The following is a 72,089-nucleotide window of genomic DNA, read 5'->3' on the forward strand; positions in this document are numbered from 1 at the left end:
TATCATTAAAGCCAATAGGACGGTAGCTGTATGATACTACTGGTTCTGTATCTTTAAAGCCAATAGGACTTGAGCAGTGTTATACTACTGGTTCTTTATCTTTAAAGCCAATATGATGGGAGCTGTGTGATGCTACAGATTCTGTATCATTAAAGCCAATAGGACGGGAGCTATGTGACACTACTGGTTCTGTATCTTAAAAGCCAATAGCCATGGCGCAGTCTGATATTATTGGTTCTGTGCCTTGAAAGCCAATAGGACTAGAGCAGTCTGATACTACTGGTTCTGTATCTTTAAAGCCAATAGGACGGGAGCAGTCTGATACTACTGGTTCTGGATATTTAAAGCCAATAGGACTGGAGCAGTCTGAAGCTACTAGTTCTGTTCCTTTAAAGGCAATAGGACAGGAGGAGTCTGAAGCTACTGGTTCTGTACCTTTAAAGCCAATAGGACTGGAGCAGTCTGAAGTTACTGGTTCTGTACCATTAAAGCCAATAGGACTGGAGCAGTCTGAAGCTACTGGTTCATTAACTTTAAAGCCAATAGGACTGGAGCAGTCTGAAGTTACTGCTTCTGTACCTTTAAAGCCATTAGGATTGGAGCAGTCTGATGCTACAGTCTGTATCTTTAAAGCCAAAAGGACTGGACCAGTCTGAAGCTATTGGTTCTGTATCTTTAAAGCCAAAAGGACTGGAGCAGTTTGAAGCTACTGGTTGTGTAACTTTAAAGCCAAAAGGCATGTAGTAGTCTGATACTACTGGTTCTGTATCTTTAAAGCCAATAGGACTGGAGCAGTCTGAAGCTACTGGTTCTGTATCTTTAAAGCCAATAGGACTGGAGCAGACTGATACTACTGGTTCTGTATCTTTAAAGCCAATAGGACTGGAGCAGTCTGAAGCTACTGATTCTGTTCCTTTAAAGCCAATAGGACTGGAGCAGTCTGAAGCTACTGGTTCTGTACCATTAAACCCAATAGGACTGGAGTAGTCTGATACTACTGGTTCTGGATATTTAAAGCCAATAGGACTGGAGCAGTCTGAAGCTACTGGTTCTGTTCCTTTAAAGCCAATAGGACTGGAGGAGTCTGAAGGTACTGATTCTGTACCTTTAAAGCCAATAGGACTGGAGTAGTCTGAAGTTACTGGTTCTGTATATTTAAAGCCAATAGGACAGGAGCAGTATGATACTACTGGTTCGATACCTTTAAATCCAATAGGACTGGACCAGTCTGATACTACATGTTCTGTGCCTTTAAAGCCAATAGGACTGGAGCAGTCTGAAACTACAGGTTCTGTATCTTGAAAGCCAATAGGACTTGAGCTGTCTGATACTACTGGTCTGTATCTTTAAAGCCAATAGGACGGGACAAGTGTTATAGTACGGGTTCTGTATCTTAAAAGCCATTAGGATTGGAGCAGTCTGATGCTACTGGTCTGTATCTTTAAAGCCAAAAGGAATGCACCAGTCTGAAGCTACTGGTTCTGTATCTTTAAAGCCAATAGGACTGGAGCAGTTTGAAGCTACTGGTTCTGTACCTTTAAAGCCAATAGGACTGGAGCAGTTTGATGTTACTGGTTCTATACCTTTAAAGCCAATAGGACTGGAGCAGTCTGATATTACTGGTTCTGTACCTTTAAAGCCAATAGGACTGGACCAGTCTGATACTACATGTTCTGTACCTTTAAAGCCAATAGGACTTGAGTGGTCTGAAACTACAGGTTCTGTATCTTGAAAGCAATTAGGACTAGAGCTGTCTGATACTACTGGTTCTGTATCTTAAAAGCCAATAGGACTGGAGCAGTCTGATACTACTGGTTCTGTATCTTTAAAGCCAATAGGACGGGAGCAGTCTGATTCTATTGGTTCTGTATCTTTAAAGCCAATAGGACTGGAGCAGTCTGAAGCGACTGGTTCTGTTCCTTTAAAGCCAATAGGACTGGAGGAGCCTGAAGCTACTGGTTCTGTACCTTTAAAGCCAATAGGAGTGGAGCAGTCTGATACTACTGGTTCTGTACCTTTAAAGCCAATAGGACTGGACCAGTCTGATACTACATGTTCTGTACTTTTAAAGCCAATAGGACTGGAGCAGTCTGAAACTACAGGTTCTGTATCTTGAAAGCCAATAGGACTAGAGCTGTCTGATACTACTGGTTCTGTACCTTTAAAGCCATTAGGATTGGAGTAGTCTGATACTACTGGTTCTGGATATTTAAAGCCAATAGGACTGGAGCAGTCTTATACTATTGGTTCTGTATCTTTAAAGCCAATAGGACTGGAGGAGTCTGATGCTACTGGTTCTGTACCTTTAAAGCCAATAGGACTGGAGCAGTTTGATGTTACTGGTTCTATACCTTTAAAGCCAATAGGACTGGAGCAGTCTGATATTACTGGTTCTGTACCTTTAAAGCCAATAGGACTGGACCAGTCTGATACTACATGTTCTGTACCTTTAAAGCCAATAGGACTGGAGTGGTCTGAAACTACAGGTTCTGTACCTTGAAAGCAAATAGGACTAGAGCTGTCTGATACTACTGGTTCTGTATCTTAAAAGCCAATAGGACTGGAGCAGTCTGATACTACTGGTTCTGTATCTTAAAAGCCATTAGGATTGGAGCAGTCTGATGCGACTGGTCTGTTTCTTTAAAGCCAATGGGACTGGACAGGTCTGAAGCGACTGGTTCTGTTACTTTAAAGCCAATAGGCCTGGAGGAGCCTGAAGCTACTGGTTCTGTACCTTTAAAGCCAATAGGACTGGAGCAGTCTGATACTACTGGTTCTGTACCTTTAAAGCCAATAGGACTGGAGCAGTCTGATACTACATGTTCTGTACTTTTAAAGCCAATAGGACTGGAGCTGTGTGATACTACAGGTTCTGTATCTTCAAAACCAATAGGTTTGGACCAGTCTGATGCTACTGGTTCTGTATCTTTAAAGGCAATAGGACGGGAGCAGTGTGATACTACAGGTTCTGTATCTTCAAAACCAATAGGTTTGGACCAGTGTGATGCTACTGGTTCTGTATCTTTAAAGGCAATAGGACGGGAGCAGTGTGATACTACAGGTTCTGTATCTTCAAAACCAATAGGTTTGGACCAGTCTGATGCTACTGGTTCTGTATCTTTAAAGGCAAAGGGACGGGAGCAGTGTGATACTACAGGTTCTGTATCTTTAAAGCCAATAATACTGGACAACTCTGATGCTACTGGTACTGTATCTTTAAAGCCAATAGGACGGGAGCTGTGTGATACTACTTGTTCTGTATCTTTAAAGCCAATAGGACTGGAGCAGTCTGATTCTACTGGTTCTGTATCATTAAAGCCAATAGGATGGGAGATGGGTGATACTACTGGTTCTAAATCATTAAAGCCAATAGGACGGGAGCTGTGTGATACTACTGGTTCCGTATCTTCAAAACCAATAGGACTGGACCAGTCTAATGCTACTGGTACTGTATCTTTAAAGCCAATAGGACTGGAGCAGTGTGATACTACAGGTTCTGTATCATTAAAGCCAATAGGACGGGAGTTGTGTGATACAACAGGTTCTGTATCATTAAAGCCAATAGGACGGGAGTTGTGTGATACTACTGGTTCTGTATCTTCAAAGCCAATAGGACTGGAGCAGTGTGATATTATTGGTTCTTTATCTTCAAAGCCAATAGGACGGGAGCTGTGTGATACTACAGGTTCTATATCATGAAGGCCAATAGGATGGGAGCTGTGAGATACTACTGGTTCTGTATCTTTCAAGGCAATAGTCATGGCGCAGCCTGATATTATTGGTTCTGTGCCTTGAAAGCCAATAGGACTAGAGCAGTCTGATACTACTGCTTCTGTATGTTTAAAGCCAATAAAACAGGAGCAGTGTGATACTGCTGGTTCTGTATCTTTAAAGCCAATATTACGGGAGCAGTCTGATACTACTGGTACTGGATATTTAAAGCCAATAGGACTGGAACTGTCTGAAGCTACTTGTTCTGTTCCTTTAAAGGCAATAGGACAGGAGGAGTCTGAAGCTACTGTTTCTGTATCATTAAAGCCAATAGGACGGGAGCAGTTTCATACTACTGGTTCTGTAAATTTAAAACCAATAGGACTGGACCAGTCTGAAGCTACTGGTTCTCTACCTTTAAAGCCAACAGGAATGGAGCAGTCTGATACTACTGGTTCTGTATCTTTAAAGCCAATGGAACAGGAGCAGTGTGATGCTACTGGTTCTGTATCTTTAAAGCCAATAGGACTGGACCAATCTGATGCTACTGGTTCTGTACATTTAAAGCCAAATGGACTGGAGCAGTGTGATACTACTGGTTCTGAGACTTTAAAGCCAATAGGACTGGACCTGGCTGATGCTACTGGTACTGTATCTTTAAAGCCAATGGGACGGGAGCTGTGTGATACTACTGGTTCTGTATCATTAAAGCCAATATGACGGGAGCTGTGTGATACTACTGGTTCTGTGTGTTTAAAGCCAATAGGACGGTAGCAGTCTGATACTATTGGATCTGGATATTTAAAGCCAATAGGACTGGAGCAGTCTGAAGCTACTGGTTCTGTTCCTATAAAGCCAATAGGACTGATGGAGTCTGAAGCTACTGGTTCTGTACCTTTAAAGCCAATAGGACTGGAGCAGTTTGTAGTTACTGGTTCTATACCTTTAAAGCCAATAGGACTGGAGCAGTCTGATATTACTGGTTCTGTACCTTAAAAGCCAATAGGACTGGACCAGTCTGATACTACTGGTTCTGTACCTTTAAAGCCAATAGGACTGGACCAGTCAGATACTACATGTTCTGTACCTTTAAAGCCAATAGGACTGGACCAGTCTGATGCCACTGGTTCTGTACCTTTAAAGCCAAGAGGACTGGAGCAGTCTGATACTACTGGTTCCGTATCTTTAAAGACAATACGACGGGAGAAGTGTGTTACTACTGGTTCTGTATCTTTAAACCAATAGGACTGGAGCAGTGTGATACTGCTGGTTCTGTATCATTAAAGCCAATAGGACGGGAGCTGTGTGATACAACTAGTTCTGTATCTTCAATGCCAATTGGAGTGGACCAGTCTGATGCTACAGGTTCTGTATCTTTAAAGCCATTAGGACTGGAGCAGTGTGAAGCTACTGTTTCTGTATCTTTAAAGCCAATAGGACTGGAGCAGTCTGAAGCAACTGGTTCTATAACTTTAAAGCCAATAGTACTGGAGCAAACTGATACTACTGGTTCTATATCTTTAAAGCCAATAGGACTGGAGCAGTGTGATACTGCTGGTTCTGTATTATTAAAGCCAATAGGATGGGAGCTGTGTGATACTACAGGTTCTGTATCTTCAAAACCAATAGGTTTGGACCAGTCTGATGCTACTGGTTCTGTATCTTTAAAGGCAATAGGACGGGAACAGTGTGATACTACAGGTTCTGTATCTTTAAAGCCAATAGGACTGGACAACTCTGATGCTACTGGTACTGTATCTTTAAAGCCAATAGGACGGGAGCTGTGTGATACGACTTGTTCTGTATCTTTAAAGCCAATAGGACTGGAGCAGTCTGATTCTACTGGTTCTGTATCATTAAAGCCAATAGGATGGGAGATGGGTGATACTACTGGTTCTGTATCATTAAAGCCAATAGGACGGGAGATGTGTGATACTACTGGTTCCGTATCTTCAAAACCAATAGGACTGGATCAGTCTAATGCTACTGGTACTGTATCTTTAAAGCCAATAGGACTGGAGCAGTGTGATACTACAGGTTCTGTATCATTAAAGCCAATAGGACGGGAGTTGTGTGATACAACAGGTTCTGTATCATTAAAGCCAATAGGACGGGAGTTGTGTGATACTACTGGTTCTGTATCTTCAAAGCCAATAGGACTGGAGCAGTGTGATACTATTGGTTCTTTATCTTCAAAGCCAATAGGACGGGAGCTGTGTGATACTACAGGTTCTATATCATGAAGGCCAATAGGATGGGAGCTGTGAGATACTACTGGTTCTGTATCATTAAAGCCAATAGGACGGGAGCTGTGTGATACTACTGGTTCTGTACCTTTCAAGGCAATAGTCATGGCGCAGCCTGATATTATTGGTTCTGTGCCTTGAAAGCCAATAGGAGTAGAGCAGTCTGATACTACTGCTTCTGTATGTTTCAAGCCAATAAAACAGGAGCAGTGTGATACTACTGGTTCTGTATCTTTAAAGCCAATATTACGGGAGCAGTCTGATACTACTGGTACTGGAAATTTAAAGCCAATAGGACTGGAACTGTCTAAAGCTAATTGTTCTGTTCCTTTAAAGGCAATAGGACAGGAGGAGTCTGAAGCTACTGGTTCTGTATCATTAAAGCCAATAAGACGGGAGCTGTGTGATACTACAGGTTCTGTATCTTTAAAGCCAATAGGACTGGAGCAGTCTGAAGCTACTGGTTCTGTATCTTTAAAGCCAATAGGACTGGAGCAGTATGATATTACTGGTTCTGTACCTTTAAAGACAATAGGAATGGAGTAGTCTGATACTACTGATTCTGTATCTTAAAAGCCAATGGGACTGGAGCAGTCTGATATTACTGGTTCTGTATCTTTAAAGCCAATAGGACGGGAGCAGTTTCATACTACTGGTTCTGTAAATTTAAAACCAATAGGACTGGACCAGTCTGAAGCTACTGGTTCTCTACCTTTAAAGCCAACAGGAATGGAGCAGTCTGATACTACTGGTTCTGTATCTTTAAAGCCAATGGAACAGGAGCAGTGTGATGCTACTGGTTCTGTATCTTTAAAGCCAATAGGACTGGACCAATCTGATGCTACTGGTTCTGTACATTTAAAGCCAAATGGACTGGAGCAGTGTGATACTACTGGTTCTGAGACTTTAAAGCCAATAGGACTGGACCTGGCTGATGCTACTGGTACTGTATCTTTAAAGCCAATGGGACGGGAGCTGTGTGATACTAATGGTTCTGTATCATTAAAGCCAATATGACGGAAGCTGTGTGATACTACTGGTTCTGTGTCTTTAAAGCCAATAGGACGGTAGCAGTCTGAGACTATTGGTTCTGGATATTTAAAGCCAATAGGACTGGAGCAGTCTGAAGCTACTGGTTCTGTTCCTATAAAGCCAATAGGACTGATGGAGTCTGAAGCTACTGGTTCTATACCTTTAAAGCCAATAGGACTGGAGCAGTCTGATATTACTGGTTCTGTACCTTAAAAGCCAATAGGACTGGACCAGTCTGATACTACTGGTTCTGTACCTTTAAAGCCAATAGGACTGGACCAGTCTGATACTACATGTTCTGTACCTTTAAAGCCAATAGGACTGGACCAGTCTGATGCTACTGGTTCTGTACCTTTAAAGCCAAGAGGACTGGAGCAGTCTGATACTACTGGTTCCGTATCTTTAAAGACAATAGGACGGGAGAAGTGTGTTACTACTGGTTCTGTATCTTAAAACCAATAGGACTGGAGCAGTGTGATACTGCTGGTTCTGTATCATTAAAGCCAATAGGACGGGAGCTGTGTGATACTACTAGTTCTGTATCTTCAATGCCAATAGGAGTGGACCAGTCTGATGCTACAGGTTCTGTATCTTTAAAGCCATTAGGACTGGAGCAGTGTGAAGCTACTGGTTCTGTATCTTTAAAGCCAATAGGACTGGAGCAGTCTGATACTACATGTTCAGTACCTTTAAAGCCAATAGGAATGGAGGAATCTGATACTACTGGTTCTGTATCTTAAAAGCCAATAGGACTGGACCAGTCTGATCCTACTGGTTCTGTATCTTTAAAGCCAATAGGACTGTAGCAGTCTGATACTTCTGGTTCTGTATCTTTCAAGCCATTAGGACTGGAGCAGTTTGATACTACTGGTTCTGTAAATTTAAAACCAATAGGACTGGACCAGTCTGAAGCTACTGGTTCTCTATCATTAAAGGCAATATTACGGGAGCTGTGTGATACTACTGGTTCTGTGTCTTTAAAGCCAATAGGACGGGAGCAGTCTGATACTACTGGTTCTGTATCTTTAAAACCAATAGGACTGGAGCAGTCTGAAGCAACTGGTTCTATAACTTTAAAGCCAATAGTACTGGAGCAGACTGATACTACTGGTTCTATATCTTTAAAGCCAATAGGACTGGAGCAGTGTGATACTGCTGGTTCTGTATCATTAAAGCCAATAGGACGGGAGTTGTGTGATACTACTGGTTCTGTATCTTCAAAGCCAATAGGACTGGAGCAGTGTGATATTATTGGTTCTTTATCTTCAAAGCCAATAGGACGGGAGCTGTGTGATACTACAGGTTCTATATCATGAAGGCCAATAGGATGGGAGCTGTGAGATACTACTGGTTCTGTATCATTAAAGCCAATAGGACGGGAGCTGTGTGATACTACTGGTTCTGTACCTTTCAAGGCAATAGTCATGGCGCAGCCTGATATTATTGGTTCTGTGCCTTGAAAGCCAATAGGAGTAGAGCAGTCTGATACTATTGCTTCTGTATGTTTAAAGCCAATAAAACAGGAGCAGTGTGATACTACTGGTTCTGTATCTTTAAAGCCAATATTACGGGAGCAGTCTGATACTACTGGTACTGGATATTTAAAGTTAATAGGACTGGAACTGTCTGAAGCTACTTGTTCTGTTCCTTTAAAGGCAATAGGACAGGAGGAGTCTGAAGCTACTGGTTCTGTATCATTAAAGCCAATAGGACGGGAGCTGTGTGATACTACAGGTTCTGTATCTTTAAAGCCAATAGGACTGGAGCAGTCTGAAGCTACTGGTTCTGTATCTTTAAAGCCAACAGGAATGGAGCAGTCTGATACTACTGGTTCTGTATCTTTAAAGCCAATGGAACAGGAGCAGTGTGATGCTACTGGTTCTGTATCTTTAAAGCCAATAGGACTGGACCAATCTGATGCTACTGGTTCTGTACATTTAAAGCCAAATGGACTGGAGCAGTGTGATACTACTGGTTCTGAGACTTTAAAGCCAATAGGACTGGACCTGGCTGATGCTACTGGTACTGTATCTTTAAAGCCAATGGGACGGGAGCTGTGTGATACTACTGGTTCTGTATCATTAAAGCCAATATGACGGGAGCTGTGTGATACTACTGGTTCTGTGTCTTTAAAGCCAATAGGACGGTAGCAGTCTGATACTATTGGTTCTGGATGTTTAAAGCCAATAGGACTGGAGCAGTCTGAAGCTACTGGTTCTGTTCCTATAAAGCCAATAGGACTGATGGAGTCTGAAGCTACTGGTTCTATACCTTTAAAGCCAATAGGACTGGAGCAGTCTGAAACTACAGGTTCTGTATCTTGAAAGCCAATAGGACTTGAGCTGTCTGATACTACTGGTCTGTATCTTTAAAGCCAATAGGACGGGACAAGTGTTATAGTACTGGTTCTTTATCTTAAAAGCCAATAGGACTGGACCAGTCTGAAGCTACTGGTTCTGTATCATTAAAGCCAATATGACTGGAGCAGTTTGAAGCTACTGATTCTGTTCCTTTAAAGCCAATAGGTCTGGAGCAGTCTGAAGCTACTGGTTCTGTACCATTAAAGCCAATAGGACTGGAGTAGTCTGATACTACTGGTTCTGTTCCTTTAAAGCCAATAGGACTGGAGGAGTATGAAGCTACTGGTTCTGTACCTTTAAAGCCAATAGGACTGGAGCAGTCTGAAGTTACTGGTTCTGTACCTTTAAAGCCAATAGGACTGGAGCAGTCTGAAACTACAGGTTCTGTATCTTGAAAGCCAATAGGACTTGAGCTGTCTGATACTACTGGTCTGTATCTTTAAAGCCAATAGGACGGGACAAGTGTTATAGTACGGGTTCTTTATCTTAAAAGCCAATAGGACTGGAGCAGTCTGATACTACTGGTTCTGTACCTTTAAAGCCAGTAGCTTTAGACCAGTCTGTTAGTACTTGTTCTGTAACTTTAAAGCCATTAGGATTGGAGCAGTCTGATGCTACTGGTATGTATCTTTAAAGCCAATAGGAATGCACCAGACTGAAGCTACTGGTTCTGTACCTTTAAAGCCAATAGGACTGGAGCAGTCTGAAGCTACTGGTTCTGTATCTTTAAAGCCAATAAGACTGGAGCAGACTGATACTACTGGTTCTGTATCTTTAAAGCCAATAGGACTTGAGCAGTCTGATAATACTGGTTCTGTACCTTTAAAGCCAATAGGACTGGACCAGTCTGATACTACATGTTCTGTACCTTTAAAGCCAATAGGACTGGAGCAGTCAGATACTACCGGTTCTGTACCTTTAAAGCCAATAGCTTTAGAGCAGTCTGATACTACTTGTTCTGTAACTTTAAAGCCATTATGATTGGAGCAGTCTGATTCTACTGGTCTGTATCTTTAAAGCTAATAGCACTGGAGCAGACTGATACAACTGGTATGTATCATTAAAGCAAATATGACTGGAGCAGTCTGATACTACTGGTTCTGTATCTTTAAAGCCAATAGGAAAGGAGAAATGTGATACTACTGCTTCTGTATCTTTAAAGCCAATAGGACTGGACCAGGCTGATGCTACTGGTACTGTATCTTTAAAGCGAATAGGACGGGAGGTGTGTAATACTACTGGTTCTGTATCATTAAAGGCAATATGACGGGAGCTGTGTGATTCTATTGATTCTGTATCATTAAAGCCAATAGAATGGGAGCTGTGTGATACTACTGGTTCTGTATCTTTAAAGTCAATAGTACAGGAGCATTCTGAAGCTACTGGTTCTGTATCTTTAAAGCCAATAGGACTGGAGCAGTCTGATACTACTGGTTCGGTACCTTTAAATCCAATAGGACTGGAGCAGTCTGATATTACATGTTCTGTACCTTTAAAGCCAATAGGACTGGAGCAGTCTGAAACTACAGGTTCGGTATCTTTAAAGCCAATAGGACAGGACAAGTGTTATAGTACGGGTTCTGTATCTTTAAAGCCAATAGGACAGGAGCAGTCTGATACTACTGGTTCTGTAACTTTAAAGCTATTAGGATTGGAGCATTCTGATGCTACTGGTCTGTATCTTTAAAGCCAATAGGGCTGGACCAGTCTGAAGCTACTGGTTCTGTATCATTAAAGCCAATATGACTGGAGCAGTTTGAAGCTACTGATTCTGTTCCTTTAAAGCCAATAGGTCTGGAGCAGTCTGAAGCTACTGGTTCTGTTCCTTTAAAGCCAATAGGTCTGGAGCAGTCTGAAGCTACTGGTTCTGTACCATTAAAGCCAATAGGACTGGAGTAGTCTGATACTACTGGTTCTGTATCTTTAAAGCCAACAGGACTGGAGCATTCTGAAGCTAATGGTTCTGTATCTTTAAAGTATATAGGAATGGAGCAGTCTGAAGCTACTGGTTCTGTCTCTTTAAAGCCAATAGGACTGTAGAAGTCTGATACTACTGTTTCTGTATCTTAAAAGCAATAGTATGGGTGCAGTGTGATACTACTTGTTCTGTATCTTTAAAACCAATAGGACTGGAGCAGTCTGATACTACTGATTCTGTATCATTAAAGCCAATAGGACGGTAGCTGTATGATACTACTGGTTCTGTATCTTTAAAGCCAATAGGACTTGAGCAGTGTGATACTACTGGTTCTTTATCTTTAAAGCCAATATGATGGGAGCTGTGTGATGCTACAGATTCTGTATCATTAAAGCCAATAGGACGGGAGCTATGTGACACTACTGGTTCTGTATCTTAAAAGCCAATAGCCATGGCGCAGTCTGATATTATTGGTTCTGTGCCTTGAAAGCCAATAGGACTAGAGCAGTCTGATACTACTGGTTCTGTATCTTTAAAGCCAATAGGACGGGAGCAGTCTGATACTACTGGTTCTGGATATTTAAAGCCAATAGGACTGGAGCAGTCTGAAGCTACTAGTTCTGTTCCTTTAAAGGCAATAGGACAGGAGGAGTCTGAAGCTACTGGTTCTGTACCTTTAAAGCCAATAGGACTGGAGCAGTCTGAAGTTACTGGTTCTGTACCATTAAAGCCAATAGGACTGGAGCAGTCTGAAGCTACTGGTTCATTAACTTTAAAGCCAATAGGACTGGAGCAGTCTGAAGTTACTGCTTCTGTACCTTTAAAGCCATTAGGATTGGAGCAGTCTGATGCTACAGTCTGTATCTTTAAAGCCAAAAGGACTGGACCAGTCTGAAGCTATTGGTTCTGTATCTTTAAAGCCAAAAGGACTGGAGCAGTTTGAAGCTACTGGTTCTGTAACTTTAAAGCCAAAAGGCATGTAGTAGTCTGATACTACTTGTTCTGTATCTTTAAAGCCAATAGGACTGGAGCAGTCTGAAGCTACTGGTTCTGTATCTTTAAAGCCAATAGGACTGGAGCAGACTGATACTACTGGTTCTGTATCTTTAAAGCCAATAGGACTGGAGCAGTCTGAAGCTACTGATTCTGTTCCTTTAAAGCCAATAGGACTGGAGCAGTCTGAAGCTACTGGTTCTGTACCATTAAACCCAATAGGACTGGAGTAGTCTGATACTACTGGTTCTGGATATTTAAAGCCAATAGGACTGGAGCAGTCTGAAGCTACTGGTTCTGTTCCTTTAAAGCCAATAGGACTGGAGGAGTCTGAAGGTACTGATTCTGTACCTGTAAAGCCAATAGGACTGGAGTAGTCTGAAGTTACTGGTTCTGTATATTTAAAGCCAATAGGACTTGAGCAGTGTGATACTACTGGTTCTTTATCTTTAAAGCCAATATGATGGGAGCTGTGTGATGCTACAGATTCTGTATCATTAAAGCCAATAGGACGGGAGCTATGTGACACTACTGGTTCTGTATCTTAAAAGCCAATAGCCATGGCGCAGTCTGATATTATTGGTTCTGTGCCTTGAAAGCCAATAGGACTAGAGCAGTCTGATACTACTGGTTCTGTATCTTTAAAGCCAATAGGACGGGAGCAGTCTGATACTACTGGTTCTGGATATTTAAAGCCAATAGGACTGGAGCAGTCTGAAGCTACTAGTTCTGTTCCTTTAAAGGCAATAGGACAGGAGGAGTCTGAAGCTACTGGTTCTGTACCTTTAAAGCCAATAGGACTGGAGCAGTCTGAAGTTACTGGTTCTGTACCATTAAAGCCAATAGGACTGGAGCAGTCTGAAGCTTCTGGTTCATTAACTTTAAAGCCAATAGGACTGGAGCAGTCTGAAGTTACTGCTTCTGTACCTTTAAAGCCATTAGGATTGGAGCAGTCTGATGCTACAGTCTGTATCTTTAAAGCCAAAAGGACTGGACCAGTCTGAAGCTATTGGTTCTGTATCTTTAAAGCCAAAAGGACTGGAGCAGTTTGAAGCTACTGGTTCTGTAACTTTAAAGCCAAAAGGCATGTAGTAGTCTGATACTACTTGTTCTGTATCTTTAAAGCCAATAGGACTGGAGCAGTCTGAAGCTTCTGGTTCTGTATCTTTAAAGCCAATAGGACTGGAGCAGACTGATACTACTGGTTCTGTATCTTTAAAGCCAATAGGACTGGAGCAGTCTGAAGCTACTGATTCTGTTCCTTTAAAGCCAATAGGACTGGAGCAGTCTGAAGCTACTGGTTCTGTACCATTAAACCCAATAGGACTGGAGTAGTCTGATACTACTGGTTCTGGATATTTAAAGCCAATAGGACTGGAGCAGTCTGAAGCTACTGGTTCTGTTCCTTTAAAGCCAATAGGACTGGAGGAGTCTGAAGGTACTGATTCTGTACCTGTAAAGCCAATAGGACTGGAGTAGTCTGAAGTTACTGGTTCTGTATATTTAAAGCCAATAGGACAGGAGCAGTATGATACTACTGGTTCGATACCTTTAAATCCAATAGGACTGGACCAGTCTGATACTACATGTTCTGTGCCTTTAAAGCCAATAGGACTGGAGCAGTCTGAAACTACAGGTTCTGTATCTTGAAAGCCAATAGGACTTGAGCTGTCTGATACTACTGGTCTGTATCTTTAAAGCCAATAGGACGGGACAAGTGTTATAGTACGGGTTCTGTATCTTAAAAGCCATTAGGATTGGAGCAGTCTGATGCTACTGGTCTGTATCTTTAAAGCCAAAAGGAATGCACCAGTCTGAAGCTACTGGTTCTGTATCTTTAAAGCCAATAGGACTGGAGCAGTTTGAAGCTACTGGTTCTGTACCTTTAAAGCCAATAGGACTGGAGCAGTCTGAAGCTACTGGTTCTGTATCTTTAAAGCCAATAGGACTGGAGCAGACTGATACGACTGGTTCTGTATCTTTAAAGCCAATAGGAATTGAGCAGTCTGATACTACTGGTTCTGTACCTTTAAAGCCAATAGGACTGGACCAGTCTGATACTACATGTTCTGTACCTTTAAAGCGAATAGGACTGGAGCAGTCAGATACTACTCTTTCTGTACCTTTAAAGCCAAGCTTTAGAGCAGTCTGATACTACTTGTTCTGTAACTTTAAAGCCATTAGGATTGGAGCGGTCTGATGCTATTGGTCTGTATCTTTAAAGCTAATAGCACTGGAGCAGACTGATACAACAGGTCTGTATCACTAAAGCAAATAGGACTGGAGCAGTCTGATACTACTGGTTCTGTATCTTTAAAGCCAATAGACCGGGACAGTGTGATACTACAAGTTCTGTATCTTTAAAGCCAATAGGACTGGACAAGGCTGATGCAACTGGTACTGTATCTTTAAAGCCAATAGGACTGGAGCTGTGTGAAGCTACTGGTTCTTTTCTTTTAAAGTCAATAGTACAGGAGCATTCTGAAGCTACTGGTTTTGTATCTTTACAGCCAATAGGACTGGAGCAGTCTGATACTACTGGTTCGGTATCTTTAAACCCAATAGGACTGGAGCAGTCTGATAGTACATGTTCTGTACCTTTAAAGCCAATAGGACTGGAGCAGTCTGAAACTACAGGTTCTGTATCTTTAAAGCCAATAGGATGGGACAATTGTTATAGTACGGGTTCTGTATCTTAAAAGCCAATAGGACAGGAGCAGTCTGATACTACTGGTTCTGTACCTTTAAAGCCTATAGCTTTAGACCATCTGATAGTACTTGTTCTGTAACTTTAAAGCCATTAGGATTGGAGCAGTCTGATGCTACTGGTCTGTATCTTTAAAGCCAATAGGACTGGAGTAGTCTGATACTACTGGTTCTGTATCTTTAAAGCCAACAGGACTGGAGCATTCTGAAGCTAATGGTTCTGTATCTTTAAAGCATATAGGAATGGAGCAGTCTGAAGCTACTGGTTCTGTCTCTTTAAAGCCAATAGGACTGTAGAAGTCTGATACTACTGTTTCTGTATCTTAAAAGCAATAGTATGGGTGCAGTGTGATACTACTTGTTCTGTATCTTTAAAACCAATAGGACTGGACCAGTCTGATACTACATGTTCTGTGCCTTTAAAGCCAATAGGACTGGAGCAGTCTGAAACTACAGGTTCTGTATCTTGAAAGCCAATAGGACTTGAGCTGTCTGATACTACTGGTCTGTATCTTTAAAGCCAATAGGACGGGACAATTGTTATAGTACGGGTTCTGTATCTTAAAAGCCAATAGGATTGGAGCAGTCTGATGCTACTGGTCTGTATCTTTAAAGCCAAAAGGAATGCACCAGTCTGAAGCTACTGGTTCTGTATCTTTAAAGCCAATAGGACTGGAGCAGTTTGAAGCTACTGGTTCTGTACCTTTAAAGCCAATAGGACTGGAGCAGTCTGAAGCTACTGGTTCTGTATCTTTAAAGCCAATAGGACTGGAGCAGACTGATACGACTGGTTCTGTATCTTTAAAGCCAATAGGAATTGAGCAGTCTGATACTACTGGTTCTGTACCTTTAAAGCCAATAGGACTGGACCAGTCTGATACTACATGTTCTGTACCTTTAAAGCCAATAGGACTGGAGCAGTCAGATACTACTGTTTCTGTACCTTTAAAGCCAAGCTTTAGAGCAGTCTGATACTACTTGTTCTGTAACTTTAAAGCCATTAGGATTGGAGCGGTCTGATGCTACTGGTCTGTATCTTTAAAGCTAATAGCACTGGAGCAGACTGATACAACAGGTCTGTATCATTAAAGCAAATAGGACTGGAGCAGTCTGATACTACTGGTTCTGTATCTTTAAAGCCAATAGACCGGGACAGTGTGATACTACAGGTTCTGTATCTTTAAAGCCAATAGGACTGGACAAGGCTGATGCAACTGGTACTGTATCTTTAAAGCCAATAGGACTGGAGCTGTGTGATACTACTGGTTCTGTATCATTAAATCCAATATGACGGGGGCTGTGTGATACTACTGGTTCTGTATCATTAAAGCCAATAGGAAGCGAGCTGTGCGATACTACTGGTTCTGTATCATTAATGCCAATAGGACGGGAGATATGTGATACTACTGGTTCGGTATCTTCAGAGCAAATAGGACTGGTCAAGGCTGATGCTACTGGTACTGTATCTTTAAAGCGAATAGGACGGGAGCTGTGTCATACTACTGGTTCTGTATCATTAAAGCCAATATGACGGGAGCTGTGTGATTCTAATGGTTCTGTATCATTAAAGCCAATAGAATGGGAGCTGTGTGATACTACTGGTTCTGTATCATTAAACCCAATATGACGGGAGCTGTGTGATTCTACTGCTTCTGTATCTTTAAAGCCAATAAAACAGGAGCAGTGTGATACTACTGGTTCTGTGTCTTTAAAGCCAACAGGACGAGAGCAGTCTGATGCTACTGGTTCTGTATCTTTAAAGCCAATAGGATGGGAGCAGTCCGATACTACTGGTTCTGGATATTTATAGCCAATAGGACTGGAGCAGTCTGAAGCTACTGGTTCTTTTCTTTTAAAGTCAATAGTACAGGAGCATTCTGAAGCTACTGGTTTTGTATCTTTACAGCCAATAGGACTGGAGCAGTCTGATACTACTGGTTCGGTATCTTTAAATCCAATAGGACTGGAGCAGTCTGATACTACATGTTCTGTACCTTTAAAGCCAATAGGACTGGAGCAGACTGAAACTACAGGTTCTGTATCTTTAAAGCCAATAGGACGGGACAATTGTTATAGTACGGGTTCTGTATCTTAAAAGCCAATAGGACAGGAGCAGTCTGATACTACTGGTTCTGTACCTTTAAAGCCTATAGCTTTAGACCATCTGATAGTACTTGTTCTGTAAATTTAAAGCCATTAGGATTGGAGCAGTCTGATGCTACTGGTCTGTATCTTTAAAGCCAATAGGACTGGACCAGTCTGAAGCTACTGGTTCTGTATAATTAAAGCCAATATGACTGGAGCAGTTTGAAGCTACTGATTCTGTACCTTTAAAGCCAATAGGACTGGAGCAGTCTGAAGCTACTGGTTCTGTATCTTTAAAGCCAATAGGACTGGAGCATTCTGAAGCTCATGGTTCTGTATATTTAAAGCCTATAGCAATGGAGCAGTCTGAAGCTACTGTTGTGTCTCTTTAAAGCCAATAGGACTGGAGAAGTCTGATACTACTGTTTCTGTATCTTATAAGCAATAGTACGGGAGGAGTGTGATACTACTTGTTCAGTATGTTTAAAACCAATAGGACTGGAGCAGTCTGATACTACAGGTTCTGTATCTTTAAAGCCAATAGGACTGGACAAAGCTGATGCTACTGGTACTGTATCTTTAAAGCCAATAGGACGGGAGCTGTGTGATACTACTGGTTCTGTATAATTAAAGCCAATAGGATGGGAGCTGTGTGATACTACTGGTTCTGTATCATTAAAGCCAATAGGACGGGTGCTGTGTGATACTACTGGTTCTGGATATTTAAAGCCAATAGGACTGGAGCAGTCTGAAGCTACTAGTTCTGTTCCTTTAAAGGCAATAGGACAGGAGGAGTCTGAAGCTACTGGTTCTGTACCTTTAAAGCCAATAGGACTGGAGCAGTCTGAAGTTACTGGTTCTGTACCATTAAAGCCAATAGGACTGGAGCAGTCTGAAGCTACTGGTTCATTAACTTTAAAGCCAATAGGACTGGAGCAGTCTGAAGTTACTGCTTCTGTACCTTTAAAGCCATTAGGATTGGAGCAGTCTGATGCTACAGTCTGTATCTTTAAAGCCAAAAGGACTGGACCAGTCTGAAGCTATTGGTTCTGTATCTTTAAAGCCAAAAGGACTGGAGCAGTTTGAAGCTACTGGTTCTGTAACTTTAAAGCCAAAAGGCATGTAGTAGTCTGATACTACTTGTTCTGTATCTTTAAAGCCAATAGGACTGGAGCAGTCTGAAGCTACTGGTTCTGTATCTTTAAAGCCAATAGGACTGGAGCAGACTGATACTACTGGTTCTGTATCTTTAAAGCCAATAGGACTGGAGCAGTCTGAAGCTACTGATTCTGTTCCTTTAAAGCCAATAGGACTGGAGCAGTCTGAAGCTACTGGTTCTGTACCATTAAACCCAATAGGACTGGAGTAGTCTGATACTACTGGTTCTGGATATTTAAAGCCAATAGGACTGGAGCAGTCTGAAGCTACTGGTTCTGTTCCTTTAAAGCCAATAGGACTGGAGGAGTCTGAAGGTACTGATTCTGTACCTGTAAAGCCAATAGGACTGGAGTAGTCTGAAGTTACTGGTTCTGTATATTTAAAGCCAATAGGACTTGAGCAGTGTGATACTACTGGTTCTTTATCTTTAAAGCCAATATGATGGGAGCTGTGTGATGCTACAGATTCTGTATCATTAAAGCCAATAGGACGGGAGCTATGTGACACTACTGGTTCTGTATCTTAAAAGCCAATAGCCATGGCGCAGTCTGATATTATTGGTTCTGTGCCTTGAAAGCCAATAGGACTAGAGCAGTCTGATACTACTGGTTCTGTATCTTTAAAGCCAATAGGACGGGAGCAGTCTGATACTACTGGTTCTGGATATTTAAAGCCAATAGGACTGGAGCAGTCTGAAGCTACTAGTTCTGTTCCTTTAAAGGCAATAGGACAGGAGGAGTCTGAAGCTACTGGTTCTGTACCTTTAAAGCCAATAGGACTGGAGCAGTCTGAAGTTACTGGTTCTGTACCATTAAAGCCAATAGGACTGGAGCAGTCTGAAGCTACTGGTTCATTAACTTTAAAGCCAATAGGACTGGAGCAGTCTGAAGTTACTGCTTCTGTACCTTTAAAGCCATTAGGATTGGAGCAGTCTGATGCTACAGTCTGTATCTTTAAAGCCAAAAGGACTGGACCAGTCTGAAGCTATTGGTTCTGTATCTTTAAAGCCAAAAGGACTGGAGCAGTTTGAAGCTACTGGTTCTGTAACTTTAAAGCCAAAAGGCATGTAGTAGTCTGATACTACTTGTTCTGTATCTTTAAAGCCAATAGGACTGGAGCAGTCTGAAGCTACTGGTTCTGTATCTTTAAAGCCAATAGGACTGGAGCAGACTGATACTACTGGTTCTGTATCTTTAAAGCCAATAGGACTGGAGCAGTCTGAAGCTACTGATTCTGTTCCTTTAAAGCCAATAGGACTGGAGCAGTCTGAAGCTACTGGTTCTGTACCATTAAACCCAATAGGACTGGAGTAGTCTGATACTACTGGTTCTGGATATTTAAAGCCAATAGGACTGGAGCAGTCTGAAGCTACTGGTTCTGTTCCTTTAAAGCCAATAGGACTGGAGGAGTCTGAAGGTACTGATTCTGTACCTGTAAAGCCAATAGGACTGGAGTAGTCTGAAGTTACTGGTTCTGTATATTTAAAGCCAATAGGACAGGAGCAGTATGATACTACTGGTTCGATACCTTTAAATCCAATAGGACTGGACCAGTCTGATACTACATGTTCTGTGCCTTTAAAGCCAATAGGACTGGAGCAGTCTGAAACTACAGGTTCTGTATCTTGAAAGCCAATAGGACTTGAGCTGTCTGATACTACTGGTCTGTATCTTTAAAGCCAATAGGACGGGACAAGTGTTATAGTACGGGTTCTGTATCTTAAAAGCCATTAGGATTGGAGCAGTCTGATGCTACTGGTCTGTATCTTTAAAGCCAAAAGGAATGCACCAGTCTGAAGCTACTGGTTCTGTATCTTTAAAGCCAATAGGACTGGAGCAGTTTGAAGCTACTGGTTCTGTACCTTTAAAGCCAATAGGACTGGAGCAGTCTGAAGCTACTGGTTCTGTATCTTTAAAGCCAATAGGACTGGAGCAGACTGATACGACTGGTTCTGTATCTTTAAAGCCAATAGGAATTGAGCAGTCTGATACTACTGGTTCTGTACCTTTAAAGCCAATAGGACTGGACCAGTCTGATACTACATGTTCTGTACCTTTAAAGCGAATAGGACTGGAGCAGTCAGATACTACTCTTTCTGTACCTTTAAAGCCAAGCTTTAGAGCAGTCTGATACTACTTGTTCTGTAACTTTAAAGCCATTAGGATTGGAGCGGTCTGATGCTATTGGTCTGTATCTTTAAAGCTAATAGCACTGGAGCAGACTGATACAACAGGTCTGTATCACTAAAGCAAATAGGACTGGAGCAGTCTGATACTACTGGTTCTGTATCTTTAAAGCCAATAGACCGGGACAGTGTGATACTACAAGTTCTGTATCTTTAAAGCCAATAGGACTGGACAAGGCTGATGCAACTGGTACTGTATCTTTAAAGCCAATAGGACTGGAGCTGTGTGAAGCTACTGGTTCTTTTCTTTTAAAGTCAATAGTACAGGAGCATTCTGAAGCTACTGGTTTTGTATCTTTACAGCCAATAGGACTGGAGCAGTCTGATACTACTGGTTCGGTATCTTTAAACCCAATAGGACTGGAGCAGTCTGATAGTACATGTTCTGTACCTTTAAAGCCAATAGGACTGGAGCAGTCTGAAACTACAGGTTCTGTATCTTTAAAGCCAATAGGACGGGACAATTGTTATAGTACGGGTTCTGTATCTTAAAAGCCAATAGGACAGGAGCAGTCTGATACTACTGGTTCTGTACCTTTAAAGCCTATAGCTTTAGACCATCTGATAGTACTTGTTCTGTAACTTTAAAGCCATTAGGATTGGAGCAGTCTGATGCTACTGGTCTGTATCTTTAAAGCCAATAGGACTGGAGTAGTCTGATACTACTGGTTCTGTATCTTTAAAGCCAACTGGACTGGAGCATTCTGAAGCTAATGGTTCTGTATCTTTAAAGCATATAGGAATGGAGCAGTCTGAAGCTACTGGTTCTGTCTCTTTAAATCCAATAGGACTGTAGAAGTCTGATACTACTGTTTCTGTATCTTAAAAGCAATAGTATGGGTGCAGTGTGATACTACTTGTTCTGTATCTTTAAAACCAATAGGACTGGACCAGTCTGATACTACATGTTCTGTGCCTTTAAAGCCAATAGGACTGGAGCAGTCTGAAACTACAGGTTCTGTATCTTGAAAGCCAATAGGACTTGAGCTGTCTGATACTACTGGTCTGTATCTTTAAAGCCAATAGGACGGGACAATTGTTATAGTACGGGTTCTGTATCTTAAAAGCCATTAGGATTGGAGCAGTCTGATGCTACTGGTCTGTATCTTTAAAGCCAAAAGGAATGCACCAGTCTGAAGCTACTGGTTCTGTATCTTTAAAGCCAATAGGACTGGAGCAGTTTGAAGCTACTGGTTCTGTACCTTTAAAGCCAATAGGACTGGAGCAGTCTGAAGCTACTGGTTCTGTATCTTTAAAGCCAATAGGACTGGAGCAGACTGATACGACTGGTTCTGTATCTTTAAAGCCAATAGGAATTGAGCAGTCTGATACTACTGGTTCTGTACCTTTAAAGCCAATAGGACTGGACCAGTCTGATACTACATGTTCTGTACCTTTAAAGCCAATAGGACTGGAGCAGTCAGATACTACTGTTTCTGTACCTTTAAAGCCAAGCTTTAGAGCAGTCTGATACTACTTGTTCTGTAACTTTAAAGCCATTAGGATTGGAGCGGTCTGATGCTACTGGTCTGTATCTTTAAAGCTAATAGCACTGGAGCAGACTGATACAACAGGTCTGTATCATTAAAGCAAATAGGACTGGAGCAGTCTGATACTACTGGTTCTGTATCTTTAAAGCCAATAGACCGGGACAGTGTGATACTACAGGTTCTGTATCTTTAAAGCCAATAGGACTGGACAAGGCTGATGCAACTGGTACTGTATCTTTAAAGCCAATAGGACTGGAGCTGTGTGATACTACTGGTTCTGTATCATTAAATCCAATATGACGGGGGCTGTGTGATACTACTGGTTCTGTATCATTAAAGCCAATAGGAAGCGAGCTGTGCGATACTACTGGTTCTTTATCATTAATGCCAATAGGACGGGAGATATGTGATACTACTGGTTCGGTATCTTCAGAGCAAATAGGACTGGTCAAGGCTGATGCTACTGGTACTGTATCTTTAAAGCGAATAGGACGGGAGCTGTGTCATACTACTGGTTCTGTATCATTAAAGCCAATATGACGGGAGCTGTGTGATTCTAATGGTTCTGTATCATTAAAGCCAATAGAATGGGAGCTGTGTGATACTACTGGTTCTGTATCATTAAACCCAATATGACGGGAGCTGTGTGATTCTACTGCTTCTGTATCTTTAAAGCCAATAAAACAGGAGCAGTGTGATACTACTGGTTCTGTGTCTTTAAAGCCAACAGGACGAGAGCAGTCTGATGCTACTGGTTCTGTATCTTTAAAGCCAATAGGATGGGAGCAGTCCGATACTACTGGTTCTGGATATTTATAGCCAATAGGACTGGAGCAGTCTGAAGCTACTGGTTCTTTTCTTTTAAAGTCAATAGTACAGGAGCATTCTGAAGCTACTGGTTTTGTATCTTTACAGCCAATAGGACTGGAGCAGTCTGATACTACTGGTTCGGTATCTTTAAATCCAATAGGACTGGAGCAGTCTGATACTACATGTTCTGTACCTTTAAAGCCAATAGGACTGGAGCAGACTGAAACTACAGGTTCTGTATCTTTAAAGCCAATAGGACGGGACAATTGTTATAGTACGGGTTCTGTATCTTAAAAGCCAATAGGACAGGAGCAGTCTGATACTACTGGTTCTGTACCTTTAAAGCCTATAGCTTTAGACCATCTGATAGTACTTGTTCTGTAAATTTAAAGCCATTAGGATTGGAGCAGTCTGATGCTACTGGTCTGTATCTTTAAAGCCAATAGGACTGGACCAGTCTGAAGCTACTGGTTCTGTATAATTAAAGCCAATATGACTGGAGCAGTTTGAAGCTACTGATTCTGTACCTTTAAAGCCAATAGGACTGGAGCAGTCTGAAGCTACTGGTTCTGTATCTTTAAAGCCAATAGGACTGGAGCATTCTGAAGCTCATGGTTCTGTATATTTAAAGCCTATAGCAATGGAGCAGTCTGAAGCTACTGTTGTGTCTCTTTAAAGCCAATAGGACTGGAGAAGTCTGATACTACTGTTTCTGTATCTTATAAGCAATAGTACGGGAGGAGTGTGATACTACTTGTTCAGTATGTTTAAAACCAATAGGACTGGAGCAGTCTGATACTACAGGTTCTGTATCTTTAAAGCCAATAGGACTGGACAAAGCTGATGCTACTGGTACTGTATCTTTAAAGCCAATAGGACGGGAGCTGTGTGATACTACTGGTTCTGTATAATTAAAGCCAATAGGATGGGAGCTGTGTGATACTACTGGTTCTGTATCATTAAAGCCAATAGGACGGGTGCTGTGTGATACTACTGGTTCTGGATATTTAAAGCCAATAGGACTGGAGCAGTCTGAAGCTACTAGCTCTGTTCCTTTAAAGGCAATAGGACAGGAGGAGTCTGAAGCTACTGGTTCTGTACCTTTAAAGCCAATAGGACTGGAGCAGTCTGAAGTTACTGGTTCTGTACCATTAAAGCCAATAGGACTGGAGCAGTCTGAAGCTACTGGTTCATTAACTTTAAAGCCAATAGGACTGGAGCAGTCTGAAGTTACTGCTTCTGTACCTTTAAAGCCATTAGGATTGGAGCAGTCTGATGCTACAGTCTGTATCTTTAAAGCCAAAAGGACTGGACCAGTCTGAAGCTATTGGTTCTGTATCTTTAAAGCCAAAAGGACTGGAGCAGTTTGAAGCTACTGGTTCTGTAACTTTAAAGCCAAAAGGCATGTAGTAGTCTGATACTACTTGTTCTGTATCTTTAAAGCCAATAGGACTGGACCAGTCTGAAGCTACTGGTTCTGTATCTTTAAAGCCAATAGGACTGGAGCAGTTTGAAGCTACTGGTTCTGTACCTTTAAAGCCAATAGGCATGTAGTAGTCTGATACTACTGGTTCTAATCTTTAAAGCCAATAGGACTGGAGCAGACTGAAGCTACTGGTTCTGTATCTTTAAAGCCAATAGGACTGGAGCAGTCTGAAGCTACTGGTTCTAATCTTTAAAGCCAATAGGACTGGAGCAGACTGATGCTACTGGTTCTGTATCTTTAAAGCCAATAGGACTGGAGCAGTCTGAAGTTACTGATTCTGTTCCTTTAAAGCCAATAGGACTGGAGCAGTCTGAAGCTACTGGTTCTGTACCATTAAACCCAATAGGACTGGAGTAGTCTGATACTACTGGTTCTGGATATTTAAAGCCAATAGGACTGGAGCAGTCTGAAGCTACTGGTTCTGTTCCTTTAAAGCCAATAGGACTGGAGGAGTCTGAAGGTACTGATTCTGTACCTGTAAAGCCAATAGGACTGGAGTAGTCTGAAGTTACTGGTTCTGTATATTTAAAGCCAATAGGACTTGAGCAGTGTGATACTACTGGTTCTTTATCTTTAAAGCCAATATGATGGGAGCTGTGTGATGCTACAGATTCTGTATCATTAAAGCCAATAGGACGGGAGCTATGTGACACTACTGGTTCTGTATCTTAAAAGCCAATAGCCATGGCGCAGTCTGATATTATTGGTTCTGTGCCTTGAAAGCCAATAGGACTAGAGCAGTCTGATACTACTGGTTCTGTATCTTTAAAGCCAATAGGACGGGAGCAGTCTGATACTACTGGTTCTGGATATTTAAAGCCAATAGGACTGGAGCAGTCTGAAGCTACTAGTTCTGTTCCTTTAAAGGCAATAGGACAGGAGGAGTCTGAAGCTACTGGTTCTGTACCTTTAAAGCCAATAGGACTGGAGCAGTCTGAAGTTACTGGTTCTGTACCATTAAAGCCAATAGGACTGGAGCAGTCTGAAGCTTCTGGTTCATTAACTTTAAAGCCAATAGGACTGGAGCAGTCTGAAGTTACTGCTTCTGTACCTTTAAAGCCATTAGGATTGGAGCAGTCTGATGCTACAGTCTGTATCTTTAAAGCCAAAAGGACTGGACCAGTCTGAAGCTATTGGTTCTGTATCTTTAAAGCCAAAAGGACTGGAGCAGTTTGAAGCTACTGGTTCTGTAACTTTAAAGCCAAAAGGCATGTAGTAGTCTGATACTACTTGTTCTGTATCTTTAAAGCCAATAGGACTGGAGCAGTCTGAAGCTTCTGGTTCTGTATCTTTAAAGCCAATAGGACTGGAGCAGACTGATACTACTGGTTCTGTATCTTTAAAGCCAATAGGACTGGAGCAGTCTGAAGCTACTGATTCTGTTCCTTTAAAGCCAATAGGACTGGAGCAGTCTGAAGCTACTGGTTCTGTACCATTAAACCCAATAGGACTGGAGTAGTCTGATACTACTGGTTCTGGATATTTAAAGCCAATAGGACTGGAGCAGTCTGAAGCTACTGGTTCTGTTCCTTTAAAGCCAATAGGACTGGAGGAGTCTGAAGGTACTGATTCTGTACCTGTAAAGCCAATAGGACTGGAGTAGTCTGAAGTTACTGGTTCTGTATATTTAAAGCCAATAGGACAGGAGCAGTATGATACTACTGGTTCGATACCTTTAAATCCAATAGGACTGGACCAGTCTGATACTACATGTTCTGTGCCTTTAAAGCCAATAGGACTGGAGCAGTCTGAAACTACAGGTTCTGTATCTTGAAAGCCAATAGGACTTGAGCTGTCTGATACTACTGGTCTGTATCTTTAAAGCCAATAGGACGGGACAAGTGTTATAGTACGGGTTCTGTATCTTAAAAGCCATTAGGATTGGAGCAGTCTGATGCTACTGGTCTGTATCTTTAAAGCCAAAAGGAATGCACCAGTCTGAAGCTACTGGTTCTGTATCTTTAAAGCCAATAGGACTGGAGCAGTTTGAAGCTACTGGTTCTGTACCTTTAAAGCCAATAGGACTGGAGCAGTCTGAAGCTACTGGTTCTGTATCTTTAAAGCCAATAGGACTGGAGCAGACTGATACGACTGGTTCTGTATCTTTAAAGCCAATAGGAATTGAGCAGTCTGATACTACTGGTTCTGTACCTTTAAAGCCAATAGGACTGGACCAGTCTGATACTACATGTTCTGTACCTTTAAAGCGAATAGGACTGGAGCAGTCAGATACTACTCTTTCTGTACCTTTAAAGCCAAGCTTTAGAGCAGTCTGATACTACTTGTTCTGTAACTTTAAAGCCATTAGGATTGGAGCGGTCTGATGCTATTGGTCTGTATCTTTAAAGCTAATAGCACTGGAGCAGACTGATACAACAGGTCTGTATCACTAAAGCAAATAGGACTGGAGCAGTCTGATACTACTGGTTCTGTATCTTTAAAGCCAATAGACCGGGACAGTGTGATACTACAAGTTCTGTATCTTTAAAGCCAATAGGACTGGACAAGGCTGATGCAACTGGTACTGTATCTTTAAAGCCAATAGGACTGGAGCTGTGTGAAGCTACTGGTTCTTTTCTTTTAAAGTCAATAGTACAGGAGCATTCTGAAGCTACTGGTTTTGTATCTTTACAGCCAATAGGACTGGAGCAGTCTGATACTACTGGTTCGGTATCTTTAAACCCAATAGGACTGGAGCAGTCTGATAGTACATGTTCTGTACCTTTAAAGCCAATAGGACTGGAGCAGTCTGAAACTACAGGTTCTGTATCTTTAAAGCCAATAGGATGGGACAATTGTTATAGTACGGGTTCTGTATCTTAAAAGCCAATAGGACAGGAGCAGTCTGATACTACTGGTTCTGTACCTTTAAAGCCTATAGCTTTAGACCATCTGATAGTACTTGTTCTGTAACTTTAAAGCCATTAGGATTGGAGCAGTCTGATGCTACTGGTCTGTATCTTTAAAGCCAATAGGACTGGAGTAGTCTGATACTACTGGTTCTGTATCTTTAAAGCCAACAGGACTGGAGCATTCTGAAGCTAATGGTTCTGTATCTTTAAAGCATATAGGAATGGAGCAGTCTGAAGCTACTGGTTCTGTCTCTTTAAAGCCAATAGGACTGTAGAAGTCTGATACTACTGTTTCTGTATCTTAAAAGCAATAGTATGGGTGCAGTGTGATACTACTTGTTCTGTATCTTTAAAACCAATAGGACTGGACCAGTCTGATACTACATGTTCTGTGCCTTTAAAGCCAATAGGACTGGAGCAGTCTGAAACTACAGGTTCTGTATCTTGAAAGCCAATAGGACTTGAGCTGTCTGATACTACTGGTCTGTATCTTTAAAGCCAATAGGACGGGACAATTGTTATAGTACGGGTTCTGTATCTTAAAAGCCAATAGGATTGGAGCAGTCTGATGCTACTGGTCTGTATCTTTAAAGCCAAAAGGAATGCACCAGTCTGAAGCTACTGGTTCTGTATCTTTAAAGCCAATAGGACTGGAGCAGTTTGAAGCTACTGGTTCTGTACCTTTAAAGCCAATAGGACTGGAGCAGTCTGAAGCTACTGGTTCTGTATCTTTAAAGCCAATAGGACTGGAGCAGACTGATACGACTGGTTCTGTATCTTTAAAGCCAATAGGAATTGAGCAGTCTGATACTACTGGTTCTGTACCTTTAAAGCCAATAGGACTGGACCAGTCTGATACTACATGTTCTGTACCTTTAAAGCCAATAGGACTGGAGCAGTCAGATACTACTGTTTCTGTACCTTTAAAGCCAAGCTTTAGAGCAGTCTGATACTACTTGTTCTGTAACTTTAAAGCCATTAGGATTGGAGCGGTCTGATGCTACTGGTCTGTATCTTTAAAGCTAATAGCACTGGAGCAGACTGATACAACAGGTCTGTATCATTAAAGCAAATAGGACTGGAGCAGTCTGATACTACTGGTTCTGTATCTTTAAAGCCAATAGACCGGGACAGTGTGATACTACAGGTTCTGTATCTTTAAAGCCAATAGGACTGGACAAGGCTGATGCAACTGGTACTGTATCTTTAAAGCCAATAGGACTGGAGCTGTGTGATACTACTGGTTCTGTATCATTAAATCCAATATGACGGGGGCTGTGTGATACTACTGGTTCTGTATCATTAAAGCCAATAGGAAGCGAGCTGTGCGATACTACTGGTTCTGTATCATTAATGCCAATAGGACGGGAGATATGTGATACTACTGGTTCGGTATCTTCAGAGCAAATAGGACTGGTCAAGGCTGATGCTACTGGTACTGTATCTTTAAAGCGAATAGGACGGGAGCTGTGTCATACTACTGGTTCTGTATCATTAAAGCCAATATGACGGGAGCTGTGTGATTCTAATGGTTCTGTATCATTAAAGCCAATAGAATGGGAGCTGTGTGATACTACTGGTTCTGTATCATTAAACCCAATATGACGGGAGCTGTGTGATTCTACTGCTTCTGTATCTTTAAAGCCAATAAAACAGGAGCAGTGTGATACTACTGGTTCTGTGTCTTTAAAGCCAACAGGACGAGAGCAGTCTGATGCTACTGGTTCTGTATCTTTAAAGCCAATAGGATGGGAGCAGTCCGATACTACTGGTTCTGGATATTTATAGCCAATAGGACTGGAGCAGTCTGAAGCTACTGGTTCTTTTCTTTTAAAGTCAATAGTACAGGAGCATTCTGAAGCTACTGGTTTTGTATCTTTACAGCCAATAGGACTGGAGCAGTCTGATACTACTGGTTCGGTATCTTTAAATCCAATAGGACTGGAGCAGTCTGATACTACATGTTCTGTACCTTTAAAGCCAATAGGACTGGAGCAGACTGAAACTACAGGTTCTGTATCTTTAAAGCCAATAGGACGGGACAATTGTTATAGTACGGGTTCTGTATCTTAAAAGCCAATAGGACAGGAGCAGTCTGATACTACTGGTTCTGTACCTTTAAAGCCTATAGCTTTAGACCATCTGATAGTACTTGTTCTGTAAATTTAAAGCCATTAGGATTGGAGCAGTCTGATGCTACTGGTCTGTATCTTTAAAGCCAATAGGACTGGACCAGTCTGAAGCTACTGGTTCTGTATAATTAAAGCCAATATGACTGGAGCAGTTTGAAGCTACTGATTCTGTACCTTTAAAGCCAATAGGACTGGAGCAGTCTGAAGCTACTGGTTCTGTATCTTTAAAGCCAATAGGACTGGAGCATTCTGAAGCTCATGGTTCTGTATATTTAAAGCCTATAGCAATGGAGCAGTCTGAAGCTACTGTTGTGTCTCTTTAAAGCCAATAGGACTGGAGAAGTCTGATACTACTGTTTCTGTATCTTATAAGCAATAGTACGGGAGGAGTGTGATACTACTTGTTCAGTATGTTTAAAACCAATAGGACTGGAGCAGTCTGATACTACAGGTTCTGTATCTTTAAAGCCAATAGGACTGGACAAAGCTGATGCTACTGGTACTGTATCTTTAAAGCCAATAGGACGGGAGCTGTGTGATACTACTGGTTCTGTATAATTAAAGCCAATAGGATGGGAGCTGTGTGATACTACTGGTTCTGTATCATTAAAGCCAATAGGACGGGTGCTGTGTGATACTACTGGTTCTGGATATTTAAAGCCAATAGGACTGGAGCAGTCTGAAGCTACTAGTTCTGTTCCTTTAAAGGCAATAGGACAGGAGGAGTCTGAAGCTACTGGTTCTGTACCTTTAAAGCCAATAGGACTGGAGCAGTCTGAAGTTACTGGTTCTGTACCATTAAAGCCAATAGGACTGGAGCAGTCTGAAGCTACTGGTTCATTAACTTTAAAGCCAATAGGACTGGAGCAGTCTGAAGTTACTGCTTCTGTACCTTTAAAGCCATTAGGATTGGAGCAGTCTGATGCTACAGTCTGTATCTTTAAAGCCAAAAGGACTGGACCAGTCTGAAGCTATTGGTTCTGTATCTTTAAAGCCAAAAGGACTGGAGCAGTTTGAAGCTACTGGTTCTGTAACTTTAAAGCCAAAAGGCATGTAGTAGTCTGATACTACTTGTTCTGTATCTTTAAAGCCAATAGGACTGGAGCAGTCTGAAGCTACTGGTTCTGTATCTTTAAAGCCAATAGGACTGGAGCAGACTGATACTACTGGTTCTGTATCTTTAAAGCCAATAGGACTGGAGCAGTCTGAAGCTACTGATTCTGTTCCTTTAAAGCCAATAGGACTGGAGCAGTCTGAAGCTACTGGTTCTGTACCATTAAACCCAATAGGACTGGAGTAGTCTGATACTACTGGTTCTGGATATTTAAAGCCAATAGGACTGGAGCAGTCTGAAGCTACTGGTTCTGTTCCTTTAAAGCCAATAGGACTGGAGGAGTCTGAAGGTACTGATTCTGTACCTGTAAAGCCAATAGGACTGGAGTAGTCTGAAGTTACTGGTTCTGTATATTTAAAGCCAATAGGACTTGAGCAGTGTGATACTACTGGTTCTTTATCTTTAAAGCCAATATGATGGGAGCTGTGTGATGCTACAGATTCTGTATCATTAAAGCCAATAGGACGGGAGCTATGTGACACTACTGGTTCTGTATCTTAAAAGCCAATAGCCATGGCGCAGTCTGATATTATTGGTTCTGTGCCTTGAAAGCCAATAGGACTAGAGCAGTCTGATACTACTGGTTCTGTATCTTTAAAGCCAATAGGACGGGAGCAGTCTGATACTACTGGTTCTGGATATTTAAAGCCAATAGGACTGGAGCAGTCTGAAGCTACTAGTTCTGTTCCTTTAAAGGCAATAGGACAGGAGGAGTCTGAAGCTACTGGTTCTGTACCTTTAAAGCCAATAGGACTGGAGCAGTCTGAAGTTACTGGTTCTGTACCATTAAAGCCAATAGGACTGGAGCAGTCTGAAGCTACTGGTTCATTAACTTTAAAGCCAATAGGACTGGAGCAGTCTGAAGTTACTGCTTCTGTACCTTTAAAGCCATTAGGATTGGAGCAGTCTGATGCTACAGTCTGTATCTTTAAAGCCAAAAGGACTGGACCAGTCTGAAGCTATTGGTTCTGTATCTTTAAAGCCAAAAGGACTGGAGCAGTTTGAAGCTACTGGTTCTGTAACTTTAAAGCCAAAAGGCATGTAGTAGTCTGATACTACTTGTTCTGTATCTTTAAAGCCAATAGGACTGGAGCAGTCTGAAGCTACTGGTTCTGTATCTTTAAAGCCAATAGGACTGGAGCAGACTGATACTACTGGTTCTGTATCTTTAAAGCCAATAGGACTGGAGCAGTCTGAAGCTACTGATTCTGTTCCTTTAAAGCCAATAGGACTGGAGCAGTCTGAAGCTACTGGTTCTGTACCATTAAACCCAATAGGACTGGAGTAGTCTGATACTACTGGTTCTGGATATTTAAAGCCAATAGGACTGGAGCAGTCTGAAGCTACTGGTTCTGTTCCTTTAAAGCCAATAGGACTGGAGGAGTCTGAAGGTACTGATTCTGTACCTGTAAAGCCAATAGGACTGGAGTAGTCTGAAGTTACTGGTTCTGTATATTTAAAGCCAATAGGACAGGAGCAGTATGATACTACTGGTTCGATACCTTTAAATCCAATAGGACTGGACCAGTCTGATACTACATGTTCTGTGCCTTTAAAGCCAATAGGACTGGAGCAGTCTGAAACTACAGGTTCTGTATCTTGAAAGCCAATAGGACTTGAGCTGTCTGATACTACTGGTCTGTATCTTTAAAGCCAATAGGACGGGACAAGTGTTATAGTACGGGTTCTGTATCTTAAAAGCCATTAGGATTGGAGCAGTCTGATGCTACTGGTCTGTATCTTTAAAGCCAAAAGGAATGCACCAGTCTGAAGCTACTGGTTCTGTATCTTTAAAGCCAATAGGACTGGAGCAGTTTGAAGCTACTGGTTCTGTACCTTTAAAGCCAATAGGACTGGAGCAGTCTGAAGCTACTGGTTCTGTATCTTTAAAGCCAATAGGACTGGAGCAGACTGATACGACTGGTTCTGTATCTTTAAAGCCAATAGGAATTGAGCAGTCTGATACTACTGGTTCTGTACCTTTAAAGCCAATAGGACTGGACCAGTCTGATACTACATGTTCTGTACCTTTAAAGCGAATAGGACTGGAGCAGTCAGATACTACTCTTTCTGTACCTTTAAAGCCAAGCTTTAGAGCAGTCTGATACTACTTGTTCTGTAACTTTAAAGCCATTAGGATTGGAGCGGTCTGATGCTATTGGTCTGTATCTTTAAAGCTAATAGCACTGGAGCAGACTGATACAACAGGTCTGTATCACTAAAGCAAATAGGACTGGAGCAGTCTGATACTACTGGTTCTGTATCTTTAAAGCCAATAGACCGGGACAGTGTGATACTACAAGTTCTGTATCTTTAAAGCCAATAGGACTGGACAAGGCTGATGCAACTGGTACTGTATCTTTAAAGCCAATAGGACTGGAGCTGTGTGAAGCTACTGGTTCTTTTCTTTTAAAGTCAATAGTACAGGAGCATTCTGAAGCTACTGGTTTTGTATCTTTACAGCCAATAGGACTGGAGCAGTCTGATACTACTGGTTCGGTATCTTTAAACCCAATAGGACTGGAGCAGTCTGATAGTACATGTTCTGTACCTTTAAAGCCAATAGGACTGGAGCAGTCTGAAACTACAGGTTCTGTATCTTTAAAGCCAATAGGACGGGACAATTGTTATAGTACGGGTTCTGTATCTTAAAAGCCAATAGGACAGGAGCAGTCTGATACTACTGGTTCTGTACCTTTAAAGCCTATAGCTTTAGACCATCTGATAGTACTTGTTCTGTAACTTTAAAGCCATTAGGATTGGAGCAGTCTGATGCTACTGGTCTGTATCTTTAAAGCCAATAGGACTGGAGTAGTCTGATACTACTGGTTCTGTATCTTTAAAGCCAACTGGACTGGAGCATTCTGAAGCTAATGGTTCTGTATCTTTAAAGCATATAGGAATGGAGCAGTCTGAAGCTACTGGTTCTGTCTCTTTAAATCCAATAGGACTGTAGAAGTCTGATACTACTGTTTCTGTATCTTAAAAGCAATAGTATGGGTGCAGTGTGATACTACTTGTTCTGTATCTTTAAAACCAATAGGACTGGACCAGTCTGATACTACATGTTCTGTGCCTTTAAAGCCAATAGGACTGGAGCAGTCTGAAACTACAGGTTCTGTATCTTGAAAGCCAATAGGACTTGAGCTGTCTGATACTACTGGTCTGTATCTTTAAAGCCAATAGGACGGGACAATTGTTATAGTACGGGTTCTGTATCTTAAAAGCCATTAGGATTGGAGCAGTCTGATGCTACTGGTCTGTATCTTTAAAGCCAAAAGGAATGCACCAGTCTGAAGCTACTGGTTCTGTATCTTTAAAGCCAATAGGACTGGAGCAGTTTGAAGCTACTGGTTCTGTACCTTTAAAGCCAATAGGACTGGAGCAGTCTGAAGCTACTGGTTCTGTATCTTTAAAGCCAATAGGACTGGAGCAGACTGATACGACTGGTTCTGTATCTTTAAAGCCAATAGGAATTGAGCAGTCTGATACTACTGGTTCTGTACCTTTAAAGCCAATAGGACTGGACCAGTCTGATACTACATGTTCTGTACCTTTAAAGCCAATAGGACTGGAGCAGTCAGATACTACTGTTTCTGTACCTTTAAAGCCAAGCTTTAGAGCAGTCTGATACTACTTGTTCTGTAACTTTAAAGCCATTAGGATTGGAGCGGTCTGATGCTACTGGTCTGTATCTTTAAAGCTAATAGCACTGGAGCAGACTGATACAACAGGTCTGTATCATTAAAGCAAATAGGACTGGAGCAGTCTGATACTACTGGTTCTGTATCTTTAAAGCCAATAGACCGGGACAGTGTGATACTACAGGTTCTGTATCTTTAAAGCCAATAGGACTGGACAAGGCTGATGCAACTGGTACTGTATCTTTAAAGCCAATAGGACTGGAGCTGTGTGATACTACTGGTTCTGTATCATTAAATCCAATATGACGGGGGCTGTGTGATACTACTGGTTCTGTATCATTAAAGCCAATAGGAAGCGAGCTGTGCGATACTACTGGTTCTTTATCATTAATGCCAATAGGACGGGAGATATGTGATACTACTGGTTCGGTATCTTCAGAGCAAATAGGACTGGTCAAGGCTGATGCTACTGGTACTGTATCTTTAAAGCGAATAGGACGGGAGCTGTGTCATACTACTGGTTCTGTATCATTAAAGCCAATATGACGGGAGCTGTGTGATTCTAATGGTTCTGTATCATTAAAGCCAATAGAATGGGAGCTGTGTGATACTACTGGTTCTGTATCATTAAACCCAATATGACGGGAGCTGTGTGATTCTACTGCTTCTGTATCTTTAAAGCCAATAAAACAGGAGCAGTGTGATACTACTGGTTCTGTGTCTTTAAAGCCAACAGGACGAGAGCAGTCTGATGCTACTGGTTCTGTATCTTTAAAGCCAATAGGATGGGAGCAGTCCGATACTACTGGTTCTGGATATTTATAGCCAATAGGACTGGAGCAGTCTGAAGCTACTGGTTCTTTTCTTTTAAAGTCAATAGTACAGGAGCATTCTGAAGCTACTGGTTTTGTATCTTTACAGCCAATAGGACTGGAGCAGTCTGATACTACTGGTTCGGTATCTTTAAATCCAATAGGACTGGAGCAGTCTGATACTACATGTTCTGTACCTTTAAAGCCAATAGGACTGGAGCAGACTGAAACTACAGGTTCTGTATCTTTAAAGCCAATAGGACGGGACAATTGTTATAGTACGGGTTCTGTATCTTAAAAGCCAATAGGACAGGAGCAGTCTGATACTACTGGTTCTGTACCTTTAAAGCCTATAGCTTTAGACCATCTGATAGTACTTGTTCTGTAAATTTAAAGCCATTAGGATTGGAGCAGTCTGATGCTACTGGTCTGTATCTTTAAAGCCAATAGGACTGGACCAGTCTGAAGCTACTGGTTCTGTATAATTAAAGCCAATATGACTGGAGCAGTTTGAAGCTACTGATTCTGTACCTTTAAAGCCAATAGGACTGGAGCAGTCTGAAGCTACTGGTTCTGTATCTTTAAAGCCAATAGGACTGGAGCATTCTGAAGCTCATGGTTCTGTATATTTAAAGCCTATAGCAATGGAGCAGTCTGAAGCTACTGTTGTGTCTCTTTAAAGCCAATAGGACTGGAGAAGTCTGATACTACTGTTTCTGTATCTTATAAGCAATAGTACGGGAGGAGTGTGATACTACTTGTTCAGTATGTTTAAAACCAATAGGACTGGAGCAGTCTGATACTACAGGTTCTGTATCTTTAAAGCCAATAGGACTGGACAAAGCTGATGCTACTGGTACTGTATCTTTAAAGCCAATAGGACGGGAGCTGTGTGATACTACTGGTTCTGTATAATTAAAGCCAATAGGATGGGAGCTGTGTGATACTACTGGTTCTGTATCATTAAAGCCAATAGGACGGGTGCTGTGTGATACTACTGGTTCTGGATATTTAAAGCCAATAGGACTGGAGCAGTCTGAAGCTACTAGCTCTGTTCCTTTAAAGGCAATAGGACAGGAGGAGTCTGAAGCTACTGGTTCTGTACCTTTAAAGCCAATAGGACTGGAGCAGTCTGAAGTTACTGGTTCTGTACCATTAAAGCCAATAGGACTGGAGCAGTCTGAAGCTACTGGTTCATTAACTTTAAAGCCAATAGGACTGGAGCAGTCTGAAGTTACTGCTTCTGTACCTTTAAAGCCATTAGGATTGGAGCAGTCTGATGCTACAGTCTGTATCTTTAAAGCCAAAAGGACTGGACCAGTCTGAAGCTATTGGTTCTGTATCTTTAAAGCCAAAAGGACTGGAGCAGTTTGAAGCTACTGGTTCTGTAACTTTAAAGCCAAAAGGCATGTAGTAGTCTGATACTACTTGTTCTGTATCTTTAAAGCCAATAGGACTGGAGCAGTCTGAAGCTACTGGTTCTGTATCTTTAAAGCCAATAGGACTGGAGCAGACTGATACTACTGGTTCTGTATCTTTAAAGCCAATAGGACTGGAGCAGTCTGAAGCTACTGATTCTGTTCCTTTAAAGCCAATAGGACTGGAGCAGTCTGAAGCTACTGGTTCTGTACCATTAAACCCAATAGGACTGGAGTAGTCTGATACTACTGGTTCTGGATATTTAAAGCCAATAGGACTGGAGCAGTCTGAAGCTACTGGTTCTGTTCCTTTAAAGCCAATAGGACTGGAGGAGTCTGAAGGTACTGATTCTGTACCTGTAAAGCCAATAGGACTGGAGTAGTCTGAAGTTACTGGTTCTGTATATTTAAAGCCAATAGGACTTGAGCAGTGTGATACTACTGGTTCTTTATCTTTAAAGCCAATATGATGGGAGCTGTGTGATGCTACAGATTCTGTATCATTAAAGCCAATAGGACGGGAGCTATGTGACACTACTGGTTCTGTATCTTAAAAGCCAATAGCCATGGCGCAGTCTGATATTATTGGTTCTGTGCCTTGAAAGCCAATAGGACTAGAGCAGTCTGATACTACTGGTTCTGTATCTTTAAAGCCAATAGGACGGGAGCAGTCTGATACTACTGGTTCTGGATATTTAAAGCCAATAGGACTGGAGCAGTCTGAAGCTACTAGTTCTGTTCCTTTAAAGGCAATAGGACAGGAGGAGTCTGAAGCTACTGGTTCTGTACCTTTAAAGCCAATAGGACTGGAGCAGTCTGAAGTTACTGGTTCTGTACCATTAAAGCCAATAGGACTGGAGCAGTCTGAAGCTACTGGTTCATTAACTTTAAAGCCAATAGGACTGGAGCAGTCTGAAGTTACTGCTTCTGTACCTTTAAAGCCATTAGGATTGGAGCAGTCTGATGCTACAGTCTGTATCTTTAAAGCCAAAAGGACTGGACCAGTCTGAAGCTATTGGTTCTGTATCTTTAAAGCCAAAAGGACTGGAGCAGTTTGAAGCTACTGGTTCTGTAACTTTAAAGCCAAAAGGCATGTAGTAGTCTGATACTACTTGTTCTGTATCTTTAAAGCCAATAGGACTGGAGCAGTCTGAAGCTACTGGTTCTGTATCTTTAAAGCCAATAGGACTGGAGCAGACTGATACTACTGGTTCTGTATCTTTAAAGCCAATAGGACTGGAGCAGTCTGAAGCTACTGATTCTGTTCCTTTAAAGCCAATAGGACTGGAGCAGTCTGAAGCTACTGGTTCTGTACCATTAAACCCAATAGGACTGGAGTAGTCTGATACTACTGGTTCTGGATATTTAAAGCCAATAGGACTGGAGCAGTCTGAAGCTACTGGTTCTGTTCCTTTAAAGCCAATAGGACTGGAGGAGTCTGAAGGTACTGATTCTGTACCTGTAAAGCCAATAGGACTGGAGTAGTCTGAAGTTACTGGTTCTGTATATTTAAAGCCAATAGGACAGGAGCAGTATGATACTACTGGTTCGATACCTTTAAATCCAATAGGACTGGACCAGTCTGATACTACATGTTCTGTGCCTTTAAAGCCAATAGGACTGGAGCAGTCTGAAACTACAGGTTCTGTATCTTGAAAGCCAATAGGACTTGAGCTGTCTGATACTACTGGTCTGTATCTTTAAAGCCAATAGGACGGGACAAGTGTTATAGTACGGGTTCTGTATCTTAAAAGCCATTAGGATTGGAGCAGTCTGATGCTACTGGTCTGTATCTTTAAAGCCAAAAGGAATGCACCAGTCTGAAGCTACTGGTTCTGTATCTTTAAAGCCAATAGGACTGGAGCAGTTTGAAGCTACTGGTTCTGTACCTTTAAAGCCAATAGGACTGGAGCAGTCTGAAGCTACTGGTTCTGTATCTTTAAAGCCAATAGGACTGGAGCAGACTGATACGACTGGTTCTGTATCTTTAAAGCCAATAGGAATTGAGCAGTCTGATACTACTGGTTCTGTACCTTTAAAGCCAATAGGACTGGACCAGTCTGATACTACATGTTCTGTACCTTTAAAGCGAATAGGACTGGAGCAGTCAGATACTACTCTTTCTGTACCTTTAAAGCCAAGCTTTAGAGCAGTCTGATACTACTTGTTCTGTAACTTTAAAGCCATTAGGATTGGAGCGGTCTGATGCTATTGGTCTGTATCTTTAAAGCTAATAGCACTGGAGCAGACTGATACAACAGGTCTGTATCACTAAAGCAAATAGGACTGGAGCAGTCTGATACTACTGGTTCTGTATCTTTAAAGCCAATAGACCGGGACAGTGTGATACTACAAGTTCTGTATCTTTAAAGCCAATAGGACTGGACAAGGCTGATGCAACTGGTACTGTATCTTTAAAGCCAATAGGACTGGAGCTGTGTGAAGCTACTGGTTCTTTTCTTTTAAAGTCAATAGTACAGGAGCATTCTGAAGCTACTGGTTTTGTATCTTTACAGCCAATAGGACTGGAGCAGTCTGATACTACTGGTTCGGTATCTTTAAACCCAATAGGACTGGAGCAGTCTGATAGTACATGTTCTGTACCTTTAAAGCCAATAGGACTGGAGCAGTCTGAAACTACAGGTTCTGTATCTTTAAAGCCAATAGGACGGGACAATTGTTATAGTACGGGTTCTGTATCTTAAAAGCCAATAGGACAGGAGCAGTCTGATACTACTGGTTCTGTACCTTTAAAGCCTATAGCTTTAGACCATCTGATAGTACTTGTTCTGTAACTTTAAAGCCATTAGGATTGGAGCAGTCTGATGCTACTGGTCTGTATCTTTAAAGCCAATAGGACTGGAGTAGTCTGATACTACTGGTTCTGTATCTTTAAAGCCAACAGGACTGGAGCATTCTGAAGCTAATGGTTCTGTATCTTTAAAGCATATAGGAATGGAGCAGTCTGAAGCTACTGGTTCTGTCTCTTTAAAGCCAATAGGACTGTAGAAGTCTGATACTACTGTTTCTGTATCTTAAAAGCAATAGTATGGGTGCAGTGTGATACTACTTGTTCTGTATCTTTAAAACCAATGGGACTGGACCAGTCTGATACTACATGTTCTGTGCCTTTAAAGCCAATAGGACTGGAGCAGTCTGAAACTACAGGTTCTGTATCTTGATAGCCAATAGGACTTGAGCTGTCTGATACTACTGGTCTGTATCTTTAAAGCCAATAGGACGGGACAATTGTTATAGTACGGGTTCTGTATCTTAAAAGCCATTAGGATTGGAGCAGTCTGATGCTACTGGTCTGTATCTTTAAAGCCAAAAGGAATGCACCAGTCTGAAGCTACTGGTTCTGCATCTTTAAAGCCAATAGGACTGGAGCAGTTTGAAGCTACTGGTTCTGTACCTTTAAAGCCAATAGGACTGGAGCAGTCTGAAGCTACTGGTTCTGTATCTTTAAAGCCAATAGGACTGGAGCAGACTGATACGACTGGTTCTGTATCTTTAAAGCCAATAGGAATTGAGCAGTCTGATACTACTGGTTCTGTACCTTTAAAGCCAATAGGACTGGACCAGTCTGATACTACATGTTCTGTACCTTTAAAGCCAATAGGACTGGAGCAGTCAGATACTACTGTTTCTGTACCTTTAAAGCCAAGCTTTAGAGCAGTCTGATACTACTTGTTCTGTAACTTTAAAGCCATTAGGATTGGAGCGGTCTGATGCTACTGGTCTGTATCTTTAAAGCTAATAGCACTGGAGCAGACTGATACAACAGGTCTGTATCATTAAAGCAAATAGGACTGGAGCAGTCTGATACTACTGGTTCTGTATCTTTAAAGCCAATAGACCGGGACAGTGTGATACTACAGGTTCTGTATCTTTAAAGCCAATAGGACTGGACAAGGCTGATGCAACTGGTACTGTATCTTTAAAGCCAATAGGACTGGAGCTGTGTGATACTACTGGTTCTGTATCATTAAATCCAATATGACGGGGGCTGTGTGATACTACTGGTTCTGTATCATTAAAGCCAATAGGAAGCGAGCTGTGCGATACTACTGGTTCTGTATCATTAATGCCAATAGGACGGGAGATATGTGATACTACTGGTTCGGTATCTTCAGAGCAAATAGGACTGGTCAAGGCTGATGCTACTGGTACTGTATCTTTAAAGCGAATAGGACGGGAGCTGTGTCATACTACTGGTTCTGTATCATTAAAGCCAATATGACGGGAGCTGTGTGATTCTAATGGTTCTGTATCATTAAAGCCAATAGAATGGGAGCTGTGTGATACTACTGGTTCTGTATCATTAAACCCAATATGACGGGAGCTGTGTGATTCTACTGCTTCTGTATCTTTAAAGCCAATAAAACAGGAGCAGTGTGATACTACTGGTTCTGTGTCTTTAAAGCCAACAGGACGAGAGCAGTCTGATGCTACTGGTTCTGTATCTTTAAAGCCAATAGGATGGGAGCAGTCCGATACTACTGGTTCTGGATATTTATAGCCAATAGGACTGGAGCAGTCTGAAGCTACTGGTTCTTTTCTTTTAAAGTCAATAGTACAGGAGCATTCTGAAGCTACTGGTTTTGTATCTTTACAGCCAATAGGACTGGAGCAGTCTGATACTACTGGTTCGGTATCTTTAAATCCAATAGGACTGGAGCAGTCTGATACTACATGTTCTGTACCTTTAAAGCCAATAGGACTGGAGCAGACTGAAACTACAGGTTCTGTATCTTTAAAGCCAATAGGACGGGACAATTGTTATAGTACGGGTTCTGTATCTTAAAAGCCAATAGGACAGGAGCAGTCTGATACTACTGGTTCTGTACCTTTAAAGCCTATAGCTTTAGACCATCTGATAGTACTTGTTCTGTAAATTTAAAGCCATTAGGATTGGAGCAGTCTGATGCTACTGGTCTGTATCTTTAAAGCCAATAGGACTGGACCAGTCTGAAGCTACTGGTTCTGTATAATTAAAGCCAATATGACTGGAGCAGTTTGAAGCTACTGATTCTGTACCTTTAAAGCCAATAGGACTGGAGCAGTCTGAAGCTACTGGTTCTGTATCTTTAAAGCCAATAGGACTGGAGCATTCTGAAGCTCATGGTTCTGTATATTTAAAGCCTATAGCAATGGAGCAGTCTGAAGCTACTGTTGTGTCTCTTTAAAGCCAATAGGACTGGAGAAGTCTGATACTACTGTTTCTGTATCTTATAAGCAATAGTACGGGAGGAGTGTGATACTACTTGTTCAGTATGTTTAAAACCAATAGGACTGGAGCAGTCTGATACTACAGGTTCTGTATCTTTAAAGCCAATAGGACTGGACAAAGCTGATGCTACTGGTACTGTATCTTTAAAGCCAATAGGACGGGAGCTGTGTGATACTACTGGTTCTGTATAATTAAAGCCAATAGGATGGGAGCTGTGTGATACTACTGGTTCTGTATCATTAAAGCCAATAGGACGGGTGCTGTGTGATACTACTGGTTCTGGATATTTAAAGCCAATAGGACTGGAGCAGTCTGAAGCTACTAGTTCTGTTCCTTTAAAGGCAATAGGACAGGAGGAGTCTGAAGCTACTGGTTCTGTACCTTTAAAGCCAATAGGACTGGAGCAGTCTGAAGTTACTGGTTCTGTACCATTAAAGCCAATAGGACTGGAGCAGTCTGAAGCTACTGGTTCATTAACTTTAAAGCCAATAGGACTGGAGCAGTCTGAAGTTACTGCTTCTGTACCTTTAAAGCCATTAGGATTGGAGCAGTCTGATGCTACAGTCTGTATCTTTAAAGCCAAAAGGACTGGACCAGTCTGAAGCTATTGGTTCTGTATCTTTAAAGCCAAAAGGACTGGAGCAGTTTGAAGCTACTGGTTCTGTAACTTTAAAGCCAAAAGGCATGTAGTAGTCTGATACTACTTGTTCTGTATCTTTAAAGCCAATAGGACTGGAGCAGTCTGAAGCTACTGGTTCTGTATCTTTAAAGCCAATAGGACTGGAGCAGACTGATACTACTGGTTCTGTATCTTTAAAGCCAATAGGACTGGAGCAGTCTGAAGCTACTGATTCTGTTCCTTTAAAGCCAATAGGACTGGAGCAGTCTGAAGCTACTGGTTCTGTACCATTAAACCCAATAGGACTGGAGTAGTCTGATACTACTGGTTCTGGATATTTAAAGCCAATAGGACTGGAGCAGTCTGAAGCTACTGGTTCTGTTCCTTTAAAGCCAATAGGACTGGAGGAGTCTGAAGGTACTGATTCTGTACCTGTAAAGCCAATAGGACTGGAGTAGTCTGAAGTTACTGGTTCTGTATATTTAAAGCCAATAGGACTTGAGCAGTGTGATACTACTGGTTCTTTATCTTTAAAGCCAATATGATGGGAGCTGTGTGATGCTACAGATTCTGTATCATTAAAGCCAATAGGACGGGAGCTATGTGACACTACTGGTTCTGTATCTTAAAAGCCAATAGCCATGGCGCAGTCTGATATTATTGGTTCTGTGCCTTGAAAGCCAATAGGACTAGAGCAGTCTGATACTACTGGTTCTGTATCTTTAAAGCCAATAGGACGGGAGCAGTCTGATACTACTGGTTCTGGATATTTAAAGCCAATAGGACTGGAGCAGTCTGAAGCTACTAGTTCTGTTCCTTTAAAGGCAATAGGACAGGAGGAGTCTGAAGCTACTGGTTCTGTACCTTTAAAGCCAATAGGACTGGAGCAGTCTGAAGTTACTGGTTCTGTACCATTAAAGCCAATAGGACTGGAGCAGTCTGAAGCTACTGGTTCATTAACTTTAAAGCCAATAGGACTGGAGCAGTCTGAAGTTACTGCTTCTGTACCTTTAAAGCCATTAGGATTGGAGCAGTCTGATGCTACAGTCTGTATCTTTAAAGCCAAAAGGACTGGACCAGTCTGAAGCTATTGGTTCTGTATCTTTAAAGCCAAAAGGACTGGAGCAGTTTGAAGCTACTGGTTCTGTAACTTTAAAGCCAAAAGGCATGTAGTAGTCTGATACTACTTGTTCTGTATCTTTAAAGCCAATAGGACTGGAGCAGTCTGAAGCTACTGGTTCTGTATCTTTAAAGCCAATAGGACTGGAGCAGACTGATACTACTGGTTCTGTATCTTTAAAGCCAATAGGACTGGAGCAGTCTGAAGCTACTGATTCTGTTCCTTTAAAGCCAATAGGACTGGAGCAGTCTGAAGCTACTGGTTCTGTACCATTAAACCCAATAGGACTGGAGTAGTCTGATACTACTGGTTCTGGATATTTAAAGCCAATAGGACTGGAGCAGTCTGAAGCTACTGGTTCTGTTCCTTTAAAGCCAATAGGACTGGAGGAGTCTGAAGGTACTGATTCTGTACCTGTAAAGCCAATAGGACTGGAGTAGTCTGAAGTTACTGGTTCTGTATATTTAAAGCCAATAGGACAGGAGCAGTATGATACTACTGGTTCGATACCTTTAAATCCAATAGGACTGGACCAGTCTGATACTACATGTTCTGTGCCTTTAAAGCCAATAGGACTGGAGCAGTCTGAAACTACAGGTTCTGTATCTTGAAAGCCAATAGGACTTGAGCTGTCTGATACTACTGGTCTGTATCTTTAAAGCCAATAGTACGGGACAAGTGTTATAGTACGGGTTCTGTATCTTAAAAGCCATTAGGATTGGAGCAGTCTGATGCTACTGGTCTGTATCTTTAAAGCCAAAAGGAATGCACCAGTCTGAAGCTACTGGTTCTGTATCTTTAAAGCCAATAGGACTGGAGCAGTTTGAAGCTACTGGTTCTGTACCTTTAAAGCCAATAGGACTGGAGCAGTCTGAAGCTACTGGTTCTGTATCTTTAAAGCCAATAGGACTGGAGCAGACTGATACGACTGGTTCTGTATCTTTAAAGCCAATAGGAATTGAGCAGTCTGATACTACTGGTTCTGTACCTTTAAAGCCAATAGGACTGGACCAGTCTGATACTACATGTTCTGTACCTTTAAAGCGAATAGGACTGGAGCAGTCAGATACTACTCTTTCTGTACCTTTAAAGCCAAGCTTTAGAGCAGTCTGATACTACTTGTTCTGTAACTTTAAAGCCATTAGGATTGGAGCGGTCTGATGCTATTGGTCTGTATCTTTAAAGCTAATAGCACTGGAGCAGACTGATACAACAGGTCTGTATCACTAAAGCAAATAGGACTGGAGCAGTCTGATACTACTGGTTCTGTATCTTTAAAGCCAATAGACCGGGACAGTGTGATACTACAAGTTCTGTATCTTTAAAGCCAATAGGACTGGACAAGGCTGATGCAACTGGTACTGTATCTTTAAAGCCAATAGGACTGGAGCTGTGTGAAGCTACTGGTTCTTTTCTTTTAAAGTCAATAGTACAGGAGCATTCTGAAGCTACTGGTTTTGTATCTTTACAGCCAATAGGACTGGAGCAGTCTGATACTACTGGTTCGGTATCTTTAAACCCAATAGGACTGGAGCAGTCTGATAGTACATGTTCTGTACCTTTAAAGCCAATAGGACTGGAGCAGTCTGAAACTACAGGTTCTGTATCTTTAAAGCCAATAGGACGGGACAATTGTTATAGTACGGGTTCTGTATCTTAAAAGCCAATAGGACAGGAGCAGTCTGATACTACTGGTTCTGTACCTTTAAAGCCTATAGCTTTAGACCATCTGATAGTACTTGTTCTGTAACTTTAAAGCCATTAGGATTGGAGCAGTCTGATGCTACTGGTCTGTATCTTTAAAGCCAATAGGACTGGAGTAGTCTGATACTACTGGTTCTGTATCTTTAAAGCCAACAGGACTGGAGCATTCTGAAGCTAATGGTTCTGTATCTTTAAAGCATATAGGAATGGAGCAGTCTGAAGCTACTGGTTCTGTCTCTTTAAAGCCAATAGGACTGTAGAAGTCTGATACTACTATTTCTGTATCTTAAAAGCAATAGTATGGGTGCAGTGTGATACTACTTGTTCTGTATCTTTAAAACCAATGGGACTGGACCAGTCTGATACTACATGTTCTGTGCCTTTAAAGCCAATAGGACTGGAGCAGTCTGAAACTACAGGTTCTGTATCTTGAAAGCCAATAGGACTTGAGCTGTCTGATACTACTGGTCTGTATCTTTAAAGCCAATAGGACGGGACAATTGTTATAGTACGGGTTCTGTATCTTAAAAGCCATTAGGATTGGAGCAGTCTGATGCTACTGGTCTGTATCTTTAAAGCCAAAAGGAATGCACCAGTCTGAAGCTACTGGTTCTGTATCTTTAAAGCCAATAGGACTGGAGCAGTTTGAAGCTACTGGTTCTGTACCTTTAAAGCCAATAGGACTGGAGCAGTCTGAAGCTACTGGTTCTGTATCTTTAAAGCCAATAGGACTGGAGCAGACTGATACGACTGGTTCTGTATCTTTAAAGCCAATAGGAATTGAGCAGTCTGATACTACTGGTTCTGTACCTTTAAAGCCAATAGGACTGGACCAGTCTGATACTACATGTTCTGTACCTTTAAAGCCAATAGGACTGGAGCAGTCAGATACTACTGTTTCTGTACCTTTAAAGCCAAGCTTTAGAGCAGTCTGATACTACTTGTTCTGTAACTTTAAAGCCATTAGGATTGGAGCGGTCTGATGCTACTGGTCTGTATCTTTAAAGCTAATAGCACTGGAGCAGACTGATACAACAGGTCTGTATCATTAAAGCAAATAGGACTGGAGCAGTCTGATACTACTGGTTCTGTATCTTTAAAGCCAATAGACCGGGACAGTGTGATACTACAGGTTCTGTATCTTTAAAGCCAATAGGACTGGACAAGGCTGATGCAACTGGTACTGTATCTTTAAAGCCAATAGGACTGGAGCTGTGTGATACTACTGGTTCTGTATCATTAAATCCAATATGACGGGGGCTGTGTGATACTACTGGTTCTGTATCATTAAAGCCAATAGGAAGCGAGCTGTGCGATACTACTGGTTCTGTATCATTAATGCCAATAGGACGGGAGATATGTGATACTACTGGTTCGGTATCTTCAGAGCAAATAGGACTGGTCAAGGCTGATGCTACTGGTACTGTATCTTTAAAGCGAATAGGACGGGAGCTGTGTCATACTACTGGTTCTGTATCATTAAAGCCAATATGACGGGAGCTGTGTGATTCTAATGGTTCTGTATCATTAAAGCCAATAGAATGGGAGCTGTGTGATACTACTGGTTCTGTATCATTAAACCCAATATGACGGGAGCTGTGTGATTCTACTGCTTCTGTATCTTTAAAGCCAATAAAACAGGAGCAGTGTGATACTACTGGTTCTGTGTCTTTAAAGCCAACAGGACGAGAGCAGTCTGATGCTACTGGTTCTGTATCTTTAAAGCCAATAGGATGGGAGCAGTCCGATACTACTGGTTCTGGATATTTATAGCCAATAGGACTGGAGCAGTCTGAAGCTACTGCTTCTTTTCTTTTAAAGTCAATAGTACAGGAGCATTCTGAAGCTACTGGTTTTGTATCTTTACAGCCAATAGGACTGGAGCAGTCTGATACTACTGGTTCGGTATCTTTAAATCCAATAGGACTGGAGCAGTCTGATACTACATGTTCTGTACCTTTAAAGCCAATAGGACTGGAGCAGACTGAAACTACAGGTTCTGTATCTTTAAAGCCAATAGGACGGGACAATTGTTATAGTACGGGTTCTGTATCTTAAAAGCCAATAGGACAGGAGCAGTCTGATACTACTGGTTCTGTACCTTTAAAGCCTATAGCTTTAGACCATCTGATAGTACTTGTTCTGTAAATTTAAAGCCATTAGGATTGGAGCAGTCTGATGCTACTGGTCTGTATCTTTAAAGCCAATAGGACTGGACCAGTCTGAAGCTACTGGTTCTGTATAATTAAAGCCAATATGACTGGAGCAGTTTGAAGCTACTGATTCTGTACCTTTAAAGCCAATAGGACTGGAGCAGTCTGAAGCTACTGGTTCTGTATCTTTAAAGCCAATAGGACTGGAGCATTCTGAAGCTCATGGTTCTGTATATTTAAAGCCTATAGCAATGGAGCAGTCTGAAGCTACTGTTGTGTCTCTTTAAAGCCAATAGGACTGGAGAAGTCTGATACTACTGTTTCTGTATCTTATAAGCAATAGTACGGGAGGAGTGTGATACTACTTGTTCAGTATGTTTAAAACCAATAGGACTGGAGCAGTCTGATACTACAGGTTCTGTATCTTTAAAGCCAATAGGACTGGACAAAGCTGATGCTACTGGTACTGTATCTTTAAAGCCAATAGGACGGGAGCTGTGTGATACTACTGGTTCTGTATAATTAAAGCCAATAGGATGGGAGCTGTGTGATACTACTGGTTCTGTATCATTAAAGCCAATAGGACGGGTGCTGTGTGATACAACAGGTTCGGTATCTTCAAAGCCAATAGTACAGGACCAGTCTAATGCTACTGGTTCTGTACTTTTAAAGCCAATAGGACTGGAGCAGTCTGAAGCTACTGGTTCTGTATCTTTAAATCCAATAGGACTGGAGCAGTCTGATACTACATGTTCTGTACCTTTAAAGCCAATAGGACTGGAGCAGTCTGAAACTACAGGTTCTGTATCTTTAAAGCCAATAGGACAGGACAAGTGTTATAGTACGGGTTCTGTATCTTAAAAGCCAATAGGACTGGAGCAGTCTGATTCTACTGGTTCTGTACCTTTAAAGCCAACAGCTTTAGACCATCTGATATTACTTGTTCTGTAACTTTAAAGACATTAGGATTGGAGCAGTCTGATGCTACTGGTCTGTATCTTTAAAACCAATAGGGTTGGACCAGTTTGAAGCTACTGGTTCTGTATCATTAAAGCCAATATGACTGGAGTAGTTTGAAGCTACTGATTCTGTACCTTTAAAGCCAATAGGACTGGAGCAGTCTGAAGCTACTTGTTCTGTACCATTAAAGCCAATAGGACTGGAGTAGTCTGATACTACTGGTTCTGTATCTTTAAAGCCAATAGGACTGGAGCATTCTGAAGCTAATGGTTCTGTATCTTTAAAGCCTATAGGAATGGAGCAGTCTGAAGCTACTGGTTCTGTCTTTTTAAAGCCAATAGGACTGGAGAAGTCTGATACTACTGTTTCTGTATCTTAAAAGCAATAGTACGGGTGCAGTATGATACTAGTTGTTCTGTATCTTTAAAACCAATAGGACTGGAGCAGTCTGATACTACTGATTCTGTATCATTAAAGCCAATAGGACGGTAGCTGTATGATACTACTGGTTCTGTATCTTCAAAGCCAATAGGACTGGAGTAGACTGATACTACTGGTTCTGTATCTTTGAAGCCAATAGGACTTGAGCAGTGTGATACTACTGGTTCTTTATCTTTAAAGCCAATAGGATGGGAGCTGTGTGATGCTACAGATTCTGTATCATTAAAGCCAATAGGAAGGGACCTATGTGATACTACTGGTTCTGTATCTTAAAAGCCAATAGCCATGGCGCAGTCTGATATTATTGGTTCTGTGCCTTGAAAGCCAATAGGACTAGAGCAGTCTGATACTACTGGTTCTGTATCTTTAAAGCCAATAGGACGGGAGCTTCTGATACTACTGGTTCTGGATATTTAAAGCCAATAGGACTGGAGCAGTCTGAAGCTACTAGTTCTGTTCCTTTAAAGGCAATAGGACTGGAGCAGTCTGATGTTACTGGTTCTGTACCATTAAAGCCAATAGGACTGGAGCAGTCTGAAGCTACTGGTTCTTTACCTTTAAAGCCAATAGGACTGGAGCAGTCTGAAGTTACTAGTTCTGTACCTTTAAAGCCATTAGGATTGGAGCAGTCTGATGCTACTGTCTGTATCTTTAAAGCCAATAGGACTGGAGCAGTTTGAAGCTACTGGTTCTGTACCTTTAAAGCCAATAGGCATGTAGTAGTCTGATACTACTGGTTCTGTATCTTTAAAGCCAATAGGACTGGAGCAGTTTGAAGCTACTGGTTCTGTACCTTTAAAGCCAATAGGCATGTAGTAGTCTGATACTACTGGTTCTGTATCTTTAAAGCCAATAGGACTGGAGCAGTCTGATACTACATGTTCTGTACCTTTAAAGCCAATAGGACTGGAGCAGTCTGAAACTACAGGTTCTGTATCTTTAAAGCCAATAGGACAGGACAAGTGTTATAGTACGGGTTCTGTATCTTAAAAGCCAATAGGACTGGAGCAGTCTGATTCTACTGGTTCTGTACCTTTAAAGCCAACAGCTTTAGACCATCTGATATTACTTGTTCTGTAACTTTAAAGACATTAGGATTGGAGCAGTCTGATGCTACTGGTCTGTATCTTTAAAGCCAATAGGGTTGGACCAGTTTGAAGCTACTGGTTCTGTATCATTAAAGCCAATATGACTGGAGTAGTTTAAAGCTACTGATTCTGTACCTTTAAAGCCAATAGGACTGGAGCAGTCTTAAGCTACTGGTTCTGTATCTTTAAATCCAATAGGACTGGAGCAGTCTGAAGCTACTGATTCTGTTCCTTTAAAGCCAATAGGTCTGGAGCAGTCTGAAGCTACTTGTTCTGTACCATTAAAGCCAATAGGACTGGAGTAGTCTGATACTACTGGTTCTGTATCTTTAAAGCCAATAGGACTGGAGCATTCTGAAGCTAATGGTTCTGTATCTTTAAAGCCTATAGGAATGGAGCAGTCTGAAGCTACTGGTTCTGTCTTTTTAAAGCCAATAGGACTGGATAAGTCTGATACTACTGTTTCTGTATCTTAAAAGCAATAGTACGGGTGCAGTATGATACTAGTTGTTCTGTATCTTTAAAACCAATAGGACTGGAGCAGTCTGATACTACTAATTCTGTATCATTAAAGCCAATAGGACGGTTGCCTGTATGATACTACTGGTTCTGTATCTTCAAAGCCAATAGGACTGGAGTAGACTGATACTACTGGTTCTGTATCTTTGAAGCCAATAGGACTTGAGCAGTGTGATACTACTGGTTCTTTATCTTTAAAGCCAATAGGATGGGAGCTGTGTGATGCTACAGATTCTGTATCATTAAAGCCAATAGGACGGGACCTATGTGATACTACTGGTTCTGTATCTTAAAAGCCAATAGCCATGGCGCAGTCTGATATTATTGGTTCTGTGCCTTGAAAGCCAATAGGACTAGAGCAGTCTGATACTACTGGTTCTGTATCTTTAAAGCCAATAGGACGGGAGAATCTGATACTACTGGTTCTGGATATTTAAAGCCAATAGGACTGGAGCAGTCTGAAGCTACTAGTTCTGTTCCTTTAAAGGCAGTAGGACTGGAGCAGTCTGATGTTACTGGTTCTGTACCATTAAAGCCAATAGGACTGGAGCAGTCTGAAGCTACTGGTTCTTTACCTTTAAAGCCAATAGGACTGGAGCAGTCTGAAGTTACTAGTTCTGTACCTTCAAAGCCATTAGGATTGGAGCAGTCTGATGCTACTGTCTGTATCTTTAAAGCCAATAGGACTGGACCAGTCTGAAGCTACTGGTTCTGTATCTTTAAAGCCAATAGGACTGGAGCAGTTTGAAGCTACTGGTTCTGTATCTTTAAAGCCAATAGGACTGGAGCAGTTTGAAGCTACTGGTTCTGTACCTTTAAAGCCAATAGGCATGTAGTAGTCTGATACTACTGGTTCTGTATCTTTAAAGCCAATAGGACTGGAGCAGTCTGAAGCTACTGGTTCTGTATCTTTAAAGCCAATAGGACTGGAGCAGACTGATACTACTGGTTCTGTATCTTTAAAGCCAATAGGACTGGAGCAGTCTGAAGCTACTGATTCTGTTCCTTTAAAGCCAATAGGACTGGATCTGTCTGAAGCTACTGGTTCTGTACCATTAAACCCAATAGGACTGGAGTAGTCTGATACTACTGGTTCTGGATATTGAAAGCCAATAGGACTGGAGCAGTCTGAAGCTACTGCTTCTGTTTCTTTAAAACCAATAGGACTGGAGGAGTCTGAAGGTACTGGTTCTGTACCTTTAAAGCCAATACGACTGGAGGAGTCTGAAGTTACTGGTTCTGTACATTTAAAGACAATAGGACTGGAGCAGTATGATACTACTGGTTCGGTACCTTTAAATCCAATAGGACTGGACCAGTCTGAAACTACAGGTTCTGTATCTTGAAAACCAATAGGACTTGAGCTGTCTGATACTACTGGTCTGTATCTTTAAAGCCAATAGGACGGGACAAGTGTTATAGTACGGGTTCTGTATCTTAAAAGCCAATAGGACTGGAGCAGTCTGATACTACTGGTTCTGTAACTTTAAAGCCAATAGGAATGCACCAGTCTGAAGCTACTGGTTCTGTATCTTTAAAGCCAATAGGACTGGAGCAGTTTGAAGCTACTGGTTCTGTACCTTTAAAGCCAATAGGACTGGAGCAGTCTGAAGCTACTGGTTCTGTATCTTTAAAACCAATAGGACTGGAGTGGACTGATACTACTGGTTCTGTATCTTTAAAGCCAATAGGACTTGAGCAGTCTGATACTACTGGTTCTGTACCTTTAAAGCCAATAGGACTGGACCAGTCTGATACTACATGTTCTGTACCTTTAAAGCCAATAGGACTGGAGCAGTCAGATACTACTGGTTCTGTACCTTTAAAGCCAAGCTTTAGAGCAGTCTGATACTACTTGTTCTGTAACTTTAAAGCCATTAGGATTGGAGCGGTCTGATGCTACTGGTCTGTATCTTTAAAGCTAATAGCACTGGAGCAGACTGATACAACAGGTCTGTATCATTAAAGCAAATAGGACTGGAGCAGTCTGATACTACTGGTTCTGTATCTTTAAAGCCAATAGAACGGGACAGTGTGATACTACTGGTTCTGTATCATTAAATCCTATATGACGGGGGCTGTGTGATACTACTGGTTCTGTATCATTAAATCCAATAGGAAGCGAGCAGTGCGATACTACTGGTTCTGTATCATTAATGCCAATAGGACGGGAGATATGTGATACTACTGGTTCGGTATCTTCAGAGCCAATAAGACTGGTCAAGGCTGATGCTACTGGTACTGTATCTTTAAAGCGAATAGGACGGGAGCTGTGTCATACTACTGGTTCTGTATCATTAAAGCCAATATGACGGGAGCTGTGTGATTCTAATGGTTCTGTATCATTAAAGCCAATAGAATGGGAGCTGTGTGATACTACTGGTTCTGTATCATTAAACCCAATATGACGGGAGCTGTGTGATTCTACTGCTTCTGTATCTTTAAAGCCAATAAAACAGGAGCAGTGTGATACTACTGGTTCTGTGTCTTTAAAGCCAACAGGACGGGAGCAGTCTGATGCTACTGGTTCTGTATCTTTAAAGCCAATAGGACGGGAGCAGTCCGATACTACTGGTTCTGGATATTTATAGCCAATAGGACTGGAGCAGTCTGAAGCTACTGGTTCTTTTCTTTTAAAGTCAATAGTACAGGAGCATTCTGAAGCTACTGGTTTTGTATCTTTACAGCCAATAGGACTGGAGCAGTCTGATACTACTGGTTCGGTATCTTTAAATCCAATAGGACTGGAGCAGTCTGATAGTACATGTTCTGTACCTTTAAAGCCAATAGGACTGGAGCAGTCTGAAACTACAGGTTCTGTATCTTTAAAGCCAATAGGACGGGACAATTGTTATAGTACGGGTTCTGTATCTTAAAAGCCAATAGGACAGGAGCAGTCTGATACTACTGGTTCTGTACCTTTAAAGCCTATAGCTTTAGACCATCTGATAGTACTTGTTCTGTAACTTTAAAGCCATTAGGATTGGAGCAGTCTGATGCTACTGGTCTGTATCTTTAAAGCCAATAGGACTGGAGTAGTCTGATACTACTGGATCTGTATCTTTAAAGCCAACAGGACTGGAGCATTCTGAAGCTAATGGTTCTGTATCTTTAAAGCATATAGGAATGGAGCAGTCTGATACTACATGTTCTGTACCTTTAAAGCCAATAGGACTGGAGCAGTCTGAAACTACCGGTTCTGTATCTTTAAAGCCAATAGGACAGGACAAGTGTTATAGTACGGGTTCTGTATCTTAAAAGACAATAGGACTGGAGCAGTCTGATTCTACTGCTTCTGTACCTTTAAAGCCAATAGCTTTAGACCATCTGATATTACTTGTTCTGTAACTTTGAAGACATTAGGATTGGTGCAGTCTGATGCTACTGGTCTGTATCTTTAAAGCCAATAGGGTTGGACCAGTTTGAAGCTACTGGTTCTGTATCATTAAAGCCAATATGACTGGAGCAGTTTGAAGCTACTGATTCTGTACCTTTAAAGCCAATAGGACTGGAGCAGTCTTAAGCTACTGGTTCTGTATCTTTAAATCCAATAGGACTGGAGCAGTCTGAAGCTACTGATTCTGTTCCTTTAAAGCCAATAGGTCTGGAGCAGTCTGAAGCTACTTGTTCTGTACCATTAAAGCCAATAGGACTGGAGTAGTCTGATACTACTGGTTCTGTATCTTTAAAGCCAATAGGACTGGAGCATTCTGAAGCTAATGGTTCTGTATCTTTAAAGCCTATAGGAATGGAGCAGTCTGAAGCTACTGGTTCTGTCTTTTTAAAGCCAATAGGACTGGAGAAGTCTGATACTACTGTTTCTGTAACTTTAAAGCCATTAGGATTGGAGCGGTCTGATGCTACTGGTCTGTATCTTTAAAGCTAATAGCACTGGAGCAGACTGATACAACAGGTCTGTATCATTAAAGCAAATAGGACTGGAGCAGTCTGATACTACTGGTTCTGTATCTTTAAAGCCAATAGAACGGGACAGTGTGATACTACAGGTTCTGTAGCTTTAAAGCCAATAGGACTGGACAAGGCTGATGCAACTGGTACTGTATCTTTAAAGCCAATAGGACTGGAGCTGTGTGATACTTCTGGTTCTGTATCATTAAATCCAATATGACGGGGGCTGTGTGATACTACTGGTTCTGTATCATTAAAGCCAATAGGAAGCGAGCTGTGCGATACTACTGGTTCTGTATCATTAATGCCAATAGGACGGGAGATATGTGATACTACTGGTTCGGTATCTTCAGAGCCAATAGGACTGGTCAAGGCTGATGCTACTGGTACTGTATCTTTAAAGCGAATAGGACGGGAGCTGTGTCATACTACTGGTTCTGTATCATTAAAGCCAATATGACAGGAGCTGTGTGATTCTAATGGTTCTGTATCATTAAAGCCAATAGAATGGGAGCTGTGTGATACTACTGGTTCTGTATCATTAAACCCAATATGACGGGAGCTGTGTGATTCTACTGCTTCTGTATCTTTAAAGCCAATAAAACAGGAGCAGTGTGATACTACTGGTTCTGTGTCTTTAAAGCCAACAGGACGGGAGCAATCTGATGCTACTGGTTCTGTATCTTTAAAGCCAATAGGACGGGAGCAGTCCGATACTACTGGTTCTGGATATTTATAGCCAATAGGACTGGAGCAGTCTGAAGCTACTGGTTCTTTTCTTTTAAAGTCAATAGTACAGGAGCATTCTGAAGCTACTGGTTTTGTATCTTTACAGCCAATAGGACTGGAGCAGTCTGATACTACTGGTTCGGTATCTTTAAATCCAATAGGACTGGAGCAGTCTGATACTACATGTTCTGTACCTTTAAAGCCAATAGGACTGGAGCAGACTGAAACTACAGGTTCTGTATCTTTAAAGCCAATAGGACGGGACAATTGTTATAGTACGGGTTCTGTATCTTAAAAGCCAATAGGACAGGAGCAGTCTGATACTACTGGTTCTGTACCTTTAAAGCCTATAGCTTTAGACCATCTGATAGTACTTGTTCTGTAACTTTAAAGCCATTAGGATTGGAGCAGTCTGATGCTACTGGTCTGTATCTTTAAAGCCAATAGGACTGGACCAGTCTGAAGCTACTGGTTCTGTATAATTAAAGCCAATATGACTGGAGCAGTTTGAAGCTACTAATTCTGTACCTTTAAAGCCAATAGGACTGGAGTAGTCTGAAGCTACTGGTTCTGTATCTTTAAAGCCAATAGGACTGGAGCATTCTGAAGCTAATGGTTCTGTATCTTTAAAGCCTATAGCAATGGAGCAGTCTGAAGCTACTGTTCTGTGTCTTTAAAGCCAATAGGACTGGACAAAGCTGATGCTACTGGTACTGTATCTTTAAAGCCAATAGGACGGGAGCTGTGTGATACTACTGGTTCTGTATCATTAAAGCCAATAGGATGGGAGCTGTGTGATACTACTGGTTCTGTATCATTAAAGCCAATAGGACGGGTGCTGTGTGATACTACAGGTTCGGTATCTTCAAAGCCAATAGTACTGGACCAGACTAATGCTACTGGTTCTGTACTTTTAAAGCCAATAGGACTGGAGCAGTCTGAAGCTACTGGTTCTGTATCTTTAAATCCAATAGGACTGGAGCAGTCTGATACTACATGTTCTGTACCTTTAAAGCTAATAGGACTGGAGCAGTCTGAAACTACAGGTTTTGTATCTTTAAAGCCAATAGGACAGGACAAGTGTTATAGTACGGGTTCTGTATCTTAAAAGCCAATAGGACTGGAGCAGTCTGATTCTACTGGTTCTGTACCTTTAAAGCCAATAGCTTTAGACCATCTGATATTACTTGTTCTGTAACTTTAAAGACATTAGGATTGGAGCAGTCTGATGCTACTGGTCTGTATCTTTAAAGCCAATAGGGTTGGACCAGTTTGAAGCTACTGGTTCTGTATCATTAAAGCCAATATGACTGGAGCAGTTTGAAGCTACTGATTCTGTACCTTTAAACCCAATAGGACTGGAGCAGTCTTAAGCTACTGGTTCTGTATCTTTAAATCCAATAGGACTGGAGCAGTCTGAAGCTACTGATTCTGTTCCTTTAAAGCCAATAGGTCTGGAGCAGTCTGAAGCTACTTGTTCTGTACCATTAAAGCCAATAGGACTGGAGTAGTCTGATACTACTGGTTCTGTATCTTTAAAGCCAATAGGACTGGTGCATTCTGAAGCTAATGGTTCTGTATCTTTAAAGCCTATAGGAATGGAGCAGTCTGAAGCTACTGGTTCTGTCTATTTAAAGCCAATAGGACTGGAGAAGTCTGATACTACTGTTTCTGTATCTTAAAAGCAATAGTACGGGTGCAGTATGATACTAGTTGTTCTGTATCTTTAAAACCAATAGGACTGGAGCAGTCTGACACTACTGATTCTGTATCATTAAAGCCAATAGGACGGTAGCTGTATGATACTACTGGTTCTGTATCTTCAAAGCCAATAGGACTGGAGTAGACTGATACTACTGGTTCTGTATCTTTGAAGCCAATAGGACTTGAGCAGTGTGATACTACTGGTTCTTTATCTTTAAAGCCAATAGGATGGGAGCTGTGTGATGCTACAGATTCTGTATCATTAAAGCCAATAGGACGGGACCTATGTGATACAACTGGTTCTGTATCTTAAAAGCCAATAGCCATGGCGCAGTCTGATATTATTGGTTCTGTGCCTTGAAAGCCAATAGGACTAGAGCAGTCTGATACTACTGGTTCTGTATCTTTAAAGCCAATAGGACGGGAGCATCTGATACTACTGGTTCTGGATATTTAAAGCCAATAGGACTGGAGCAGTCTGAAGCTACTAGTTCTGTTCCTTTAAAGGCAATAGGACTGGAGCAGTCTGATGTTACTGGTTCTGTACCATTAAAGCCAATAGGACTGGAGCAGTCTGAAGCTACTGGTTCTTTACCTTTAAAGCCAATAGGACTGGAGCAGTCTGAAGTTACTAGTTCTGTACCTTTAAAGCCATTAGGATTGGAGCAGTCTGATGCTACTGTCTGTATCTTTAAAGCCAATAGGACTGGACCAGTCTGAAGCTACTGGTTCTGTATCTTTAAAGCCAATAGGACTGGAGCAGTTTGAAGCTACTGGTTCTGTACCTTTAAAGCCAATAGGCATGTAGTAGTCTGATACTACTGGTTCTGTATCTTTAAAGCCAATAGGACTGGAGCAGTCTGAAGCTACTGGTTCTGTATCTTTAAAGCCAATAGGACTGGAGCAGACTGATACTACTGGTTCTGTATCTTTAAAGCCAATAGGACTGGAGCAGTCTGAAGATACTGATTCTGTTCCTTTAAAGCCAATAGGACTGGATCTGTCTGAAGCTACTGGTTCTGTACCATTAAACCCAATAGGACTGGAGTAGTCTGAAGCTACTGATTCTGTTCCTTTAAAGCCAATAGGTCTGGAGCAGTCTGAAGCTACTTGTTCTGTACCATTAAAGCCAATAGGACTGGAGTAGTCTGATACTACTGGTTCTGTATCTTTAAAGCCAATAGGACTGGAGCATTCTGAAGCTAATGGTTCTGTATCTTTAAAGCCTATAGGAATGGAGCAGTCTGAAGCTAATGGTTCTGTATCTTTAAAGCCTATAGGACTGGAGTAGTCTGATACTACTGGTTCTGTATCTTTAAAGCCAATAGGACTGGAGCATTCTGAAGCTAATGGTTCTGTGTCTTTAAAGCCAACAGGACGGGAGCAGTCTGATGCTACTGGTTCTGTATCTTTAAAGCCAATAGGACGGGAGCAGTCCGATACTACTGGTTCTGGATATTTATAGCCAATAGGACTGGAGCAGTCTGAAGCTACTGGTTCTTTTCTTTTAAAGTCAATAGTACAGGAGCATTCTGAAGCTACTGGTTTTGTATCTTTACAGCCAATAGGACTGGAGCAGTCTGATACTACTGGTTCGGTATCTTTAAATCCAATAGGACTGGAGCAGTCTGATAGTACATGTTCTGTACCTTTAAAGCCAATAGGACTGTAGCAGTCTGAAACTACAGGTTCTGTATCTTTAAAGCCAATAGGACTGGACAATTGTTATAGTACGGGTTCTGTATCTTAAAAGCCAATAGGACAGGAGCAGTCTGATACTACTGGTTCTGTACCTTTAAAGCCTATAGCTTTAGACCATCTGATAGTACTTGTTCTGTAACTTTAAAGCCATTAGGATTGGAGCAGTCTGATGCTACTGGTCTGTATCTTTAAAGCCAATAGGACTGGAGTAGTCTGATACTACTGGTTCTGTATCTTTAAAGCCAACAGGACTGGAGCATTCTGAAGCTAATGGTTCTGTATCTTTAAAGCATATAGGAATGGAGCAGTCTGAAGCTACTGGTTCTGTCTCTTTAAAGCCAATAGGACTGTAGAAGTCTGAAACTACGGGTTCTGTATCTTAAAAGCCATTAGGATTGGAGCAGTCTGATGCTACTGGTCTGTATCTTTAAAGCCAAAAGGAATGCACCAGTCTGAAGCTACTGGTTCTGTATCTTTAAAGCCAATAGGACTGGAGCAGTTTGAAGCTACTGGTTCTGTACCTTTAAAGCCAATAGGACTGGAGCAGTCTGAAGCTACTGGTTCTGTATCTTTAAAGCCAATAGGACTGGAGCAGACTGATACGACTGGTTCTGTATCTTTAAAGCCAATAGACCGGGACAGTGTGATACTACAGGTTCTGTATCTTTAAAGCCAATAGGACTGGACAAGGCTGATGCAACTGGTACTGTATCTTTAAAGCCAATAGGACTGGAGCTGTGTGATACTACTGGTTCTGTATCATTAAATCCAATATGACGGGGGCTGTGTGATACTACTGGTTCTGTATCATTAAAGCCAATAGGAAGCGAGCTGTGCGATACTACTGGTTCTGTATCATTAATGCCAATAGGACGGGAGATATGTGATACTACTGGTTCGGTATCTTCAGAGCAAATAGGACTGGTCAAGGCTGATGCTACTGGTACTGTATCTTTAAAGCGAATAGGACGGGAGCTGTGTCATACTACTGGTTCTGTATCATTAAAGCCAATATGACGGGAGCTGTGTGATTCTAATGGTTCTGTATCATTAAAGCCAATAGAATGGGAGCTGTGTGATACGACTGGTTCTGTATCATTAAACCCAATATGACGGGAGCTGTGTGATTCTACTGCTTCTGTATCATTAAAGCCAATAAAACAGGAGCAGTGTGATACTACTGGTTCTGTGTCTTTAAAGCCAACAGGACGAGAGCAGTCTGATGCTACTGGTTCTGTATCTTTAAAGCCAATAGGATGGGAGCAGTCCGATACTACTGGTTCTGGATATTTATAGCCAATAGGACTGGAGCAGTCTGAAGCTACTGGTTCTTTTCTTTTAAAGTCAATAGTACAGGAGCATTCTGAAGCTACTGGTTTTGTATCTTTACAGCCAATAGGACTGGAGCAGTCTGATACTACTGGTTCGGTATCTTTAAATCCAATAGGACTGGAGCAGTCTGATACTACATGTTCTGTACCTTTAAAGCCAATAGGACTGGAGCAGACTGAAACTACAGGTTCTGTATCTTTAAAGCCAATAGGACGGGACAATTGTTATAGTACGGGTTCTGTATCTTAAAAGCCAATAGGACAGGAGCAGTCTGATACTACTGGTTCTGTACCTTTAAAGCCTATAGCTTTAGACCATCTGATAGTACTTGTTCTGTAAATTTAAAGCCATTAGGATTGGAGCAGTCTGATGCTACTGGTCTGTATCTTTAAAGCCAATAGGACTGGACCAGTCTGAAGTTACTGGTTTTGTATAATTAAAGCCAATATGACTGGAGCAGTTTGAAGCTACTGATTCTGTACCTTTAAAGCCAATAGGACTGGAGCAGTCTGAAGCTACTGGTTCTGTATCTTTAAAGCCAATAGGACTGGAGCATTCTGAAGCTAATGGTTCTGTATATTTAAAGCCTATAGCAATGGAGCAGTCTGAAGCTACTGTTCTGTCTCTTTAAAGCCAATAGGACTGGAGAAGTCTGATACTACTGTTTCTGTATCTTATAAGCAATCGTACGGGAGGAGTGTGATACTACTTGTTCAGTATGTTTAAAACCAATAGGACTGGACAAAGCTGATGCTACTGGTACTGTATCTTTAAAGCCAATAGGACGGGAGCTGTGTGATACTACTGGTTCTGTATCATTAAAGCCAATAGGATGGGAGCTGTGTGATACTACTGGTTCTGTATCATTAAAGCCAATAGGACGGGTGCTGTGTGATACTACAGGTTCGGTATCTTCAAAGCCAATAGTACTGGACCAGTCTAATGCTACTGGTTCTGTACTTTTAAAGCCAATAGGACTGGAGCAGTCTGAAGCTACTGGTTCTGTATCTTTAAATCCAATAGGACTGGAGCAGTCTGATACTACATGTTCTGTACCTTTAAAGCCAATAGGACTGGAGCAGTCTGAAACTACAGGTTCTGTATCTTTAAAGCCAATAGGACAGGACAAGTGTTATAGTATGGGTTCTGTATCTTAAAAGCCAATAGGACTGGAGCAGTCTGATTCTACTGGTTCTGTACCTTTAAAGCCAACAGCTTTAGACCATCTGATATTACTTGTTCTGTAACTTTAAAGACATTAGGATTGGAGCAGTCTGATGCTACTGGTCTGTATCTTTAAAACCAATAGGGTTGGACCAGTTTGAAGCTACTGGTTCTGTATCATTAAAGCCAATATGACTGGAGCAGTTTGAAGCTACTGATTCTGTACCTTTAAAGCCAATAGGACTGGAGCAGTCTGAAGCTACTTGTTCTGTACCATTAAAGCCAATAGGACTGGAGTAGTCTGATACTACTGGTTCTGTATCTTTAAAGCCAATAGGACTGGAGCATTCTGAAGCTAATGGTTCTGTATCTTTAAAGCCTATAGGAATGGAGCAGTCTGAAGCTACTGGTTCTGTCTTTTTAAAGCAAATAGGACTGGAGTAGACTGATACTACTGGTTCTGTATCTTTGAAGCCAATAGGACTTGAGCAGTGTGATACTACTGGTTCTTTATCTTTAAAGCCAATATGATGGGAGCTGTGTGATGCTACAGATTCTGTATCATTAAAGCCAATAGGACGGGACCTATGTGATACTACTGGTTCTGTATCTTAAAAGCCAATAGCCATGGCGCAGTCTGATATTATTGGTTCTGTGCCTTGAAAGCCAATAGGACTAGAGCAGTCTGATACTACTGGTTCTGTATCTTTAAAGCCAATAGGACGGGAGCATCTGATACTACTGGTTCTGGATATTTAAAGCCAATAGGACTGGAGCAGTCTGAAGCTACTAGTTCTGTTCCTTTAAAGGCAATAGGACTGGAGCAGTCTGATGTTACTGGTTCTGTACCATTAAAGCCAATAGGACTGGAGCAGTCTGAAGCTACTGGTTCTTTACCTTTAAAGCCAATAGGACTGGAGCAGTCTGAAGTTACTAGTTCTGTACCTTTAAAGCCATTAGGATTGGAGCAGTCTGATGCTACTGTCTGTATCTTTAAAGCCAATAGGACTGGACCAGTCTGAAGCTACTGGTTCTGTATCTTTAAAGCCAATAGGACTGGAGCAGTTTGAAGCTACTGGTTCTGTACCTTTAAAGCCAATAGGCATGTAGTAGTCTGATACTACTGGTTCTGTATCTTTAAAGCCAATAGGACTGGAGCAGTCTGATACTACATGTTCTGTACCTTTAAAGCCAATAGGACTGGAGCAGTCTGAAACTAAAGGTTCTGTATCTTTAAAGCCAATAGGACAGGACAAGTGTTATAGTACGGGTTCTGTATCTTAAAAGCCAATAGGACTGGAGCAGTCTGATTCTACTGGTTCTGTACCTTTAAAGCCAACAGCTTTAGACCATCTGATATTACTTGTTCTGTAACTTTAAAGACATTAGGATTGGAGCAGTCTGATGCTACTGGTCTGTATCTTTAAAGCCAATAGGGTTGGACCAGTTTGAAGCTACTGGTTCTGTATCATTAAAGCCAATATGACTGGAGCAGTTTGAAGCTACTGATTCTGTACCTTTAAAGCCAATAGGACTGGAGCAGTCTTAAGCTACTGGTTCTGTATCTTTAAATCCAATAGGACTGGAGCAGTCTGAAGCTACTGATTCTGTTCCTTTAAAGCCAATAGGTCTGGAGCAGTCTGAAGCTACTTGTTCTGTACCATTAAAGCCAATAGGACTGGAGTAGTCTGATACTACTGGTTCTGTATCTTTAAAGCCAATAGGACTGGAGCATTCTGAAGCTAATGGTTCTGTATCTTTAAAGCCTATAGGAATGGAGCAGTCTGAAGCTACTGGTTCTGTCTTTTTAAAGCCAATAGGACTGGAGAAGTCTGATACTACTGTTTCTGTATCTTAAAAGCAATAGTACGGGTGCAGTATGATACTAGTTGTTCTGTATCTTTAAAACCAATAGGACTGGAGCAGTCTGATACTACTGATTCTGTATCATTAAAGCCAATAGGACGGTTGCCTGTATGATACTACTGGTTCTGTATCTTCAAAGCCAATAGGACTGGAGTAGACTGATACTACTGGTTCTGTATCTTTGAAGCCAATAGGACTTGAGCAGTGTGATACTACTGGTTCTTTATCTTTAAAGCCAATAGGATGGGAGCTGTGTGATGCTACAGATTCTGTATCATTAAAGCAAATAGGACGGGACCTATGTGATACTACTGGTTCTGTATCTTAAAAGCCAATAGCCATGGCGCAGTCTGATATTATTGGTTCTGTGCCTTGAAAGCCAATAGGACTAGAGCAGTCTGATACTACTGGTTCTGTATCTTTAAAGCCAATAGGACGGGAGCATCTGATACTACTGGTACTGGATATTTAAAGCCAATAGGACTGGAGCAGTCTGAAGCTACTAGTTCTGTTCCTTTAAAGGCAATAGGACTGGAGCAGTCTGATGTTACTGGTTCTGTACCATTAAAGCCAAAAGGACTGGAGCAGTCTGAAGCTACTGGTTCTTTACCTTTAAAGCCAATAGGACTGGAGCAGTCTGAAGTTACTAGTTCTGTACCTTTAAAGCCATTAGGATTGGAGCAGTCTGATGCTACTGTCTGTATCTTTAAAGCCAATAGGACTGGACCAGTCTGAAGCTACTGGTTCTGTATCTTTAAAGCCAATAGGACTGGAGCAGTTTGAAGCTACTGGTTCTGTACCTTTAAAGCCAATAGGCATGTAGTAGTCTGATACTACTGGTTCTGTATCTTTAAAGCCAATAGGACTGGAGCAGTCTGAAGCTACTGGTTCTGTATCTTTAAAGCCAATAGGACTGGAGCAGACTGATACTACTGGTTCTGTATCTTTAAAGCCAATAGGACTGGAGCAGTCTGAAGCTACTGATTCTGTTCCTTTAAAGCCAATAGGACTGGATCTGTCTGAAGCTACTGGTTCTGTACCATTAAACCCAATAGGACTGGAGTAGTCTGATACTACTGGTTCTGGATATTGATAGCCAATAGGACTGGAGCAGTCTGAAGCTACTGCTTCTGTTTCTTTAAAACCAATAGGACTGGAGGAGTCTGAAGGTACTGGTTCTGTACCTTTAAAGCCAATACGACTGGAGGAGTCTGAAGTTACTGGTTCTGTACATTTAAAGACAATAGGACTGGAGCAGTATGATACTACTGGTTCGGTACCTTTAAATCCAATAGGACTGGACCAGTCTGAAACTACAGGTTCTGTATCTTGAAAACCAATAGGACTTGAGCTGTCTGATACTACTGGTCTGTATCTTTAAAGTCAATAGGACGGGACAAGTGTTATAGTACGGTTTCTGTATCTTAAAAGCCAATAGGACTGGAGCAGTCTGATACTACTGGTTCTGTAACTTTAAAGCCATTAGGATTGGAGCAGTCTGATGCTTCTGGTCTGTATCTTTAAAGCCAATAGGAATGCACCAGTCTGAAGCTACTGGTTCTGTTTCTTTAAAGCCAATAGGACTGGAGCAGTTTGAAGCTACTGGTTCTGTACCTTTAAAGCCAATAGGACTGGAGCAGTCTGAAGCTACTGGTTCTGTATCTTTAAAACCAATAGGACTGGAGTGGACTGATACTACTGGTTCTGTATCTTTAAAGCCAATAGGACTTGAGCAGTCTGATACTACTGGTTCTGTACCTTTAAAGCCAATAGGACTGGACCAGTCTGATACTACATGTTCTGTACCTTTAAAGCCAATAGGACTGGAGCAGTCAGATACTACTGGTTCTGTACCTTTAAAGCCAAGCTTTAGAGCAGTCTGATACTACTTGTTCTGTAACTTTAAAGCCATTAGGATTGGAGCGGTCTGATGCTACTGGTCTGTATCTTTAAAGCTAATAGCACTGGAGCAGACTGATACAACAGGTCTGTATTATTAAAGCAAATAGGACTGGAGCAGTCTGATACTACTGGTTCTGTATCTTTAAAGCCAATAGAACGGGACAGTGTGATACTACTGGTTCTGTATCATTAAATCCAATATGACGGGGGCTGTGTGATACTACTGGTTCTGTATCATTAAAGCCAATAGGAAGCGAGCTGTGCGATACTACTGGTTCTGTATCATGAATGCCAATAGGACGGGAGATATGTGATACTACTGGTTCGGTATCTTCAGAGCCAATAAGACTGGTCAAGGCTGATGCTACTGGTACTGTATCTTTAAAGCGAATAGGACGGGAGCTGTGTCATACTACTGGTTCTGTATCATTAAAGCCAATATGACGGGAGCTGTGTGATTCTAATGGTTCTGTATCATTAAAGCCAATAGAATGGGAGCTGTGTGATACTACTGGTTCTGTATCATTAAACCCAATATGACGGGAGCTGTGTGATTCTACTGCTTCTGTATCTTTAAAGCCAATAAAACAGGAGCAGTGTGATACTACTGGTTCTGTGTCTTTAAAGCCAACAGGACGGGAGCAGTCTGATGCTACTGGTTCTGTATCTTTAAAGCCAATAGGACGGGAGCAGTCCGATACTACTGGTTCTGGATATTTATAGCCAATAGGACTGGAGCAGTCTGAAGCTACTGGTTCTTTTCTTTTAAAGTCAATAGTACAGGAGCATTCTGAAGCTACTGGTTTTGTATCTTTACAGCCAATAGGACTGGAGCAGTCTGATACTACTGGTTCGGTATCTTTAAATCCAATAGGACTGGAGCAGTCTGATAGTACATGTTCTGTACCTTTAAAGCCAATAGGACTGGAGCAGTCTGAAACTACAGGTTCTGTATCTTTAAAGCCAATAGGACGGGACAATTGTTATAGTACGGGTTCTGTATCTTAAAAGCCAATAGGACAGGAGCAGTCTGATACTACTGGTTCTGTACCTTTAAAGCCTATAGCTTTAGACCATCTGATAGTACTTGTTCTGTAACTTTAAAGCCATTAGGATTGGAGCAGTCTGATGCTACTGGTCTGTATCTTTAAAGCCAATAGGACTGGAGTAGTCTGATACTACTGGTTCTGTATCTTTAAAGCCAACAGGACTGGAGCATTCTGAAGCTAATGGTTCTGTATCTTTAAAGCATATAGGAATGGAGCAGTCTGATACTACATGTTCTGTACCTTTAAAGCCAATAGGACTGGAGCAGTCTGAAACTACAGGTTCTGTATCTTTAAAGCCAATAGGACAGGACAAGTGTTATAGTACGGGTTCTGTATCTTAAAAGACAATAGGACTGGAGCAGTCTGATTCTACTGGTTCTGTACCTTTAAAGCCAATAGCTTTAGACCATCTGATATTACTTGTTCTGTAACTTTAAAGACATTAGGATTGGTGCAGTCTGATGCTACTGGTCTGTATCTTTAAAGCCAATAGGGTTGGACCAGTTTGAATCTACTGGTTCTGTATCATTAAAGCCAATATGACTGGAGCAGTTTGAAGCTACTGATTCTGTACCTTTAAAGCCAATAGGACTGGAGCAGTCTTAAGCTACTGGTTCTGTATCTTTAAATCCAATAGGACTGGAGCAGTCTGAAGATACTGATTCTGTTCCTTTAAAGCCAATAGGTCTGGAGCAGTCTGAAGCTACTTGTTCTGTACCATTAAAGCCAATAGGACTGGAGTAGTCTGATACTACTGGTTCTGTATCTTTAAAGCCAATAGGACTGGAGCATTCTGAAGCTAATGGTTCTGTATCTTTAAAGCCTATAGGAATGGAGCAGTCTGAAGCTACTGGTTCTGTCTTTTTAAAGCCAATAGGACTGGAGAAGTCTGATACTACTGTTTCTGTAACTTTAAAGCCATTAGGATTGGAGCGGTCTGATGCTACTGGTCTGTATCTTTAAAGCTAATAGCGCTGGAGCAGACTGATACAACAGGTCTGTATCATTAAAGCAAATAGGACTGGAGCAGTCTGATACTACTGGTTCTGTATCTTTAAAGCCAATAGAACGGGACAGTGTGATACTACAGGTTCTGTAGCTTTAAAGCCAATAGGACTGGACAAGGCTGATGCAACTGGTACTGTATCTTTAAAGCCAATAGGACTGGAGCTGTGTGATACTACTGGTTCTGTATCATTAAATCCAATATGACGGGGGCTGTGTGATACTACTGGTTCTGTATCATTAAAGCCAATAGGAAGCGAGCTGTGCGATTCTACTGGTTCTGTATCATTAATGCCAATAGGACGGGAGATATGTGATACTACTGGTTCGGTATCTTCAGAGCCAATAGGACTGGTCAAGGCTGATGCTACTGGTACTGTATCTTTAAAGCGAATAGGACGGGAGCTGTGTCATACTACTGGTTCTGTATCATTAAAGCCAATATGACAGGAGCTGTGTGATTCTAATGGTTCTGTATCATTAAAGCCAATAGAATGGGAGCTGTGTGATACTACTGGTTCTGTATCATTAAACCCAATATGACGGGAGCTGTGTGATTCTACTGCTTCTGTATCTTTAAAGCCAATAAAACAGGAGCAGTGTGATACTACTGGTTCTGTGTCTTTAAAGCCAACAGGACGGGAGCAATCTGATGCTACTGGTTCTGTATCTTTAAAGCCAATAGGACGGGAGCAGTCCGATACTACTGGTTCTGGATATTTATAGCCAATAGGACTGGAGCAGTCTGAAGTTACTGGTTCTTTTCTTTTAAAGTCAATAGTACAGGAGCATTCTGAAGCTACTGGTTTTGTATCTTTACAGCCAATAGGACTGGAGCAGTCTGATACTACTGGTTCGGTATCTTTAAATCCAATAGGACTGGAGCAGTCTGATACTAAATGTTCTGTACCTTTAAAGCCAATAGGACTGGAGCAGACTGAAACTACAGGTTCTGTATCTTTAAAGCCAATAGGACGGGAGCAGTCTGATACTACTGGTTCTGTACCTTTAAAGCCTATAGCTTTAGACCATCTGATAGTACTTGTTCTGTAACTTTAAAGCCAATAGGATGGGACAATTGTTATAGTACGGGTTCTGTATCTTAAAAGCCAATAGGACAGGAGCAGTCTGATACTACTGGTTCTGCACCTTTAAAGCCTATAGCTTTAGACCATCTGATAGTACTTGTTCTGTAACTTTAAAGCCATTAGGATTGGAGCAGTCTGATGCTACTGGTCTGTATCTTTAAAGCCAATAGGACTGGACCAGACTGAAGCTACTGGTTCTGTATAATTAAAGCCAATATGACTGGAGCACTTTGAAGCTACTAATTCTGTACCTTTAAAGCCAATAGGACTGGAGCAGTCTGAAGCTACTGGTTCTGTATCTTTAAAGCAAATAGGACTGGAGCATTCTGAAGCTAATGGTTCTGTATCTTTAAAGCCTATAGCAATGGAGCAGTCTGAAGCTACTGTTCTGTCTCTTTAAAGCCAATAGGACTGGAGAAGTCTGATACTACTGTTTCTGTATCTTATAAGCAATAGTACGGGCGGAGTTTGATACTACTTGTTCAGTATTTTTAAAACCAATAGGACTGGAGCAGTCTGATACTACAGGTTCTGTATCTTTAAAGCCAATAGGACTGGACAAAGCTGATGCTACTGGTACTGTATCTTTAAAGCCAATAGGACGGGAGCTGTGTGATACTACTGGTTCTGTATCATTAAAGCCAATAGGATGGGAGCTGTGTGATACTACTGGTTCTGTATCATTAAAGCCAATAGGACGGGTGCTGTGTGATACTACAGGTTCGGTATCTTCAAAGCCAATAGTACTGGACCAGTCTAATGCTACTCGTTCTATACTTTTAAAGCCAATAGGACTGGAGCAGTCTGAAGCTACTGGTTCTGTATCTTTAAATCCAATAGGACTGGAGCAGTCTGATACTACATGTTCTGTACCTTTAAAGCCAATAGGACTGGAGCAGTCTGAAACTACAGGTTCTGTATCTTTAAAGCCAATAGGACAGGACAAGTGTTATAGTACGGGTTCTGTATCTTAAAAGCCAATAGGACTGGAGCAGTCTGATTCTACTGGTTCTGTACCTTTAAAGCCAATAGCTTTAGACCATCTGATATTACTTGTTCTGTAACTTTAAAGACATTAGGATTGGAGCAGTCTGATGCGACTGGTCTGTATCTTTAAAGCCAATAGGGTTGGACCAGTTTGAAGCTACTGGTTCTGTATCATTAAAGCCAATATGACTGGAGCAGTTTGAAGCTACTGATTCTGTACCTTTAAAGCCAATAGGACTGGAGCAGTCTTAAGCTACTGGTTCTGTATCTTTAAATCCAATAGGACTGGAGCAGTCTGAAGCTACTGATTCTGTTCCTTTAAAGCCAATAGGTCTGGAGCAGTCTGAAGCTACTTGTTCTGTACCATTAAAGCCAATAGGACTGGAGTAGTCTGATACTACTGGTTCTGTATCTTTAAAGCCAATAGGACTGGAGCATTCTGAAGCTAATGTTTCTGTATCTTTAAAGCCTATAGGAATGGAGCAGTCTGAAGCTACTGGTTCTGTCTATTTAAAGCCAATAGGACTGGAGAACTCTGATACTACTGTTTCTGTATCTTAAAAGCAATAGTACGGGTGCAGTATGATACTAGTTGTTCTGTATCTTTAAAACCAATAGGACTGGAGCAGTCTGATACTACTGATTCTGTATCATTAAAGCCAATAGGACGGTAGCTGTATGATACTACTGGTTCTGTATCTTCAAAGCCAATAGGACTGGAGTAGACTGATACTACTGGTTCTGTATCTTTGAAGCCAATAGGACTTGAGCAGTGTGATACTACTGGTTCTTTATCTTTAAAGCCAATAGGATGGGAGCTGTGTGATGCTACAGATTCTGTATCATTAAAGCCAATAGGACGGGACCTATGTGATACTACTGGTTCTGTATCTTAAAAGCCAATAACCATGGCGCAGTCTGATATTATTGGTTCTGTGCCATGAAAGCCAATAGGACTAGAGCAGTCTGATACTACTGGTTCTGTATCTTTAAAGCCAATAGGACGGGAGCATCTGATACTACTGGTTCTGGATATTTAAAGCCAATAGGACTGGAGCAGTCTGAAGCTACTAGTTCTGTTCCTTTAAAGGCAATAGGACTGGAGCAGTCTGATGTTACTGGTTCTGTACCATTAAAGCCAATAGGACTGGAGCAGTCTGAAGCTACTGGTTCTTTACCTTTAAAGCCAATAGGACTGGAGCAGTCTGAAGTTACTAGTTCTGTACCTTTAAAGCCATTAGGATTGGAGCAGTCTGATGCTACTGTCTGTATCTTTAAAGCCAATAGGACTGGACCAGTCTGAAGCTACTGGTTCTGTATCTTTAAAGCCAATAGGACTGGAGCAGTTTGAAGCTACTGGTTCTGTACCTTTAAAGCCAATAGGCATGTAGTAGTCTGATACTACTGGTTCTGTATCTTTAAAGCCAATCGGACTGGAGCAGTCTGAAGCTACTGGTTCTGTATCTTTAAAGCCAATAGGACTGGAGCAGACTGATACTACTGGTTCTGTATCTTTAAAGCCAATAGGACTGGAGCAGTCTGAAGCTACTGATTCTGTTCCTTTAAAGCCAATAGGACTGGATCTGTCTGAAGCTACTGGTTCTGTACCATTAAACCCAATAGGACTGGAGTAGTCTGATACTACTGGTTCTGGATATTGAAAGCCAATAGGACTGGAGCAGTCTGAAGCTACTGCTTCTGTTTCTTTAAAACCAATAGGACTGGAGGAGTCTGAAGGTACTGGTTCTGTACCTTTAAAACAAATACGACTGGAGCAGTCTGAAGTTACTGGTTCTGTACAACTAAAGCCAATAGGACTGGAGCAATATGATACTACTGGTTCGGTACCTTTAAATCCAATAGGACTGGACCAGTCTGAAACTACAGGTTCTGTATCTTGAAAACCAATAGGACTTGAGCTGTCTGATACTACTGGTCTGTATCTTAAAACCAATAGGACGGGACAAGTGTTATAGTACGGGTTCTGTATCTTAAAAGCCAATAGGACTGGAGCAGTCTGATACTACTGGTTCTGTAACTTTAAAGCCATTAGGATTGGAGCAGTCTGATGCTTCTGGTCTGTATCTTTAATGCCAATAGGAATGCACCAGTCTGAAGCTACTGGTTCTGTATCTTTAAAGCCAATAGGACTGGAGCAGTTTGAAGCTACTGGTTCTGTACCTTTAAAGCTAATAGGACTGGAGCAGTCTGAAGCTACTGGTTCTGTATCTTTAAAACCAATAGGACTGGAGTGGACTGATACTACTGGTTCTGTATCTTTAAAGCCAATAGGACTTGAGCAGTCTGATACTACTGGTTCTGTACCTTTAAAGCCAATAGGACTGGACCAGTCTGATACTACATGTTCTGTACCTTTAAAGCCAATAGGACTGGAGCAGTCAGATACTACTGGTTCTGTACGTCTAAAGCCAAGCTTTAGAGCAGTCTGATACTACTTGTTCTGTAACTTTAAAGCCATTAGGATTGGAGCGGTCTGATGCTACTGGTCTGTATCTTTAAAGCTAATAGCACTGGAGCAGACTGATACAACAGGTCTGTATCATTAAAGCAAATAGGACTGGAGCAGTCTGATACTACTGGTTCTGTATCTTTAAAGCCAATAGAACGGGACAGTGTGATACTACAGGTTCTGTATCTTTAAAGCCAATAGGACTGGACAAGGCTGATGCAACTGGTACTGTATCTTTAAAGCCAATAGGACTGGAGCTGTGTGATACTACTGGTTCTGTATCATTAAATCCAATATGACGGGGGCTGTTTGATACTACTGGTTCTGTATCATTAAAGCCAATAGGAAGCGAGCTGTGCGATACTACTGGTTCTGTATCATTAATGCCAATAGGACGGGAGATATGTGATACTACTGGTTCGGTATCTTCAGAGCCAATAGGACTGGTCAAGGCTGATGCTACTGGTACTGTATCTTTAAAGCGAATAGGACGGGAGCTGTGTCATACTACTGGTTCTGTATCATTAAAGCCAAAATGACGGGAGCTGTGTGATTCTAATGGTTCTGTATCATTAAAGCCAATAGAATGGGAGCTGTGTGATACTACTGGTTCTTTATCATTAAACCCAATATGACGGGAGCTGTGTGATTCTACTGCTTCTGTATCTTTAAAGCCAATAAAACAGGAGCAGTGTGATACTACTGGTTCTGTGTCTTTAAAGCCAACAGGACGGGAGCAGTCTGATGCTACTGGTTCTGTATCTTTAATGCCAATAGGACGGGAGCAGTCCGATACTACTGGTTCTGGATATTTATAGCCAATAGGACTGGAGCAGTCTGAAGCTACTGGTTCTTTTCTTTTAAAGTCAATAGTACAGGAGCATTCTGAAGCTACTGGTTTTGTATCTTTACAGCCAATAGGACTGGAGCAGTCTGATACTACTGGTTCGGTATCTTTAAATCCAATAGGACTGGAGCAGTCTGATAGTACATGTTCTGTACCTTTAAAGCCAATAGGACTGGAGCAGTCTGAAACGACAGGTTCTGTATCTTTAAAGCCAATAGGACGGGACAATTGTTATAGTACGGGTTCTGTATCTTAAAAGCCAATAGGACAGGAGCAGTCTGATACTACTGGTTCTGTACCTTTAAAGCCTATAACTTTAGACCATCTGATAGTACTTGTTCTGTAAC

This window comes from Narcine bancroftii, chromosome 5 (genome assembly GCF_036971445.1).
Source record: "Narcine bancroftii isolate sNarBan1 chromosome 5, sNarBan1.hap1, whole genome shotgun sequence".
NCBI lineage: Eukaryota > Metazoa > Chordata > Chondrichthyes > Torpediniformes > Narcinidae > Narcine > Narcine bancroftii.